Below are 72,089 nucleotides of genomic sequence, written 5' to 3'. Positions count from 1 at the left end.
TGGATATAAAAGAGATTTTAGAATTCAAACAAAGCAAATCATTATGCAGATGAAAAGATTGATTTTATTCTCTTTTTTAGGGTTTTTAGTGATCACCAATTTCATGCAAAAAGCAAAAAGTGAAAATAATTTGGAAAAATAAACATTTAACATGTAATTATTGGATGAATATCATTGTATTTATGTGCCAACAATGTCATCACTTCTCCTTTTGGCATGGGAGAAGGTGTTTTTTAAACAAAAATGAACATTACGTGGAATTATGGACAACTGTTGGAACATCAACAGCGACCCAATTATTGCAGACTCCTCTAGGGATGACAAAGTTGCCAGAATCTTCCTCTGCATCATCTTCCACTATAGCAGCAGCTTCTTGGTCTTCGACCGTGTGAATGAAACCACCACTCTAAAACAAACCGTGCTTGTTGAAAGTGCCTGAAGAGTACCCTATGCCAACCCGGGATTTATTGTCTTCCAGCTTAATCATTTGTCCTAAACCAGTAGTTGCGCCATGATCAATGGCCAACTTCGCATCATTGTAGGACGCAAATGAAGAAGTTCCTTTCTTAGAAGGTTCAGCAATAGACAAGGCTTGGAACGGAGTCCCAACCTCATCCTCAGCATCAATGTAAGAAAAGGAATACAAATGGCTAACCAAGAGAGCCTTCTCTCCCCCTACCACCACCAACTTCTTGTTCTTAACGAACTTTAACTTTTGGTGTAGGGTGGATGTCACAGCGCCTGCCTCGTGAATCCATGGTCTGCCTAACAAACAACTATATGATGGGTGGATATCCATGACTTGAAAAGTGATATGAAAATCACTAGGTCCTATCTTGATTGGGAGCTCAACCTTGCCAATCACAGTCTTCCTAGATCCATCAAAAGCTTTGACAACCACTCCACTCTGCCTCATGGGAGGCCCCTGGTATGAAAGTTTGGCCAGAGTGGACTTTGGCAACACATTCAGCGATGATCCTGTGTCTACCAACACATTAGACAAGGCATCATCCTTACAGTTCATTGAAATGTGTAGTGCCAAATTATGGTCCTTTCCCTCCTCGGGAAGATCAGCATCGCAGAAGCTCAAGTTGTTACAAGCAGTAATGTTTGCAACAATGCTGTCAAACTGTTCTATTGTGACATCGTGATCCACGTATGCCACGTCCAACACCCTCTGCAAAGCTTCGCGGTGTGGCTCGGAGTTCATCAACAAAGTCAACACTGATATCTTTGAAGGCGTTTGTAGCAGATGATCTACAACATTATACTCGCTCCTCTTGATGAGCCTCAGCATCTCATCACAGTCCTCTCTTAACATGCCATTCTGGCCAGCAGGGACAGGAGCTCTAGCAGTCACGGCAGGTCTATCAACAACAAGTGCCGGATTCGGAGAAGAAGAAGACTTCCCCACAGGATGGGTAGCACTATCAGCAGCAGCATCAACTCTTCTGGTGTCAACCTGGGGTTTCGGCAGCGCCGAGAAAACACGACCACTGCGGGTCAAACCACTGACATCAAAAATACTGGTCACATAAGTGGAGGGTAACGGCACCTCCTTCCCATCTTCTAATGCAACCGCATTATATCGATATGGAACAGCCTTGTCGGAAGAGTATGGAACAGGGCCAGCTGGCTTAATAATGAGAGTAGGAGAAGCCTTCTGCTTGCTGCCATCATATCTGACAACAACAGGCTCAGGCAATCTGAAGACAGGGGATATAACATTAACTTCGTCCTCATCACGATTCTGAAGTATCTCAATCACACCCTGATCTAGCATTTCTTGGATGTCTTTCCTGACTTGACGACATCCCCTCTCATTGACTGTGCACACACGGAAATTGTCATGGTCATGCTCATAATGACTGTATCCACATAACAGTCTGTGCATCTCGACCAGAGATTGTCTGATATGGCTGACATATCTGACCTTGTATTTGCCAGGGCAACCCTGAACCATTTTAACAGCAGATTTCTCATGCTCGGGCAATGGGTTCTTCTTCACATTAGGACCTACGTCCTCAAAAAACAAGATACCGCTTCTAACAAGGTCCTGAACCTTGGTCTTGAGAGGGTAACAGTTCTCCACATCATGTCCGGGAGCACCGGAATGATAAACACAGTGAAGCTCGGGCTTGTACCACCACTGAGGGTTGGTAGGTACAGCAGGTGGGTCATGTGGAGTAATCATCTTCCTTTCAATCAGTGAAGGATATAGCTCTGCATAAGTCATTGGAATAGGATCAAAAGTGACCCTCTTCCTATCATAGCTAATGTTGGTTTGATTGCTGTTTCGAGGCTGGTAGGCCTGCTGTTGTGGACGATGTTGTTGCTGCTGATACTGTTGATGTTGTTGTTGCTGGTTCTGATGCTGATAATGTTGGTTCTCTTTGAAAGCAGGTGCTATATGAGCCACCTGGTGTTGGTTACTGGCGGGACGCACAGTCTTCCTCTTCACATAGGGTCTTCTTGATTTAACATGGGAGTACACAGCATGTGCCTCTCCATCTTTCTTCTTGGCAAACGCCCCATAATGTTTGGCAGAAGAGCCTTCTTCTCTGGTCAGGCGCCCTTCCCTGACTCCTTCCTCTAGTCGCATCCCCATGTTCACCATCTCAGTGAAGTCAGAGGGGGCGCTAGCTATCATCCTCTTGTAGTAAAATTAACTCAAAGTCTTCAGAAAGATCTTGGTCATTTCCTTCTCTTCAAGTGGAGGCACAATCTGTGCGGCCAATTCACGCCACCTCTGGGCGTACTCCTTGAATGTTTCCTTCTCCTTCTGAGACATAGCCCTCAGTTGGTCCCTATCGGGAGCCATATCAACGTTGTATTTATACTGCTTGACGAAGGCTTCTCCAAGGTCGTTGAAGGAGCGGATGTTCGCACTATCCAGACCCATGTACCATCTCAATACGGCACCGGACAGGCTGTCCTGGAAGTAGTGGATCAGGAGTTGATCGTTATCGGTCTGAGTCGATATCTTGCATGCGTACATCACAAGATGGCTGAGCGGGCAAGTGTTTCCTTTGTACTTTTCAAAGTCAGGCACTTTGAATTTGATAAGAATCTTGACATTAGGCACGAGGCATAGCTCAACAGCAGATTTGCCGAAGAGGTCTTTCCCTCTGAGAGTTTTAAGTTCCTTGCGCAGCTCAAGGAATTGATCATTCATAGCGTCCATTTTCTCGTACACATCTGGGCCCTCAGATGGCTCAGAGTGGTAAATGGTTTCATCAACTCTCGGTAAAGTATGTACGACTGGAGGTGGCACAGCAAGGACCGGGCTAGATGCCGACAGAGAAGCAAATGTAGGGGCCGGACCCTCTGGAACAAAATTAGCGGGCATCCCCCAGGGAAACCCGGCTGGCATAGCAGACGGAGCGAAGTGAGCACTGGCAGCAGGCACGGTAGAGGAAGAAACCTCCGAAATAACTGTCCTCTGGGGAGGAGTTGAAGGCGTTGGAGAAGACTGGCTTTGGGCGGCCAAGAATGACTCCATCAGGGCAGTCAATCTTGGCACTTCCTCCTCGAGTTCTCTGTTTTCTTGCTCGAGGTGATCCATTAGCTTTGATGAGTTGGCTCTGGTATAGTACCGGTGCGTCAGCTTGTCTTTGAAATAAATGAAGAACACAGAGTTAGACCACTGAACAAGAAGCCCTGATCAAAACCTGCTTTATGCATATGATGCATGCAATGCTTGTGCGTATGATTTTATTATTTTTTCATCAGAGGAACTTTTTAGAGATCTATTTGCAAATATTAATCATTTAGACATATATGGAATAATAATATCAATAATATTTGGAAAAAAAATTACACCAAAGAAGTACAGTCTTGGTAACCAAATACAATACAAGAGAGAAGGAAAATAAACATCCTATGGAACCCTAGAAACAGTCGTCCAAAGCTCTTGAGACCGAAAGATAAGTTGCACGAAGCCTCTTCACCTCTCTCTCATAGGCTGCCTCTATATTTGCCTTCTCCTTGGTGAGTCGGTCATATTTCCTCTTCCAAAACCTGGAAGACTGGAGGAGAAGAGAAGTCACCACATCATCAGCCTCGTCGATAACCTGATGCTCCAGAAACTCTATCAAAGTATCCTTATCTCTAAGCTACTGAAGTAGCTCCTCTCGCTCACGGACCCAAGCACGCGAACACTCTTCATCTCTCAACTCCTCTACTCCTTGGTTAGGGAGGGTTGAAGGCCCAACCATAACCATCGGTGTAGGTCTCGGGTAATCATAGGGCATGCGATACTCAGAAGCTCTCCTCCTCACCCACGAGGTATAGGGTTCCAAAGCAATACAATTCTTTGGACCAAGCTCTTTCCTTCCCTTCTTATGAATCTTGCGCCAAGCGCGGACCATTCTGCCCTTCAAGTTTTGGGGATCTTTACCCTCTTGAAAGAATACATCTTCTAACAGAATGTTATTAGGTTTATCCTTTAAGGGGAACCCAAGCTGACGACGTGCCAAAATAGGGTTGTAGTTAATCCCATCACATGTACCAAGAAGAGGCACATTGGAGAATTCACCATAAGAGTCAATAATCTGCACACCATCATACACACGGTTGTACCAAAAGATATCGTCATTAGTGAGAGACATAAGTCTCGTGGACCACCGTAGACATCCTTTGTTCTCCTAAAAGGCGAGCGTCTGTGGCAAGTGCGAAATAAACCACTTGTACAACAGAGGCAGACAGCACACAATGGTACCACCACCCTTTGCATTCATCATATGCAAAGAGAAATAAGTGTCACCCAACAGAGCCGGAACAGGATTAAGAGTAGAGAAAATCCTAATAGCATTCACATCCACAAACTTGTCGATGTTGGGGAATAACACTAGCCCATAGATGAGAAGTGCAAATATGGCCTCAAAGGCGTCCTCACTCATGGCCTTCCCAAACATAGTAGCTTGAGCAATGAGGAAATCAGATGGAAGACCTTGAATTCCACCTTTGGTAGTCATATGAGTACCAATAATAGATTCATCTATACGAAACAGATCAACAATCTCTTGGGAAGAAGGAACTCTCTCCAAGCCACTGAACGGCAACTGATCTAAGATAGGTATACCCACAAGATAGGCATACTCCTCAAGCGTAGGCAAAAGCTGAAAATCCGGGAAAGTGAAGCAATGGTACAAGAGATCATAGAACTGCACCAACACACTCATCAGACCTTCATCCACCTGAGTAGCAAGAATAGACAGAAGCTTCCATGGTGAGCTTTGAACTCCAAGGGATCTAATACATAGGATGTCAAACTCCTTAACTCTTTCAAGTCGGGTTGTCTGTAACTATACTTCTTCGTATTCCTTCTTTGCTTATCCATGTCTGAAAATTTGCAAATAGACCTCTTAAGTTCCTTGAAAATTTTCTTGTTGTTGATGATATGGATGTGTATGAATGCATGAATGTATGGATGCAACAATCACACTCAAGGATCAAGCAAATCACACCACACAAAGGTCACGGGATGGATCAAGTCATCCTTAATATCAATCATCCATTTTGGTGGATTATGGTTTACACCTTATCAACACCCAAGTTCCATTGATATTAAGGATATAAGAGAACGGATCAACCGCGAATCAAGGGTTTGTTGCAAGTCACGAGCATGGAGTCTCGGTTAAAAACCACCCAAAAGGAGTGTACTATGGTTAAACCTGACGATCATGTTCTACAAGAGGTTCCCATAGTCATCATCCCATCTTTCGGATATTATCGGATAAACGACTACTCGTATTCCAAAAATATTCTCAAGAGAGACTCTTATGAGTGTAGTATTGCGTAACAATTGTATCAAATCTTACACTTGAACAATCTTCGCACTACGTCCTAAAAATAGGCCAAGATGGGCTAGGTAATCTAAGGTCCTTGGCTTCTAAGGTTTATATTGGAAAGAGTAATGCCTAACCACGACTACTCGTGTGGCATTATTGATCCCAACATAACCTCCACCAAGCGAATGGGCTTGCAAGTCAACTTGCTAAGGAATAACTCCACACAAGTCAACAAGACTATCCCTTTCTCCTATCATAAGTGCACTCGAGTTCAGGTGTAGAACTCATCTCACAAGAGACCACCAAGCACACAAGCAATTGAATTATCAAGCAATTCAATCATTACAAACAATACAGTAATCCCAAATTTGCACAAAAATATGTCACAAATAAATATAAACATACAATACAACAAATGTAAAAAGTAGGCAAAACCCACTAGGCAAATGAGTCCCTAGCAGAGTCGCCACTTTTCTGAGGCGGGGTATTCGTTACCTTTAGATTTATTGACTAAATCAAAAGTAAATCATACAATTCGAGTCACCACCGCACTTCTATTTATCCAAAGGAAAGGTTAGAAAGCGAACAAAAACCGAGAAGTTTTATCAAATCAAAAACTAATAAAAATGTCAGAGATCTAGGTAAGGGGGTTGGTTATGCAATGGGAAGGTTTTAAGCACCCAAAACATCCTTAGTACTCTAAGGGAGCCCTTTTTACAAATGTTGTAAGGTAGGTTGGTATTTGTGAAAAATATTTGTGCAAACATGATTGGGGGGATGAGAAAAGAATATACAAGTTATTTACAATTTTGTGTTTGAATGGATAAACCCATTGCCTACGTACCATCTTAAAAAGGTAGGATCAAAACCTCGTAGTTTGGGGTAAAAATCTCAAAAAAGGTTGGTGGATTGATTGATCAAAAGCCTTAAGGTCTTTTGTTATCAAAGGGAGAAAACTCAACCTAGAACCACAAATCCACCATGTGAGGAGAGCTTCAACATGCTAGTGAGGGGTTAACCCTATAATAAGCATGGAAGACTTATAATCCATCACTAAGGATACAGGTGAGTATTATATCAACCTCTAGGATAACTCAAACCTAATAGCTAATGTTTATGAAAAGCTTTAACACAAATGGTCATTGGAACTATAAAAACAGTTTGAGTGAGTTGTACTTACAAATGAAAAGTATTCACAAAATAAGGTCAAAGTTGACTTAAGATTCAATTAAAAATAAGTGTTATGAAAAGAGTTTGAAAAAATCAAAGGCATAGTGCCTAGGTTTCTAATTTTTGAAAGCAATGTTAATGTTTACACAAAAAGTTTGGCTTGGGTTAGAGTGGAGAGAAGAAGAGAAGGGTTATGTCCTAAACATGCAAAGATGAGGGAAGAGAAATAAAACAAATTGGAGTTCCCTTCTTGAGATCATAAAGATGATCCAAGTTTCCCCTTTCCTTTGGACTTAGCAAGCAATAAGCAATTAACTCAAGCAATCAAGCAAATATTCAATCAAGCTCCTAGGAATCTTCTAATTGGACTTGTCTCTCTCATTTTGGATGCTCATGACAATGGTCCTTCTAAGTAGCTCAAGTTTGGTATCCCTATCACAAGAACACACAAATCAAAAAGTTCCACAATAAAATAGAAAGAATGGACAAGAGTGAGTTTAGAATTAGGAGTCCTTTCAATGTCATCTTCAAGATTAAGCAATCTAAAGGCATGAGGCCTAGTTGCTCTTTGACAATTTTAGCATTCTAAAGGCATGAGGCCTAGTTGCTCTTTAAACTCCATTTAGCATAGGTAAGGTCCTAAATCTAAGTCCTTTCTCCATTTGCATTGGGTTCACACAAACAAAACAAAGCAAGGCACAAGACAATAGTATATACACAATAATGTGCTCAAGTGAGCAAAAGGCAAATTCCATAAACATAAACATGAGCTCAAGTGAGCAAAGGGCAAAAGCAAATGAATTAATGAGCAAGAAATTAAATTGCATTAAAGTAAATTTCAAGAATTAAATGCTTGAATTAAAAGTTAGTAATTAGTAGTTAGTGTTAGTATGCCATAAGGCAATTTAGCGCTATGTTAAGCAATCGTAAGTGGACTAATGTAGTAGTCACACCTATCTGAGGCCGGTCAATAAACTATAGGCAATTAAACACAAGTTAGAGATCATGACTAGTAAGCCAAGCTCCTATAACTTGCCATGCCAAAAGAAAAGAAGAATGACCTTGTATGGATTTAGGTTTTTTGCTTGACCAATAAGCAACCTATCTCTAATGCAAAGCAATTCACTTGATCATTTGATCAAGATGAATTTGATTTGAATCAAAGAAGGTTAAGCCTCTCATATGTCAAGGCTAACCATCAATCATTAACTCATTGGTCAAAAAGAAAAAAGAAGAAGAAGAAGATGGAAATGGAATGTACATAATTGAAATTCAAATGACATAAGCAAAACACATTGACCAAACATGAATGGAATCAACATCACTCAATGGTAAACAGAAGTGAGATGAAGTTTAGGAGTCAAGAAACAATAAAAATATTTTTGGTATTTTTTAGAATTAAAATAATACTTGAATTAAAATAAACAAATAAAGGTCAAACTTCAAATCCAATTCAAATCAACTTGGAAAAGTCGAATTGAATCATCATGAGTCTAACATGGTCAAACAAGGTTTGACAAAAAATTTCATCATTTTTTGAAAACAGAAGTTAATTTTAAACAATTAAAAATGAAGAAAAATAACATAATTGAACTAAAATCTCAAATAAATCTCAAATCAATTAAGAAATTGATGAGAATATTTTTCATAGATTCATCATCATCCAAAGATGTTTAGATTTTTTTTTGGAATTTTTGAATATTGAAAAGTATTTTAAATGAATTAAAAATGACCAGAAAAGAAATAATTCACAAAAAATATTAAATGGAATCACAAAAATAATTAAAAATCATTTTTAGAAACTAGAATTTAAGAGAAAATTTTTGCAATTGCTCTTTTTGTGATTCCAAATAAAGAAGTTATGAATTTTTAAAATAAAATGGAATAAAAGAAAATAAAATGGAATTTCAGAAATTGGAAAACCCCACAGCGCCTGGATCTTGGTTCATTAATTGACGTGGCGCATCTGGTGGCTGAGAAGCGCGCGCTCACGGAACACTTGAGTCAACAGCGAAACACAAAGCATTTAATAAAGTCAAATAGATCAAAGGACCAGATTAGATCAGAAGCAATGGATCCAAGGGCCAGGAACTCATCCACGTGGGGACGGTGGTGGAAACCATCGTCTTCTCTGGTGAACCTCACTGTTCTGGCCAGAATTGCAGGTTTCAAAACCTTCACCAAAATGCACGATCCATACATCATTCGAAAGTTGGGGTGATGTGCATCACCCTGTAACCTTAGTTTCTACTCAAGACTCTCATAGAAGGAGAAATCTGAGATAGAAAAATGAGGTGTTCAATCTGAGTTTGCTCAACTCACAAAATTAAAAGCACAAATCAATTGCCTCTCACATGAGGACTTCAGAGGTACCAACCAATACAAGAAATGCTCAATATCCAAAGAGATTCGAATCAAAACAGTTTGAATATAAACCTTTGAAGCGCAGCTTTCAATGGCACGATCTGATCCAATTCTTCAGTGCAGCTTGTTCTTGAAGTGTTAAGGAAGCAAGGCTAAGGAATTGAAGTTCAAAGATCAACCAATGAAGTTGAAATTTGAACTTGAAAAATTGAGAGAAAAATCAAAATTCCTTTAATGGAGGGTTAGGATTTCACTTGTGCAGAATTTCAGGCACCTTTAGGTTCGTTTTTTGAAGTGAATGAAGCATCCTATTTATAGCAAGAGATGATGCAATGCATGAAATATCCGTGTGTGCATGAGCTTGGGTCCTCCATGCATGGGCCTGTACAGGCGCATGTGAGGCCCAAAAGCAATTGCAATTGACTGCTAATCATCAACCAAATGGAAATGGACATGCACATTGCATGATATCAGCTTGTGCGTGGAATTTTAACATGGTATGCATAATTGTACCTAAAACTTCTCCTCTTTGAAAATGCCATTTGCAAAATTGAAACATAGGCATGTGGGTAATGGTTGGAAAGGTCTTGACATAAGGAACAAATGTTATGTTGAACAAAAATCCATTTTGAGTTGGGAAAATATTGAAAACTGGCCATGAAGTTCAATGTGCAAAACATGTATATGGAAATTTTGCCAAAAATGAACCAACTTCAAGCCCTTCTGTTTCAATGATGAAATCCTCAAATGACAAAACCTTCAACATTAAAGTTGTAGGTCATTTCAATACAATAAATATGGACTTAAATTTTGAATCATTTGGATTTTTAATGAGAAAGTTATGGGCACTTGAAGTTGGACTTTTTCACATTTCAATGACGTTGGCCCAAAGTGACCTATAATGTTTTGTATTATCACATGTGTTTATTTTAGGATTATGAAATTTTGTCCAACATAACAATTGAAGTAGACATCTTACCATTTCCAATTCACTTGGTCCCACCTCAAAATCATAAAAAATGAGGGAGTTAAGTCCTTGGGAAGTTGACCCAAAATTAGGGTTTCAGTCAAAATGACCTATAATGTTTTAAAATGAATGATGACCTTCCAAGTTTCAAATGAAATTTTGATGAACATGAAAGTTGTTCATATGGTTCTTAAGAAAATTTGTGCTCTTGGGTTCATCATCATTTGACAAACAAATCAAAAGTTAGGTCTCAGTGGATTTTAAAATAGTCAGATGAATTGACTGATCAACTTCTCAAGTCCAAACTTCAAATCTTGATGAATTAATGATTGAGGACACTCACATAATCTCATATATGCATAAAATGATTAACGAAAGAACTTCCTTTGATTGTATTTGATCATAGGTTGAGGTTGCTTCATGAGCAAGGCACAGTCAATGCACAGTTGAATTAGGGTTTCCTTGGGAAACAATCCTCAAGCCCTTTGGTTTATCTTGATCATATTGACAAGTTGAGATACTTGGGAGGCATATATGATGATTGAGAACTTTGGGAACCATTGTCATGCTTGCTTTTACTTTCATCTGGCCACTTCAATGGGCATAGGAGCCTCCTAGGAGCCTTGGATCACATGACTGCTCAAACTTCAAAACAAACAAAGCTAGTGACATATTTTTGTGCTTTTGGTTAGTAAACAAAATAAGAAAAGCAATAATATACAATTCAAGCATGCTTTGTGGTCTCAAACCAACTCACACAAGTCCCAACCCAAGGGTAAGGAGCCAAGATGCTATGATCCTTGAGGCAAATGCAATGTGCAAATGATATGATGCCATGAGGGATCTTAGGGTCAAAATTAGGGTCTTACAGAGATCAATTCATTTTTGTCATTTATGGCCACTGTCATACCCCCTCGTTTTGGAACCACCTAGACGAGACTCAGCCAGGCAATGTCTGAAATTGGATAAATCATTATGGCCTCCAACAATTTCACCACTTCTTTCCTCACAACCTCTTTAGTGTTAGGATTCAAGAGACATTGAGGTTGAGCTACCGGTTTAAAAATCTCCTCCATATTGATCTTGTGCATACAATTGATAAGTAGTTTTCGTACCGTTATTTCTAGTTGCCTTTACTTAGCATTTTACCGCTTTTGTCCATTTTGTTTTCGTTTATCGTATTTTGTGATTTGGTTGTGTGTGTTTACTATTTTCGGGATCTAATGAGTGTTTAAGGTAAAAAAAGATTCTCTTAAAAACATACGGGCCTTCATAATTAGGAGTCCATTTTCCCCTAGCATCAGGTTTGAAGGATAAAATCTTCTTGAGCACGAGATCACCTTCTCAGAACACACGAGGCTTGACCTTTTTATCAAAAGTTTTCTTCATTCTTTCTTGATATAACTGACCATGACACATGGCAATCATTCTCTTCTCTTCAATCAAATTGAGTTGATCATACCTGGTCTAACACCATTCAACTTTAGTCAACTTGGCTTCCATCGACATATGTAATGATGGGATCTCAACTTCTACGGGGAGCACAACTTCCATGCCATAAACAAGAGAGAAAGGGGTTGCTCCTGTTGAAGTGCGGACGGATGTACGGTACCCATGCAAAGAAAATGGGAGCATCTCATGCCAATCTTTATACATCATAACCATCTTCTGGTTAATCTTCTTGATATTCTTGTTCGCAACTTCAACATGCCCATTCATCTTAGGTCTGTAGGGAGAAGAATTATGATGTACAATCTTGAAGTCTTTGCAAAGAGCTTCCACCATATTATTATTCAAGTTCGATCCATTATCAGTAATGATCTTACTTGGCACACCATAACGGCATATAATATGATTCTTGATAAACCTTATAGTAAATTGTTTGGTCACATTTGCATAAGATGTCGCTTCAACCCATTTTGTGAAGTAATCAATAGCCACCAAAATGAAACGATGTTCGTTCGAAGCTTTGGGCTCAATCATGCCAATCATATCAATTCCCCACATGGACAAGGGTCATGGAGAGGAAATGACATTCAATAGTGTCGATGAAACATGAATCTTATATTTATAAATTTGACACTTATGGCATTTCTTCACAAAGTTGCAACAGCCAGATTCCATTGTCAGCCAATAATAACCTGGTCTCAACATTTTCTTAGCCATAACATGTTCATTGGAATGAGTACCAAAGGAACCTTCATGGACTTCAGTCATCAACAGGTCTACTTCGTGTCTATCCACGCATCTGAGCAAAACCATATTGAAATTTCTCTTATAAATCACATCACCATTCAGGTAGAAGTTTCCAGCTAATCTTCTCAAAGTCTTCTTATCTTTCAAAGATGCCCCAGACGGGTAAATATGACTTTGGAGGAAACACTTGATATCATAATACCATGGCTTTTCATCTTTGACTTCTTCAACATCAAACACATGGCTGGCCTATCAAGACGCATCACAGTTAAATTAGGAACTTCATTCCAATACTTCACCATAATCATGAAAGCCAGTGTTGCAAGAGCATCTGCCCTCCAGTGTTCATCTCGGGGGATATGATGAAACTCAACCTTTGTAAAGAAAATTGATATCCTCCTCGCATAATCTCTATATGGTATAAAACTGGGTTGATTCGTCTCCCATTCACCTTTGATCTGATTCACAACCAAAGTTGAATCTCCATAGACATCAAGATATTTAATTCTGAGATCAATGGCTTCTTCAAGCCCTATAATACAAGCTTCATACTCAGCCATATAATTTGTACATTTGAAGGTTAATATAGCTATAAACGGAAAATGCGTGCCTTGATGAGTAATAATCACTGCCCCAATGCCATTACCATATGAATTAACAGCTCCATCAAATACCATGCCCCAACGGGAACCAGGTTCTGGCCCTTCTTCAAGCAATAGTTCATCACAATATCTCATCTTCAAGTACAAAATCTATTCGTTAGGAAAAGCATACTACACTGACTGATAATCTTCAATAGGTTGGTGAGCCAAATGGTCAACCAAGACACTACCTTTAATAGCTTTTTGAGACCGGTATTCAATATCATACTCAAATAACAACATCTACCAACGGGAAATCCTCCCAGTTAAAGAAGGCTTCTCAAAAATGTACTTGATTGGATCCATTTTGGATATCAACCAAGTAGTATGATTCAACATATACTGGCGCAGACACTTAGCAGCCCAAGCCAAAGCACAACATGTTTTCTCAAGCTTAGAATACCGAGTCTCACAGTCGGTGAACTTCTTACTGAGGTAGTAAATTACATATTCTTTCTTCCCAGATTCATCATGCTGACCAAGAACACAACCCATACTCTCTTCAAGCACAGTTAAATACATGATCAAAGGTCTTCCTTCAACAGGCGGAGACAGAATCGAAGGTTCAAGCAGATATTCTTTGATACTATCAAAAGTTTTTGGCAATCCTCGGTCCAATCACAAGACTGATATTTCCGAAGAAGCTTGAATATAGGTGCATATGTGGCAGTCATATGCAATATAAATCTCAAGATATAGTTCAAGCGGCAGAGAAAACCTCTGGCTTACTTCTCAGTTCGGGGTGCATGCATCTCTTGTATTGCTTTAACCTTGGCAGGATCAACCTCAATACCCTTCTCGCTGATAATAAAGCCCAACAAATTACAAGAGCGAACACCAAAAGTACACTTATTGGGATTCAAGCGGAGTTTATACTTCCTCAACCCATGGAATAACTTCAACAAATGTTTAACATGCTATTCTTAAGTCCTTGATTTGGAAATCATATCATCAACATAGACTTCAATCTCTTTATGCATCATATCATGAAAAAGAGTGGTCATAGCTCTCTGGTACGTTGCATCAACATTCTTTAAACCGAAAGGCATCACTCGATAACAGAATATTCCCCAAGGTGTAATGAATATGATCTTCTCCATATCTTCGGGTGCCATCTTAATCTAATTATAATTAGAAAATTCGTCCATAAACAAAAATACTTTGAATTTAGGTGTATTGTCTACCAATGTGTCAATGTGTGGCAGATGAAAATCATCTTTCAGACTGGCTTTGTTCAAATATTTGTAATCAACATACATACGGACTTTTCCATCCTTCTTAGGAACGAGCATAATATTGGCAACCCATTGTGGATACTCAGAGGTAACAAGGAAACCAACATCAATCTGCCTCTACACTTCCTCCTTAATCTTCACTACCATATCAGGATGAGTTCTTTTTAACTTCTACTGGACCAACGAGCATTCTGGCTTCAAAGGAAATCTATGCTCCACAATCTCAGAATCTAACCCAGACATATCTTGATAGGACCAAGCAAACACATCAGAATATTCTCGAAGAAGATCAACCTACCCCTTCTTAACCTCTGGACAAAGTTGAGACCCAATCTTGACTTCCTTCACATCATCATCGGAACCCAAGTTGACTAATTCAATCCGCTCTTCAAACGGATGAATAGTTTTTTCCTCGTGCTCAAGCAAATTGTATAATTCATCAGACACTTCTTCATCATCATTCTCTTCCTTAGCTTCAAACATAGGGAAATCAAAGTTTGGAGAGGGAGTAAGATCATTACGTTCAATGGGTTTGAGAATCATCCTGCATAATAATTTGATATTTTGATTTTAGAGAAGTGGAGTGCAAACAAATATTATGCAGATGAAAAGATTATTATTTATGTTTTTTGTGATTACCATTTTTTCCAAAAAAATCAAAAAGTAAAAACAAAACATCATAAATGTGGATGAATAAAATTGTATTTTTATTAATGATAATAGTGAAAATGCCCAACAATGTTTCACTTCTCCCTTAGGCATAGGAGAAGGATTTTTCTTAAATAGTAAAACAAATTACTTTAAACGGTGCATAACAACAGGAACGTTTATAACAATTCAATTGTTGCAAGTCTGGCCATATGTCACAAAGTTGGCACAAGCTTCATCTTCATCACTGTCTTCAATAATTGCAGTTGAGTGTTGATCATCCTTGTAAATGGACCCTCCACTGCGGAAATGGCCCTTGCGGAAATCCCAAACCGGCTCTATTCTTGTTCTCAATAACTTCTACAATGCGACCCCATTTGTCAGTGCTACCAGACTGAATAACCTCTTTGGTATCCTTCAGAGAAGATATGGGTTCCCTAGTCTTCTTCAACCCATCAGCAACAGACAAAGCTTGGAACGAAGTTCCAATTTATTCTTCGGCTTCCGCATAGGTGAAGGATGACAAATGGCTTACCAAAAATGCTTTCTCTCCACCAACAATGATGAGCTTACCGTTCTTAACAAATTTCAATTTCTGATGTAGAGTAGATGTCACATTGCCAGCTTCATGGATCCATGGCCTTCCTAACAAACAACTGTAGGTCGGGTGAATATCCGTCACTTGAAAAGTAATTTGAAAATCACTCAGACCTATCTTAACCGGAAGGTCCACTTATCTAATGACAGTTTTTTGGGAACCATCAAACGCTTTAACGACCACGTCACTGTACCTCATCGGGGCGCTTTGATAAGAAAGTCTTGCTAGAGTTGACTTGGGCAACACATTCAATAATGAACCAGTATCAACCAATACATTGGATATAGCATCCTCTTTGCAGTTCATTAAAATATGGAGTGCCAAATTGTGATTCCTACCTTCCTTAGGAAGTCCTTCACCACAAAAGCTCAAATTATTACAAGAAGTGATGTTGGAAACAATGTGGTCAAACTGATCCACAGTAACACCGTGCTCCATGTAGGCTTGTTCCAACACTTTTTGCAAAGCCTCTTTATGCAGTTCAGAATTCATTAATAATGACAACACGGAAATCTTTGACGGCGTTTGAAGCAACTGCTCCACAGCGTTGAACTCACTTCTCTTGATCAAACGAAGTACCTCATTATCATCATTAGCCTTCAACCCGCTGGATTCACCTGACTGAAAAGTTGGAGTAGTAACCAGATCAACTGTAGGAACTTCTGCTTTCTTACCCATTGAAACATCTTCCACAACTTTAGGAGATACAAGGCCAAACACACGACCGCTATAGGTCACCTTCATAACATTTATAATGCTCACCACTGAATTTGCAACGGGAAGAGGAACCTCTTTTCCATTCTCAATCATGGTGGAATTATACTTATAAGGCACAACTTTAACAGATGAGTAGGGGATGGGGCTTGCTAACTGTATGACCAACAGCGATACCGATCTGTTTACATTTCTGCTTCTATCAAATTGAATAACTACCCGCTCGGGGATCTTGAACACTGGCACGATAACGTTTACATCATTCACCATATACCTGGATTGCTGAATTTGAATAACATCTTCATCCATCAATTTCTGAATATCTCTCGACGATTACAAATCCTCAAGGGTTGGCGCTACAAATAACACAATCATCACGGTCATGTTCACAATCACTTACCAAGCAAAAATCTCTATGAATCTCCACCAACGATCTCCGAGTATGACACACTTCAAAGACCCTAAAATTCCCAGGACATCCATCTACCATGTTCACGGAAGCCTTGCCATGAGCTGGCAACAAATTGGCTTTAACATTAGGTGCTTGGTCCTTAAAGGGCACCATGCCGCTCTTAATTAGCTTCTGAACCTCATACTTCAAAGGATAACAATTTTCAATGTCATGGCCGGGAGCTCCCTAATGAAAAGCATAGTGCAAATCTAGCTTAAACCAATATGGCAAAGGTTCAGGAATTTGTGGAGGATTTCTTGGTTGAATCAGATTCTTGACAATCAAAGAAGGATATAACTCTGCGTACGTCATAGGAATAGAGTCAAAAGAGACCTTCTTCCTCTTAAAATTCTGATGATGATTGTTGTTATTGTGGTTGGTACATTGTTGTGGTTGTTGTTGTTGTCCTTGTTGAACATGAACTGATTGATTTGCTGAATTATTGGTAAAAACAGGATTAACTAATGATACTTGATATTGTTACTGACGTGGTCTAATATTCTTCCTACACGAGGCCTCCTCTGCCTCCCTATAGACACTGCATTAGTTTCTCCTTCCTTCTTTTTGGAAGCCACCACCGTATTTCTTGCTTGAAGACACTTCATCTCTGGACAACCGACCTTCTCTAACACCTTCTTCTAGTCTCATCCCCATGTTCACCATTTCGGTGAAATCATTAGGAGAAATAGCAATCATGCGTTCATAATAAATGAACTCAGGGTCTTTAAGAAGATCTTGGTTATATCTTTATCCTCTAGGGGTGGACTAATTTGAGCAGCCAACTCTCTCCATCTTTGGGCATACTCCTTGAATGTCTCTTTGTCCTTCTGAGACATTGATCTCAACTGATCCCGATCTGGAGCCATATAAACATTATACTTATATTGCTTAACGAAAGCCTCACCCAACTCATTAAAAGTACAAACATTAGCATTGTTCAAGCCCATATACCATCGGAGTGTAGCACCAGTCAAATTTTCTTGGAAGTACTGGATGAGTAGTTGATCATTGTTGGTCTCAGTAGACATCTTTCAAGGATTTAGTCTTTTATCTCGTCCATCTTTTCATAGACATCAGTACCTTCAGATAACTCGGAGTGATAAATGACATCCTCGACACGGGGTAAAGTATGCACAATGGGAGGAGGTACATACATGATCGGGCTAAATGCCGGTATAGGAGCAAATGTTAGAGCGTACCCTTCAGGCACAAAGTTTGGTGGAATTCCCCACGGGAATCCGGCAGGCATGGTAGGCACCGATTGGCTATTAGCAGCAACATGCACAAATGCTGAAGTGATCTCTGAAATAACAGTTCTCTGAGGATGAGGAGTTGTAGGAGGCAGAGATGGTTGATTCTGAGCAGCAATCACAGACTCCATCAAAACAGTGAGTCTGGTAATCTCATCCTTAAGCTCTCTGTTCTCTTATTCAAGATGCTTCATTCTTCTCTGGTGGTTAGCTCGAGTGTTATAATGATGAGTCAACTTGTCTGATACACAGAAGAAGAACTATAAGACATCTGACTGAAGAACCATGTTATGCAAATGATGCATGAAATGCAATGTTTTTTATTGTTTTTGATTTCAAGGAACATATGAAGTCTTATTTGCAAATATTTTTCATTAACGATAGTAATCAATAATAATAACAATTCAATTGACCACAAAACCTCTTTTTATTCATAAATTTTGGAAGGATTACACTGAATACAAATTTCAGAAACCAAAATATAAATACAAGAGAAAAGGAAAATATCATCCTAAGGATCCCTAGTAACTGCATCAGATGAACTGGCCAAGGGAGTGTACTTCCTTCGGATGCATCGAATCTCTGACTCAAAAGTTGTCTGCATCTAAGACTTCTCGAGGATGAGTCGATCAACAATCTTCTTCCAAGCACCAGAAGGTTGAGGCATACTAGAGGAAAATAAATCCTCTGGCTCTCTCTGTCTCTTCAATGCACGCTCCTTAAGAACCTCAATAAGTGCATCTTTATCTTTCGATTCATGCTGCAACTCTACATGCTTTCGATTCAAAGCATGGAATCACTCTTCCCACATGTCTCTCTCTTGCTTCATCTTAGCAAGTGTGTCTTCCAACTCCTTTACATCTTGGTTAGGGAGAGTTAATGGCTCAGCCACAACCACATACATAGGTCTATCACAAGCGTATGACATCTTAAGCTCCAAAGCTCTCTTCTTCACCCAAATAGTGTAAGCTCCCAAAGCTACACAATTGCATGGACCAAGCTCGGATCTTCCTTTCCTATGCACATTGTGTCAAGCACGCACCATTCTACTCTTCAGAAGTTGGGGATCTTTACCCTCTTGATAGAATAGACCTTCTAACTGAATGTTATTAGGCTTATCTCTCAAGAGGAACCCAAGCTGACGACGGGCCAATGTTGGGTTGTAGTTGATTCCTCCTTGCGTACCAATAAGAGGCACATTAGAGAAATCACCATAACTGTCAATAACATCCAAGCTACCCAATGCAGAATTGTACCAAACAATATCATCATTAGTGAGAGACATAAGTCTCTAAGACCACCGTAGACATTGTTGGTCTCCAAGAAAGCAGGCGTCTGAGGCAAGTGCGAAATAAACCACTTGTACAGAAGAGGAACACAACACATAATGGTTCCACCCCCTTAGAATTCTTCAAAAGTAAAGAGAAATACATGTCATCCAACAAAGTTGGAACATGATTACCAATCAAGAATATTCTAATGGCGTTAACATTAACAAAACTGTCAATGTTAGGGAACAAAGCTAAACCATAGATGAGCAACACAAAGATGGCTTCAAAAGCGTCCACGCTACCAGCTTGAGAAAAAGCAGTAGCTCTACCAATGAGAAACTCAGAAGTTAACCCTATAATCCCTCATTTCTTCTTCAAATTAGCATCAATCTAAGATTTCTTCAAATGAAGAGCTTTGACTATGACTTGAGATCTCGGGATCTCCTCCAATCCACTGAAAGGTACCTTGTTAGACACGGGTATACCCAAGATATGGGCATACTCATCTAACATGGGCACAAGCTGATAATCAGGAAAAGTGAAGCACTGGTAAAGAGGATCATAGAATTGGACCAAGACACTCAAGAGTCCTTCAACCACATCAGTAGACAACACGGATAAAAGCTTCCCATGATGTTGCTTGAAGTCCAAAGGATCTAATACAAACGATGACAACTTCCTTAACTCTTTCAAGTCGATACATCTAAAATTGTACTTCTTAGTGTTCCTTCGTCCATAATCCATGGTCTGAAAACATTTGCAAATAAGACCTTAGTTCCTTGAAAATTTTATTGTTGTGATGAATGTTATGATGCGCATGTATGCATGAATGCAACAATCACACACAAGGAAAACACAAACAAAGGTCAAGGGATGAATCAAGTCATCATCAAGATCAATCACCCATTTTGGTGGATTATGGTTTTCACCTTATCAACACCCAAGTTCCATTGATATTGACGAGACTGATCGGATCAACCAAGAATCAAAGGGTTTGTTGCGAGTCACGAGCATGAAGTCGGGTTAAGAACCATCCCAAAGGAGTGTACTAAGGATAAAACATGTAGATCATGTTCTAAAAAGTTCCCAGGGTCTTGATCCCATCTATCAGATACTATAGGTTAGGATGACTGACTCATCAACCCATAGTATTCTCAAGAGACACTCATCTGAGTGTAGTATCGTGTAACAACTGTTATCAAGTCTACACTTGGACAATCTCTGCACTACGTCCTAAAATAGGCCAAGTTGGGTTAAATGTTCTACGGTCCTCAACTTCTCGGACCCCAAAATTAGAGAAAGTAATGCCTATCCACGACTTACTCGTGTGACATCAGTAACTCCAAAGAGGTCTCCACTGAGTGGGGGATCTCATGTCAACTCTTTCAGGACTAGTCCTTAAAATCCAACATGACTATACCATCCTCTTATCTTAAATTGCACTCAAGTTCGTGTTAGAACTTATCTCACCACACAGGTATCACCAAGCACAACAGACATAAAGTATCACACAACAATATATACAAACAAACATTAAATATACAAATATACACACAAAAAGTAGGCTAAACCCACTGAGGACTACTCCCCATCAGAGTCGCCACTTGATTTCTTTAGCGGTAACTTCATGACCATCAAGCTATGGATAAACTTGACGTTAATAAAATCAGAGTCGCCACCGCGCTTTTATTGTTTCCGAAGGAAAAGGGCAAAAGTATGAACAAAACCCAAAGATAAGAAGTTTTCAAATCAAAACTAATAAAATGTCAGAGATTACATGTAAGGGGGTTGGTTACACAAAGGGAAGGTATTAGCACCCAAAGTATCCTAGGTACTCCTAGGGAGCTCTCTTTTGTGTGTGAGTGTTTTGGTCAAAATGATGTTTGATAAAAAAAGAATGAGGGGGTGAGAAAAGAATTCATTAATTATATTTTTGTGTTTGACAAGACCTTCGGTCTTATTCCTACGTGCCAACATAAAAATGAGGGATCAAAACCTCATAGTTCGTGGTAAAAATTTCAAAGAAGTTGGTGAATTGATTTTATCAAAGGTTTTAACAGGAAAAGGCACAAAAAGGCCAAAGACTTGAATGGGGTTGTTAGTTCTTGTTGTATTTTGAAATTAAAGTCAATATGGTTAAGTTTATTTACAAGTTTGATTTAAGAAAAGGTTTGAAAATTCATTAGCATAAGGCCAAAGTTTCTACTCATTAAAACATGTCTAAGTTTGAAAACACAAACAAAGAAGGTTTTGAAAAGAGAGAGAGATTTTGAAATTAAAGAAGTGGGAGAAGATGAAGAGACTACCCTAGACAAAAATTAAAAGTTAAGAGTTTAAAAGATCTGACTAGTGGGATGCAATCCACAAGACAAGAATGTCAGATAGAAACCCATTTCCTTTGGAATTTTGAGCAAGCAATAAGCAAACATCCAAGCAAATCATATGAAAACCAAGGCATAGAATAAAGATAGCCATAGCATCCAAGCAAGCACTCCAATAACTAGCAGTCTTCAATATCTTCCAATGTATCAGATGAAATACTCTTTGGAAAAAATCTCAGAAACAATCATCAGATATCAATCACAAAGTTAAAATAACTGCTTAAACACAGAGACCACCTAACATATAAACCAAGGGCACTCAAGGTTTGCATCAGATGAAAGGCACAGTCAATGATAGCTCAGTCTCAGATAGTGGCATTGGTCAAGTCCTCAAAGCATAGGGAGGTTGCCTATCCTAAGTCCAAAAGTTCATATCAAGTCCAACACTCCATCAAGATATTTTTAAGGTTTTTTGTTGTTATTAAGTATTTTAAGGTCCTAAGACCATAAACAGAACAAAATCACAAGCACACAATATATGTACAATCATAAGATATATGTGAAAACCTAGGGATATAATTGAAAGAAAATACACTAGTGGAAACTGTCAATTCATAGGTGAAAACCTAATATCCTGGGCTAGTAAGAGACAAGCAATTATTGTTCTACCTACAGCAGAAGCACAATACATCTCAGCTACAAAATGTTATACACAACTACTCTGGATGAAATATCAAATAGATGATTATCAAATTTATGGAAACAATATCCCTATATTTTGTGATAATATTGATGCCATTTGTTCAAAAAAGAATCCAGTTCAGCATTCTATAACCAAGCATGTTGAAATAAAAAATCACTTTATAAGAGACTATGTTCAGAAGGGTGTAATAGATATTCAATTGATTGATACTGATCATCAATGGGCTAACATATTTACAAAATCCTTAGCTATTGAAAGATTTGATTTTATAAAAAAAGAATCTGAATATGGTCTTTATTGAAGAATAATGCTTGATTATGAATAAGAGTATCAAAGTCTGATGTTGATAAGAAGTAGCTTCAGTCAGAGTTTTGGAAACGATCTCTAATGAAAAGTGACTTCTGAAAGATCTCATACTCTAAGACTCTGGGGTGGATTATTTGTTTCAGATAACATTTACATGTCTGTTAATTTTCGTGCATGCATAGTGGTTGTATGGGTAAAGACTAATGGATAATGAGGTGAAACCTCTTTGATTTATGTGAATATTCTCCTTTGTCATCTCTTCAAGTTATTCTATTTGTTTATTATTCAATTTTGTTTTACTGTTTTGTTTTCTCTATTTTCTTATTAGTTTGTTGCTTCTTATTAATTGTTTTCTAGTTTTCCTTACTGATTGATTGATAAGCTTTTTACAAACTTCATGGATATATGTCAAAGGGGAGTTTCATGGCTAAAATTGTTACAGAATTTCAATATTGTTTAAAAAGACATTACATGATCTAGACCTTAAGGCTATTACATTCATTTTACTTCAAAGACATTTGGAATTATTAGACTTGATAATTTGTACTTCATGTGCCTCCAAATAAGCCTTCCAATCCTCATCCCACTCCTTCTTCTTGAGATTTGTCAGATCTGTTTATGTGGTCTTACCCTTTTTAGAGACTCTAGTAGACGAGTCTTCATCTTCTGCAACTGCGGATCTCTGAGCCTTTGCTAGTTTCTTAGATTTCTGTTTTTCTTTCCTTGCCTACTTCTTCATCAAATTGCGTATCTCCTTTGCAAAATCTCTCTTTTCAACCTTGAATGAATTTTTTTCGCTCATTCTTTTGATGCACAAAAAAAACTCTAGAGAAATGTGATCTGATTAATATTTTAACATGTGCCTTTTTGAGATATTTCTAAGCTAAATTGTTATAGTCTTGAAGACTATGTTTCTCGGGTCTTGTTCTTATTCCATGCTATCAGAAACTAGTTTTGACCAACTTGGAAATTGTGGTATAAATGCTTACAAACCTCATACTCTAGTGTTGTCAAGTTAGTTAAAATGACCCACCACTGCTCTTAAATACAATCATTTGTCATCATAAAAAAATGGAGATTGTTGGAACAAAATTGTTCATATCCATTGGGTTTTGATGACAAAAAAGTACTTAAAGAACAATTGGGTATACTAACATATGTTCAAGTGTGAAAGATCATTAGCTTAAAATTCAACTCATAATTGACCCTGATAAAAGCATATGTATAGAAGCTTAATGTCTCAGATTCTGACGGATCTGATGACTCTAAATGTGTAGTTCAGCTTTTGAAGGACCAATATCCGATCATGGTATCCATGCCTATGGTGATAGCTCAGACTCTAGAGACCTCAGCTTAAGGTTCTCAGCTTCTAGTACGTACTCTGTCTCCATATCAGACATATCTTGTTAACACCAGACTTAAGGAAAAAGGCAACTAGAGTCTCTTATTGCAAGGCTAAAGGAAAGTTGATGTGACTTATCTAGTCCTCCCCAACGTATGATATATATCTAGTATGAAAATGAAGCAATGGAATGTGTTATTACACATTGGTTGAAGATCTTAACATGATTCCTCTTCCATCATCTCTCTTTGGAACTGCCGCTTTTCAAATATCACTTGTGCAAGCTACTTTCCAACGACTCTTTTTCTGTCTCTATAAAAGGGAGTTGAAGGTTTGAAGGAAGGTTAACAACTCACAAACAATCTATTAATTAGAACAGTGATCTAAAGTATTTATTTGTTTATTGCACAAGCTCTTAAGATTTCTTATCTTTGTATATCTTAGAAATCTTAAGTGTTCAGAATCTTTGTGGTTGTTGTATTACTTCTGTACCTTTTATTTACATCAAGTATAATCATTATCTTTTCTAATAAACTATTTGTTTAAATTAGAGGAAGTATCTTGCAAGTTTGCTTGAGCAGTGGAAGTCTCTTGCTAGTTTCCTTGAGCAAAGGGAACTTCTTGCCCGTGTGCTTGAGCAGAAGTCTCTTGCTGGATTGTTTAAGCAGAAGTCTCTTTATAGTGTGATTGAGCATTGGGAGTATCTTGCTAGTTAGCTTGAGCAAAGTGTAATCAATTTGATTATAGTGAAAATCTCTTGTTGGACAAGGGGATTGGATTACTCTCAGTTAAGGAGAGGAACCAGGATAAACTCTGTGTGTTTCTTTACTACTTGCTTCTGATTGTTATTCATTCTGCTGCAAACTAACTTTGTGTTTTGATTCTGAACTTGTTCAGATCCTGAAGCTGGTTTTCAGAAGTAGAAAAAGAATTAATATACACAATTCAACCCCCTTTCTTGTGTATTTTTCCACCTTCAAATGCATCATCCATTTTGTTGGCCTTTCCAGAATGGTATTTCAACTCGAAGTCATAATCTTTCATAAATTCCATCCTCCTTCTTTGACGCATATTAAACTCCTTTTGATCAAATAGATATTTTAATGTCTTGTGATCGATAAACATATCAAAGTGTACTCCATATAGGTAATGTCCCCACACTTTAAGTGCAAAGATGATCGCAACTAACTCTAAGTCATACGTCAGGTAATTATCTTCATGGGTCTTCAACTAACAGGATACATATCCTACTACATGGTCATTCTATATTAAAACACATCTTATTCCATTCTTTGAAGCGTCACATAATACTTCATATTTTTGGGTAGGACCAGGAATGATTGAACGGGTGCAATAGTCAACTTCTCCTCTAACTTTTGAAAACTTCGTTCATATTCTAAATCCTGACAGAAGCGAATTTCCTTGTGAATGAGTCTAGCCAAAGGTAAGGATAATTGAGAAAATCCCATGACGAACCTTCGATAATATCCATCTAAACCAAAAATCTTCTCACTTCTGATGCATTCTTGGGCCTCTCCAAATTTAGCATTGCTTCCACCTTAGATGGGTCTCCTACCACACCTCCTTGAGAAATCACATGCCCGAGAAATTTCACCTCTGACATCCAAAACTCACACTTGCTGAATTTTGCGAAGAGTTTCTGTTCTCGCAAGACTGAAACTAAAATCCTCAGGTGCTCTTCGTGCTCCTATGGAGTATGAGAATAAATCAGGATGTCATCGATGAAAACCACTACAAACTTGTCGATGTACGGTTGGAACACTCGGTTCATGTAATCCATAAAAACAACAACATTGGTTACTCCAAAAGGCATTAACAGTAACTCGTAGTGTCCATACCGGATTCTGAAGGCGGTCTTTGGTGTGTCAGTCACTCGGATTTGGTGGTACCCATAGATCAATCTTCGAGAACACGATGACTCATTTAAATTGTTCTAGGAGGTAGACAATCAGAGGCAATGAGTACTTGTTCTTGATAATGACTTTATTAAGTTGGAGATAATCAATGCATATGCGCATATCACCATCCTTTTTCTTCACTAACAATACTGGAGCACCTCATGGAGAAACCTTTTTTTTTTTTAAAGTTTGACTCCAAAAAAGAAATGATTAATGAACCAATTTATTAATTTAATCAATTAACCTAACTTATAATCACTTAAAAGCCTTTTAAAATATGGCAAACCTATTGCACACAATTATTCATCTCTTTCATCTCTCTTTCAAATTGAAACAAGCAAAGGTGAAGCCTGAAGTTCTTGCCAGTTGCCTCAATTGTCTTGAGTTATTGCTGACTCTAACAATTGGTCACCACTCCAACATGCATTTAGTGACAATCAGCATTTATTTAAATACTAATAAATAAATATGTATATTTGTACTAATTATTTAGTCACTTCATAAGTTTAATGGTTCAAATTATTTGAATTAAAATATAGTTATGATAATATTTATTTTTATATTTAAAATTGATTTTAATTTTTAAATAATTAATAATAAAAAAATTAAAATTACATTTCGAGAACACATCATATAGTTACACAGGTTTTTCAATATATTATAGACGACATTTAATTTTTATTAGTATTAGAAATAATTTATATAAATCTTTTTAATTCAGATTAGTTTGATATATATATATATATATATATATATATATATATATATATATATATATATATATATATATATATATATATATATATATATATATATGTGTGTGTGTGTGTGCTTGTTTAAATCAGCATTAATTCATGTATTAACTTTTAATAAGTAAAATTTATGATCATTACACTGTTAAAAAGAAAAAACTGAATAGAATTTATTACATGATTTTTGCATTATATTTATAGTGTAAGAAAATTGTTGGGCTTTGACATACTGAATTGCATGAATTGGAGTATATTAATTATCATTCATAGGTACAGTATATATAATTTCATAAATATTGAATTCATTTAAAAATAATTTGGAGCTTCAGATGGAGAAATTATATCTAATAATAATCTAGCCACACAATCATTCCAAATATTTTTACTCCTTTCCCAAATCCTAATTCTATCTGCCTTGGTGAGTCCTAGAGTTGGCAAAAGAGATCTCATGATATCTTCATGACATTTCTGTCCCATATCCCTCTCAAGGCTAACACAACATGTATCACTAACTGTGTGATTAGCAAATAATGCATTACCAAATATCTCATCTATACAATGTATAGATAATTTTCTAATACAAATTGTTAAATGTTTTTGATATGATGATGATGGCCTCTGTGTAGGGGATCCAATAGGTGGACTGGTAATATCATCTGAAAGTCCTGTTTGCATCAACAAAATAAAATTAATTATGAATATCAACAATAGACAAATAGTGTTGGATGAACCCATATTTTAGTTTTGTTACGTTCTAAGTGAAAAAAGGTAGGTTATATTTATAGTTTCAAATAACAAGTAACCTACACTTGATTTGATTCGTTTCTGAAAACTCTATTGAAACTCAAATTATTGTCTTAATGTTTGTGAGTTTCAAAATTCAATTTACATTTAAAGTCTTGGTTCATTAATATCATATCATCTGTTTTATATAAATAAATCATTGAATTTTTAATAAAATTAATAAATTTAAACTACATATTTAAATATATTGGGCTTTGTATGTTTTTTGTTTTAATTAATCAGTTTACAATTTTGTTTCTGATTTGTTGAATATGAATACTTTAGAACATAATATATATATATATATATATATATATATATATATATTATATAATATATATATATATATATATATATATATATATATATATATATATATATATATATATATATATATATATATATATATATATATTTGGAAATCCACTAAAATCTATGGAGAATTTCAATCAATCTTGATAAACAATATTGTTATCATCCACACAATAACAATGAAAAGAGAAGAACAATGGAGAAAGAAAGTAAAGAACGGTGAAGGAGAAGAAGAATTAAATTTTGCTGACTTTCTCTCTGTCCACAAACTGTGAAAAACTTCTTATTCACTTTACAACCGCAAAATACTGTGAATTACTATGTTATGACTACTCTATTCACTTCATTACAAGAATAAGGGTTACTCCCTCTATTATCGATTTAGGTTAACTTGAACCCCAAGCCAAAGCCTAAAATAGTTAACACTACTAAAATAGACTAAGTCGAAATCCTGTGTAAAGCAACATGCTTACACACTTCGATACACTAACACAACTCAACACCCTAGATGGTTCAACATTTCCTTGTTCCTCTCGAGAACCTGCTTCGACACAAGGAATTATAATTCAACACACCGTCTAATTCATTGTGTCTAAGCTATCTACATTCATCATAACTTTTAGTCTTCTGAACACTTTGACATGCACCCCCTTCGTCATGATGTCTGCAATCTGATTCCTAGTTCTGCAGTGTTCCACATTCATCTCCCCATCTGTTACCCTCTCTCGAAAATAATGGAACATCATCTCGATGTGCTTGCTTCGACCATGTGATATCAGATTCTTCGCCAAATTGATAGCCGACATGTTGTCGATCTTCATGGTAATTGCTCCCTAACTCTTTGTTGTTATCTCTTCGACCAGATTCATCATCCACGTTGCTTGACATGCACAAAGAGAAACATCTATGTATTCTGCTTTGCACGACGATAATGCCACTACTGGCTCTTATCTCGAACTTCAAGCAACTGGTGCACCACCTAGCATAAACACATAGCCAGCTGTGGATTTTCGATCCTCGACATCACTACACCAACTTGAGTCGGTGTATCCCACTAATTTGTATTCTTTTCCTTCATCAGTTGCAGGAAACAAAATACCATAGTCGAGAGTTTCTTTCAGATACCTTAGTATCCCCTTCGCCGCTGCTAGATGTGATACCTTTGGCTTCTGTATGAATCTACTCACCATACCTACATTGTATGCTAAGTCAGGCCTTGTGTGGAAAAGATATCTAAAGGACCCAATAAATCTTCTATATTGGGTTGGGTCGACATCATCTTCATGTGAATCTTTTGACAGTTGTAATATGGGTTCAGCTAAAGTCGAAGTTGGGTTGCAATCTTGCATCTCAAATCTCTTGAGTATTTCACATGCATACCTTCTTTAATGCATCATCAAACCTCTACCACTCTTGTAGAATTCAATGCCAAGGAAATATGAAATGTCACCCAGATCTGACATTTCGAATTCCTTGTTGAGATCACATTTCAAATAACAAGTAACCAACACTTGATTTGATTCGTTTCTGAAAAGTCTATTGAAACTCATCATCGTCTTAATGTTTGTAAGTTTCAAAATTCAGTTTACATTTAAAGTCTTGGTTCATTAATATCATCTGTTTTATATAAATAAATCATTGAATTTTTAATAAAATTAATAAATTTAAACTACATATTTAAATATATTGGGCTTTGTATGTTTTTTGTTTTAATTAATCAGTTTAAAATTTTATTTCAGATTTAATGAATATGAATACCTTAGAACATAATATTTCAGATTTTGTTTTGTATGTTATGGATTCTCATAATGATGAGGTGGATACTTTGAGAAGCGTACACGTGCATCAATAGTTTAGTAAATTTTCAGATTTTGCTAAACAATCAAAAGAAGCATATGAGTTTATTGTGTATCACAAACAAAGGGTAGAAATAGAAAAGATTTTGACAGAGCACGTATACAAGAAAGATATAGAATAGAAGTGGTCTAGAATTTTTTATGGATAAGACATTAGTTAAAAGAAGGACATGTAAATATTGTGGAGAATATGTTCACTATCAATCAACTTGCAAAAATAAAATAACTTATCATGTTTATTTTGTAAGAATTTGTATATATATTTTGTTTGAATAAATATTATAGAACTATAATAGTAGTAGCATGATATTATAATTATAATGCTTCATACTATTTTACAGGTCTTTATGGAAGGACTAAATCAAATAACTCGTGGATACTTATCAAGAATGATGGAGAAAAGAAGACTAGCAATGGAAATCGAAGATATTTATTTTATTTTAATTTCTTGTTTCAAGGAATTTTAGAATGATTTTTTGAAATTTTTACAAAAATAATCCATTTTTTCAAGAAAATTTCCAAAATACCATTGGTTTCAAAAAAAATCTCAAACTACCTCACTTTTAGGAGGAGTCGTCAATTGAATTGGAGACTCCTCTTAAAAATTGAATGGAGGCGCCAACTGGATTGGCTAGGGCAGGTGCCCTAGCCAATCCAATTGGCGCCCTAGCCAATCCAATTTGCGCCCCTGTGTAGGGTTTAGGAGGAGGCGCCAATTCAATTGGAGACTCCTCCTAAAATGCAATTTTTGTGTTATAAATAGATGCGTTGTGTGAGTAAATGTTCCACATCTCATACAATCATTTGGCAATCATGTTTAGTGTTCGTCGCCGATACGGTAAGGTGATTTATGCGAGAGACGAACCTCAGATGCTGATGCTGTTCTGGAAAATCACTACGTCCGATCAACTGAAGCGGGAGCTGGTTCGTTGGTTAGATGGGAAAATATTAGAAGGGGAAAAAATTAGAAGTATTGAGAGACTTGACAGTATCTTTGGTTGGGTGCGAATGAAGACTGATAAGGATGTTAGGGAAATGATGTTCGGTCGAGACGACATCAATTTGATTGTTGTAATCAATTAAAAATATTTACGTTTTCAGATAGCTTTTTTGTGCTGATGTTTGTTGTGAACCTCGTTGTAACAAAAACTTAATGATATATAATGATTGAAGGTTACAGAAATACAATGTTACAAAAAGCTTAAGACCTAGATGATGCTCCTCGATTGGGACAGTTGTTCTTGTTGTGTCCTGGTTGACGACAGATACTACATAATCTTATCATTTTATTTGTGGGATCCATTTCTTTTCTGATACGTATGCTGTTTAGCCTTCCTTTTTTCTTTCTACGCATCTCGTCATTGTGCCAAACAATATCACCTTCATATGGAGGCCAGTAATCCTCCATTGGTAGTACCGAGAAGCTTTGATTATATACATTCATGACGGTGTCAGCCTTGTACACATCAGATAAATGGTTGTAAGCATCTTGATGAGTATAAGCGCATGCTGCAATGACATGGGAGCAAGGTATGCGAAAGGCCTGGAATTTTTCACAATCGCACCAACTTCTGTTTAGTCTAACAGTGTAGGCTAAATTTGGTCTCCCCTCGTTGTGGTCCATTGTTTCCTGGACGCTGAAATTTTTCCTATGACGGTCAAAGACTGTTACAACGTGTGTGCTATCTTTGATGCTCTCCTCTTTCATGACCTTCATGCAACACTCACTGAATACTTGTCCGGACATTAACATCGCACTCCATCTTTCACCTCTGGTTACGAACGTAGAAGCTAACCTATAATAGGTTGATCTTACCAAGGCGGTTATCGGCAGATTTTGAATTCCTTTGAATACCCCGTTCATGCATTCTACAAGGTTTGTTGTCATGTGGCCCCATCGACAACCTCTGTCAAATGCCCTTGTCCTCTGCTCTACCGGTATGTTATTTAGCCATCTCCATGCGTCTTCATTAGAGAGTCTAATTTCATCACGATAATATTGAAATGACGGCTGAGTTAGAGCATACCCATCATTCACCACCTTCTTGCGAAGATTCTTATCTTTTATAGCACGCATGAAGTTTTGTGCAATGTGTCTGATGCAATAGACATGGGTAGAAGGAGGATCATGCCATCCGTTGTCATGGTTTTTGTAGGCACTCTCAATGGCAGCATGTCTATCAGAAATCAAACAGAGATTGACTTGTGGAGCCACATGCGTTCTGAGATGTCGAAGAAAGAAACCCCATCCACTAGCCGTTTCACCTTCAACAAGAGCAAAGGCAATGGGAAAGACATTGTTGTTGCCGTCTTGTGCAACCGCCATGAGCAAAGTACCCTTGTATTTTCCGTATAACCAAGTGCCATCAATTTGAGTAATAGGTTTGCAGAATGCGAAACCTTTGATGCATGGGTCAAATGCCCAAAAGAGACGGTGAAAGATTCTATTACCTGTAGCACAGGTTCCGTTTGGCATCATGGCTGGCAATGTCTCCATAATTGCCACAGTTCTTGGGACATAAATTTTTAGTGCCCATAAAAACCGTGGCAATTCCTTGTATGAATCCTCCCAGTTGCCGAAAACTTGTTCAACAACCTTTGTCCTCGCAATCCAGGCTTTCTTGTAAGGTGGAGTATAATTATATGTTGTTCTGATATGGGATATAATTATACTCACCTTCACTAATGGGTCTTTATTAACCAATGGCAGAATGCCTTGACATATCAACGTTGCGCTTAGTTTACGGTGATCTTGTTCAATGTTAGTTGCAATGCAACTGTGAGGTGGGTCTATTGAAGCGATCTCCCAAGAGTCATTTTTCTTCTTGTAAGACGCAGCCAAATGAAACTTACAAAGCATGTTACGACATTCGATAACATACCTTCTAGAATCAGTGTGTTTCACTGTAAAATCAGTAGAGTTGTTCATGTGGAATTTTTTGATAGCCAGAAGACATTCTTCTTTGGTACGAAACATGTCTCCCACCTTTCATTCACCTTCTGATCTCGGATACGGATTATAGAAAACAATGTTGGATGTTTCATCGTCGTGCAGATCCATATTTGTCATATGTTGAGGCGGGTTGTAGACATGACTAGGAGGTATTGGTGGTGGTTGATCATCATCTTCATCATCGTTATTCAACATGTGATCAACCTGTATCTCGGTCTCCTCTTTTTCTTCATCAATGACGTCCACTTCTGCTTCTGCTTCTGGGTTGACGTCATCTGACCATTGTGGATCAAATTCACCAGATTCATCCAAACTGGTTAGTTGAGACTATTTAGATGGTATACATGGTTGAAGAGTAATGTACAACTCAATACAGTTGCAGCCTGAATGTTCATGACTAACAAACATGTATTCAACATCTTCATCGTCTCGTACCTTAAGGGGGAAATACTTGCATTGACTATTCTCAAAAAATATTGGATTTTGATATGTGATCTTTGACACAATACCCAATCCTATACAGGATTGTATTCTTTTTTTCAAATGCAAGAAGGTTGCATTTCTCTTGATCGTGAGTCTAATGGTATCAGTGTTTTGAAAACAAAAACCATATAGCTCAGACTCGTATGCTTCACCGTTGCAGTGAACGTTGACACTGTATAATGATGAAGATGACATTGTGCCGATGAAAACTATTTTCTTACTGCAGATGAATGTGAGTAAAATGTCTTGGATGTTGATAGTAAGACACTTAAATAGAGGAGTGAAGTGTCTCACATGCTAGCTAGTTTGAAGTGACGTGTCACACATGTAAGCTACTTCGAAGTGACGTGTCGCACATGCAAGCTACTAAGAAGTGACATGTTCAACATGCAAGAGAGAGGACAACCACGCGTCAAACATGCAAACACACATTCCAAATGAATTGGCGCCCCCACTCATTCCTTGCACATGGGTGCCAATTCAAGTGGAGACACCTTGTCAAAGCATGCATTCAGACCTCGAAACCAAGCAATCAGACCTATGTCTTGCATGCATGTCCCTATGGAGGCGCCAATTTGAACGGCGACCCCTCTTAAAGGTTGTACATGGTCGCCAATTCAAGTGGAGACACATATGTAAGTTTTTTCTTTTGTTAACTTTTTATGTTTCATCTTCACCAACCCCTTTTTATTTTAACATAGCAACTTAGTCAAGTTTTTTGTTCTTTCTTTTATAGGATGTATCAAGGTTCCGAACTCGGGTCCATGAATATGTCCATATGGACCCGATGATTCAACCTTATGTTGAACTCGCCGGTTTTGGTCATATAAGCAAGATTTTGTCTTGGTCCGTAGATAACAAATTCATTCTAGCTTTATGCGAAAGATGGAGACCAGTGACACACACATTTTGGTTCCTAACCGGTGAGTGTACCGTGATGTTAGAAGACGTCTACATGCTTTTGGGACTACCCATTGAAGGTAAGGTTGTTAATGGTAAAACCAACTATGCAAATTCAATTTGCATGGATCTCTTGGAGACTGATTTGTTAGATGATAACGCAAGAGGTCAAGGTATACTACTTTCACGCCTTAAGTCTTACTATAATAGTTTATACTTAGATGAGCATTCTACCGAAGATGCTCGAATAATAAAAACTAGGTGTTACATTATGTTGTTAATTGGCTTATTTTTATTTCCCGAAGGTAGTGGTTCTAGCATGCATATCATGTATTTACCTCTACTTAGACATGTAGATAGAATAGGAAGTTATAGTTGGCGATCTGCTTGTCTAGCCTATCTCTATAGCTCCTTGTGCAAAAACTCACACAAAGACACATCTACATTTTCTGGATGTGCTGTTTTGCTACAAGCATGGGGTTGGTCAAAACTACCATCTCTAGCACCTGTCAATAACAACCCTTTCACATTTCCGTATGCACAAAAGTAAATTGTTTAAATTGCTATATCTTGACTTACTTCTTTAAAGATTATTACCTCTAACTAATATTTTTTGACTTTTTGGTGTAGATGGTCTGCACGTGGTATGAGTTACAACAGATGTCCAAGACACTGTATTACTCAGTATCGTAACCTGTTGGATCACCTTCGACCGACAGACCTAAGGAAAATAACTTAATTATTTCGTTATATTTTGTTAACTTCTTCTACCTTGACTATAATCCAATCTTCTTTTACATTTCAGTTCACTTGGCGTCCATACCTTAATTTGGATCATGACCATCAAGTCAACGCTGAAGACGCGGCCGTATGGACTGCATGCACACCGATAATACGGTTCACAACTGTGGAGATGCACAACAGTGATCGTGTGAAGCTGTAGTTCGGTATGCCCCAAAATATCCCAGACCCCCTAGCTAGCCTAGGAGAATGGCATCTACGCAAAGTTAACGACCAATGGAACTTCAATCCATGGCAAAGCTTTGTAAGATCGGAGTGTCGCAAATGGAAGCACCGTCATGACCATGTGTTAACTGACGCAGTCATGCCAACTGAAGAAAAACTAAGTCGTACTTATATGGCTTGGTACAGACCGGTTGGTTTTCAATTCATCGCCGAGGATATATACTTGTACGACCCACGCCAGATGACTTACACACATGACACCTCAACATCAAACCCCTAACAATAGTGTCAGACCGGATACACACAACCCCTTGTCCGTCAAACGTTCCGTTCAACCAACACACAAACATACAACCAAAACATTCCATACACCCAACCCCAATACCAAGAGCATACCCCATACCACCACCAACAAATTGACCATCAACCTGAGACTCAACATCGCTTCGCACCCACCCCATCACCCTACCAAAGTCGCCTAAGCCAGAACACCCAACGATCATTCAACACCAACCGCCCCTCCTCCTACCGTAGCCAAGAAGCCCAAACCTCACAAAACTAAAACATCCAACAACCTTATCTCTACAAAACACCCCAATAACCTTTCCAACCTTTCCTCGATGCATCGTTCACACCTATGTCTCCCTTCAACCGTCCCGGTCGCCCATCAATGAGTCCTATAGAAATATAATTCTTTTTGTCGGGGCTTTCGTAGACGTTAACGAGTTGTTTCTTACGATTAAGTTTAGATTTTGAGATTGGTTTGTTTTGTCTATTATTAATGGAATCAGTATTATTTAGGTAGATTGGGATAGTTTCCAGAGTCTTTGTGTCGCATCCGCGAAAAACAACCGGCGGGAAAAGACACAGAGCCGCCACCGTGCGTTATTTATCCCAAAGGAGGGAAAGGAAACGCTCGAAGTAAACCTGAAAAAGGGAAAGGAATGGTCTTACGACCAGAGATTGCTAGGTACGGGAGTCGGTTACGCAAGGGGAAGGTATTAGCACCCCTCACGTCCATCGTACTCGACGGGATCCACGCTCAAAAGAATAGAATAAGGTTGCTGATAAACTGCTCAAAAACGGCACGCACTAGAACAAAACAGAGCGAAAGAGGATGGATGAAGGAGACTCGGCAGGATGTCGCATCCTAGGCCTACGTAGTTTGCCATAAACAAACATCAGAGTCGACGTAGTTCGGGGAGATGGGGAACGTGCTCGCTAGGATATCGCATCCTATGCATACGTATCTTCTCTAACCAGAGAAAGAATCAGAGCACTCATAGCTCGTCTCACGCACGCCGAAACAAGACACTGAAGAAAGACGCTGAGACGTCAGAATAAACACACAACGGGAAACAGAATGCCAACGAATGGACTTACATCCGGCTCCGAACAACAAATACAAACAGGAAACAGACTGCCAATAAATGGACTTATGCCCAACCTCCTAACAAACAAACGCGAACAGGAAACAGAATGCCAATAAATGGACTTACATCCGACTCCAAACGAAGAAAGGGTGTACAAACACACACACACAAAAGAAAAAGAAGGTCTCGATCGCAACGAGGGCGAGAGAAAAGAATCGCAACGAGGGCGAAAACCAGCAAGGATCAAATGTTAGTCGTCAGTCAAACTCGACAAGACATTGCATCTCGTGCCTACGTATCTCATATGAACATGAGAATTAGAGTTGCCATAGTTCGGCTAAACTATTTCTGTTTGTTTTGTGTTTTTTTAGGTGAACAACGTTACTACGCAATCTACCGGATGCTCGACCTTTGGAGACTTACTCACCTGTAATAGAAGGAGTCAACGTGTCCTTAAGAGAAGATAAAGTTTGTTTGTGTTTTAGGAATGCTCACGCAAGAAAGGAAGTCCTAGACGAAGGAACCGTGCTACCTTAATTGACATGCAAACGAGAGACTATACGAAGTCTAGCAATCCTATGGGGATACAATCACACCATACAAAAACATATACATGAAGTAAACACACCAACAAGGGGGCTCAAACATCCAGGGTGAGGCTTTAGTCAAGGGGTCATATCAACCTCGACAAACAAGCCAAAACTGTAGGGGTGTACTGAAGCTCTTAACCACTAACATTGAGAGTTAGGGTGAAGCTGATGAAAGGTAATGAGGATAAGACCTCATGCTCTTAACCCTGGCCTGGGTGAGCTCAAATCAAAGAATGCGTGGAGATCCAGAATGAGGGACCCTATTCCACCTGACTGACTCTATACACAAAGATCTAGGGTTAGGTTCAAGAGCATCAGCACGCAGTGCGAGCATAATGAACGACTCAACGAATAACAGGGGATTGATTGCAAATCCCTTCTATCTGTCAATTGCCTCTTCACTTAGGAGGACTTAACAAGTAACATGTCTCAACAAGGAGGTCTTTAGCACAAAAGTAAACATACACAATCATGGCCTCTTAGGGAGGACTTCAGCCAAATGCCTGCCAAAAAGGCGACAGAACTTCCAGACTACATGGAGTTAGAGGATGATTACCTAGGTGGTATATCAACCACGAGCAAAGCAATTCTCAAGCAAGAGCTAAAAGCGACTAATGTACCTGTACAAAAGTCAAACAGTCAATATCATATTCAGAAAACCAAACAGACAATCAACAGTGGTGCTTATTCATCCTCTACACAAGGCAAGTCAAAGTGTAAGCAACTCAAGTGAGTTCACCACCAATGGACCTACAACAAAACAAAGGTTAGTGGACAAAGTAATTTGCATCTCAGAAGTGAGATCAACACCAACCATTAGTGCTAGATACTTGAACCTGAAATACAAAGCTCAAAAGGTGAGTACAAACCACTAGTACCAAGACTAGGGTCAAAGGCAAAACAAATAGTCAAAACAGAAGTTGACATTCCACATGAAGCACATTTAATCAAGCAAGAACATGTCCTAAAAAGGACCAAAGCTAAATCATAAGGCAAAGCCAACAATTAATCAAGCTAAGGCAAAGGCAAGCCAAGTGATCAACAATTGGTCATACGAATGAGAAAATGCACATTAAAACAGAAATGAATCCAATGATCATGAAATTTTTTATGTGAAACCAACATGTCAAACACAAGCATCATGCAGAAAATTAGGTCCAGAGGATATAAAATGGCATATGTATGAAAATGAACAAATGCATCATCCAAATGTGTGACACAAATTGTCACACCTAAAGTTCATGTGCCTAAAACAGTGATGGAATATGCTAAAAATGCCAAACAAAAGCTCAAAAATTATGTAACATGTTATGAATGAGCATGTCAAATTTTAAAGCAATTGGATCAAATATGAGCATTTCACAAATCAATAAGCACTACATGTCACATTTGCACCATGTTCAAATACTCAAGCTCAATCAAAAATCCAGAAATGCTAAAATCAGGAAATTCACATGACAAAATAATAGACATTCAAATGAACATGTGAGAAAAAATTGCATTCAATTTGGATAAGTTTGCTATTTTTTATGATTTTTTGAATTTGATGAAAATAATGAAATGGTATTGAAAATCATATGGAAATAAAGTTGAAAAATGGAAAATCATCAATATGCCTCCAGCAAGGATCGAACCAAGGCATGTTAGGTCATAAGAAGCGCTAAAAAAATAATTGGAATATGTGTTATGCAAAGGATCGAACCCTGGTGTTCTAGGTCACAGGCGCTTCACAAAATAATATAAACAATTCAAAACATCACAGGCAAGGATCGAACAGGCATTCAAGAGGTTGCAAGTGCGCTACACTAAACGCAGTGTTTGCCATAAGGCAGGGAACAAGTGAAAAATAAAATGGCGCAGCAAGGAATCGAACAGAAGATTGGAACAATGCAAGCGCTCAAACATTGCAACCCTAGCGCTGAACCAGAAGCCATTGGCACTGTTCATGGACGGTGGAACACGGTGGTTTCCACCGTCTTCTTCGTTGAGTCCGGTAGAGCAACATCAATGATTTTTCCAGAATCATGCATACTATATATGAATCGAAAGATCTCGTTATGTAGAACACGAATCTCATATCAAAAACAGCTAAAGCTTCATAGATTATGCAAATCGAACAGAAACATATTGATCCATAAAACTTCAACTCAACATATCTCATGCAATACTTAGCCAATTTCAAAGATATTTATATCAGAATTCTCAGCATCAAAAGTTCTACAAGATCATGGCAATGAAACAACAAATTATGATGATCGAATTTTAACCTTCTTGAAGAACAGTGCAATGATTTCGTGGATTTAAGTGCTCAAATCTTCCAGATTCACTCCTATGTTGATGACTTGAAGCTTTATGTATGAATTAATGCTTAAATACCCTTGAATGTAGCTCAAACTTCAAGTTCCATTTCCATGTTCAAGCTTGGTGTATGCATAATTCTTGTCCAATTTCTTCAAACCAGGCCTTGATTCATACTCAATGATGCCTTGTGAACATGATTATGCAAGAAAATTGATATGGTATGTGAAGAATTTTCAAATTTGGAGTGAGAGAATTTTTGGAGGGAATCTTGATTTTGAGATCTAGAATGTGTAATCTGTTCCAATTCTGTTATGATTAGCCTTATATACTCCTCCTTAATCATGTGAAAATTAAGTTTAAGCATGGCTAATGAAAAATTAATGAAATATGGGGTGTATGACCAAAAATGCAAAATGTGTGGTGCATGGAGATTTTACACGTGAACAATGCACATGCATGGTTCAAAGTCACTTAAAATCATCCAAAGATCACAATGGCAATGGTATTTTTCATGTATGATCAATAGAATTTGAATTAGGCATTTTCCCTCCAAAATGTTCATGCATGGACAAATGATCATGTGAGTTAATTTCATGCAATGCAATGGTTGATTTGGAAACTATGGGTCATGACAAGCAATTTGCAAAAAGAGTGGCTCAATTTGGAGTTTTGGATCAAAAGTTATGGCATTTTGAAGTTCCAAGTACACTTGGTGATCATTTGTTCATAACTCCTCAACCATTCATCAGATGCTCATGATCTTGGACTTTTTGAAAATGGGAGAGAAAGATCTTCAACTTTCATGTTGACCAAAAATTCATTTGAAGCTTCTTTGATGTTGGAAAGTCAAGTTGAATGTGGTCCAAAAACTTGCCATTTTTGGAAACTTTAAATTACAGGTCACTTTCCATTTTTGGAAACTTTTGATTTGACTTCAAAATCTTCAAGGTAGATATTTGACATGATGAATAGGCCTCTTTTGGACATGAATGAAGTGTCTCAAACCATTTCTCCACCTCATAGCCCCCAGTTGACTGCACAATTGACTTGTATGGGCCTAAGATGACCCTAGAAGTGCACTAATGAGTTTGGGCCTCTACCACTTGGTAAAGTTGCTTCAAAATGAACCTTGGCTCATATAAGCTCTCTAGAATGATCATGTGGCCTTCATCTCAAGGAAAAACTTGCTCTCTTGCACTGATGAATTCTCTTGATGCCAATTCTTGTGGATGTGATGCAATGCAATATGTAATGTTAATGACCTAAAAAATGAACTGAATGCATGAATAGGGTAGGGCAAATTTGAGGTGCTACACTCTGTTTATGACTCGTGGTTGGTTTTGTTTTTGTTCCCTTATAATTGAGTTGGATAACCCTAATACCTCACTTAATTCTTTTTTTTTTAAAGTTCAAATATATCCAATCATCTAACTTCTGTATGTATTTAGTATAAATATTGTTTATATAAACTATTTATATTGATAATGTATATGAACTTTTTAAATATTATTAATTATTAATAATATTTAAAATATAAATAAATTAATATATTAATAAATAAATATATTTTTTTATTGTTATGAGAGATAACTAGTATTGAGTAAGTAAGTGATAAGAAGTAAATATAAAAATAAATAAAAAAACATTAATCAATTTATTTTTATTTTTTTAATAAGAAATTATTTCTTTTAAAAAACGAAAAAACGGGTACAAAGGGTACTCGAAACCTTTACAAGCAACCAAATCAACCAGTTGATAATAAACAAGACAATGGAGAGGAGCACCAATAAAAAAACTAAATGAAAAAAAGGAGTTGTTCGTAACACTAAGCCAATCCCAAGATAAGACATTTACTCTCGACCAACACTCCTCAAACTTCGGAACACGTCCTTTGAACAAAACCCTGTTACGCACCATCCAAATATTCCAAATAGCCGCTAGCCAGATAACACTGGCCAATCCACGTTCCTCATCCACCTTCAACAAATGAAACTTGAAAGGAAACAATGATAAATCCTCCGTTGACATCACAAAATCTGATCATAACCAATTCACAATAGTTATCCAAATTCTCCTGCTCAAATCACAATTACCAAAAACATGTTATTTCGATTCATCAACCTTAAAGCAAATAACACAACACTTATCTCTGTTATCAAACAAAATTTTCCTCTTCACGATTTGATCTCTTGTAGGTAGTCTATTTAGGATCCAACGCCAACCAACAAACATCAAGACGTTCGACAGGGCCGGAATTTTCCACATTGCATTAACTGCATTTCACACCTCAACTGATAAAGGAATAACATAAAATCTAGACATAAGATCAACATAAGCATAATGAACATAAAAAAGTGATCCTTCTTCGGACTCCAATTGAAAAAATCAGCAGCATCCTAAACCAAATGTTATCCGCTGGCCAATCCTGCAAAATATCCCCTAACCAATTAACTCCTTCATTGTTAAACAGCCCCAAGCCTTGCGTGTGCCAAGATCAATGACCATGCTCCCACTTTCCATCATCTACTACACTACAAGATTGATTTGCAACCGCTACAAACACCTCAGGGAACGCCTCCTTCAGCATCTAGTTGCATGCCCACCCGCTAAACCAGAAAGTTGTATTCTTACTGTCCTTGACCCTGCACAGAGTGTTTCCGGAAAAATAATTAACATTACCAAACTCAAGGGAATCCACCATAATAAGATCTCTCCACCATATGGAATCACCATGGTTAATCACACTTTTGTCACTAATAAACATCTCCACTTATGGCTTTTTGTATCTATGATTGGTCAAGCCTCTCTAGATAACATACCTATCATTAACAATCCTCTATTTCCACTTCATGAGCAAAGCTTTATTGAAGACTTCAAGGTTGATAATCCAAAACCCTCATTCTTCTTTCGATTTACAAACTTGCTCCCAACTCACCCAATACATAGCTCTCTTATCCTCTAAACCTCGCCACAGGAATTTACCAAAAATGCTACGAATCTCTCTCAACACTTTACCCGGGGCCTTATAGAAGGATAACATGTAAATGAGAATAGAATTCAGAATCGAGTTTATCAAGACAACTCTTCCTCCTAAAGAAAGGAACTTGTCTTTCCATGTTGAAAGTTTAATCCTTATGTTATTAATCATCTCCTTCCACAAAGATATTCTTCTAGGGATACTTCCCACCATGACTCCTAGGAATTTAAAAGGAATAAAATCAAAAAAATAAAATTATTTTAAATCATACATTATAACCACATGATATCCAAAATTGTCCTTTTCACATTTCTATAGTTACACAGGTTTCTCAATATATTATAGACGGCATTTAAATTTTTATCAGTATTAGAAATAACTTAGATAAATCTTTTTAATTCAGATTAGTTGATAATTACAGATATGCCTGTTTAAATCAGCAATAATTCATGTATTAATTTTTAATAAGTAAAATTATGATCATTACACTATGAAAAAAAAACTGTATATAATTCATTAAATGATATTTGCATTATATTTATAGTGTATCAAATTGTTGGGCTTTGACATACTGAATTGCATGAATTGGAGTATATTAATTATCATTCATAGGTACAGTATATATAATTTCATAAATATTGAATTCATTTAAAAATAATTTGGAGCTTCAGATGGAGAAATTATATCTAATAATAATCTAGCCACACAATCATTCCAAATATTTTTACTCCTTTCCCAAATCCTAATTCTATCTGCCTTGGTGAGTCCTAGAGTTGGCAAAAGAGATCTCATGATATCTTCATGACATTTCTGTCCCATATCCCTCTCAAGGCTAACACAACATGTATCACTAACTGTGTGATTAGCAAATAATGCATTACCAAATATCTCATCTATACAATGTATAGATAATTTTCTAATACAAATTGTTAAATGTTTTTGATATGATGATGATGGCCTCTGTGTAGGGGATCCAATAGGTGGACTGGTAATATCATCTGAAAGTCCTGTTTGCATCAACAAAATAAAATTAATTATGAATATCAACAATAGACAAATAGTGTTGGATGAACCCATATTTTAGTTTTGTTACGTTCTAAGTGAAAAAAGGTAGGTTATATTTATAGTTTCAAATAACAAGTAACCTACACTTGATTTGATTCGTTTCTGAAAACTCTATTGAAACTCAAATTATTGTCTTAATGTTTGTGAGTTTCAAAATTCAATTTACATTTAAAGTCTTGGTTCATCAATATATCATCTGTTTCATATAAATAAATCATTGAACTTTTAATAAAATTAATAAATTTAAACTACATATTTAAATATGTTGGGTTTTGTATGGTTTTTGTTTTATTTAATCAGTTTACAATTTTATTTCAGATTTGTTGTTAGATGAAACCTTAGTCCAACCACCATTCTCGTTGAATATTCTCGTTGAATCTTTTCAGGCAGGTCCCTAGTCCTTAAACTAGGAGTTTAAACAATTTATTATTACACTAATGCTTTGCTTTTGTGTTATTTTCTTTTTTTACAAACACATACAACTTCACTCCATAAAAAAATGTCACATTCTCATAAAACAATCAATTTTTTTTTATTATTCTTTAAGAAACAATTTGTTGAATTGATTTTAATAATAAAATAAATTTTATTTACTCACATTTATTTATTTCTGATGGTTAATTGAATAATTAAGCTAGTAATTTATGTGGGTTGAGGAATTTTATACTCAAATACTCCATATTTTCAAAAAAATAATCTAAAATAACCCCGTTTTCAAATAATTTTCTAAAGTATCTCAGTTTCAAAAAAAATGTTAAGACGTAGGTGTCAGATCAATTGGCGGCTACCCTTAATTTTTAAGAGGGGTGCCAATTAAATTGGCTACAGCACATGGTGCTGCCAATCCAATTGGCACCCATGTGTACTAAATGAGAGGAGGCGCCAATTGGTCTGGCGTCTCAGTGTAGTGTGTAATTTTTTTTGTATAAATAGAGATGTTGTGTGATTCATTTTTCCACATCTCTCTTCATTATATTACAAACATATTTTGTCTTCGTCGCCACTATGAAAAAGTGATTTATTCGAGAGACAAGCCTCTGATGGAGATGATGTTTTGGAACATCTGTCGTTTTGATCAACTAAAGAGGGAGATGTTTCGTTGGTTAGATGGAAACATACCAGAAGGAAAAAAAATTAGAAGTACTGAGAGACTCGATGACGTACGTGGTTAGGTGCGAGTAAAAAATGATAAGGATGCTAGGGAAGTGATGTTTGGACCAGATGACATCTGTTTGATTGTTGTAATCAGTTAGAAATGTTGTTTTTAAATGTTGTGGTTAAGTATTTTTATCTGTTTTGATATTTGTTGTTTGTGTTGTTTATTTAGACTTGTTCGGTTTTAAGTGTGCTTAAGTTGGAGTGATGTTTGTTGTTAACCTTATTGTAACAAAAAGTTATTAATATATCAAAATCAAAGGTTACAAAAATTGAAAGGAGGTACTAAATTATGATGCAGAGGTTGCTCCTAGATTGAGATATTTTTTCTTATTGTGTCCAGGTTGACGACATATACTACATAATCTTATCATTTTATCAGCCGTATCCATTTCTGTTCTAATACGCGTGCTGTTTGGTCGTCCTTTTTTCTTTCTTCGCATCTCATCGTTGTGCCAAACTATTTCCCCTTCATATGGAGGTTAGTATTCCTCCATTGCTAGAACTGAGAAGCTTTCGTTATACATATTCATGACGGTAATGGTCTTGTAAACATCGGATAAATGGCTGTAAGCGTCCGGACGAGTATGTGCGCATGCCGCAATGACATGAGAGCAAGTAACTTATTTTGTTGTTTATTTTTTAGGATGTTTCTAGGTTTCGAACTCGTGTCCACGAATTTGTTCACAGGGACGCAATGAGTCAACCTTATGTCGAACTCGCCGATTTTGGACATGTAAGCAAAATAATGTCTTGATCGGTTGATACTAAATTTATTCTTACATTATGTGAAAGATGGCATCCCGAGACACACACATTCTGGTTTCCAACCAGTGAATGTACCTTGACGTTAGAAGATGTCTACATGTTATTGGGATTGTCTATCGAGGGTAAGGTGGTAAATGGTAAAACCAACTATGCGAATTCAATTTGCATGGACCTCTTGGATGTTGACTTAGTTGATAACTCGAGAGGTCAAGGTATACTCCTTTCATGCCTTAAGGCATATTACAATAGCTTACAGTTAGATGAAAATTCTACCAAAGACGCTCGAATAATAAAAATTAGGTGTTATATTATGCTTTTAATTGGTTTATTTTTTATTTCCCGAAGGTAGTGGTTCTAGTATGCATGTTATGTATTTACATTTACTAAGACATGTAGATAGAATAAGAAGTTACAGTTGGGGGTCCGCTTATTTGGCTTATCTTTATAGCTCTTTGTGTAAAAATGCACACAAAGACACATCTACATTTTCTGGATGTGTTGTTTTGCTCCAAGTATGAGGTTGGTCCAGACTACCGTCCCTAGCGCCCGTCAACCATAACCCGTTCACATTCCCGTACGGACAAAACTAAGTTCTTAATAATGAACTATATTTACTTACTTTACCGATTATTATCTCTAAATAATATATTTATTTTTATGGTGCAGATGGTCAGTACGTGGTGTGAGTTACAACAGATGTCCTAGACGCTGTATTGCTCGGTATCGTAATCTCTTGGATCACCTTCGACCAACATATGTATTGCCATTAACCTAATTAATTCGTAATAATTTGTTAATTTCTTCTAACAAATTTATAATCTAATATATGTTCACATTTCAGTTCATTTGGCGTCCATATCTAAACTTGGATCATGACCATGAAATCAACGAACAAGAGCAACCGTTTGGACTGCATGCACACCGATCATAAGATTCACCACTGTGTAGTTGCACCATAGTGGTCGTGTTAAATTGCAGTTCGGTATGCTTCAACACATCCTAGATTCTCCGACAAACCTCGGAGAATGACATATACGAAAAGTTAACGACTAATGGAACTTTAACCCTTGAAAAAGCTTTGTTAGATCTGAGTATCGAAAATGGAAGCACCGACAAGACCATGTCTTAACTGACATTGTGATGCCAACCGAAGAAAAACCAACTCGTAATTATATGGCTTGGTACAAATCAGTTGGATTTGAGTTCCTCGTCGAGGATATGTACCTATACGACCCACGCCAGGTAACTTACACACAAGAAGGTTCAACATCTAACCCCCAACAATATTTTCAGACCGACAACCCCATATCCGTCAAAATTTCTGATCCACAAACACACAAGCCTACGGCTCTAACATGCCAAACACCCTACCATAATACCAAGAGCATACCCCGTACCACCACCAAAAAGTAGATCATCATCAAGACACCCAACATCGTTATGCACTTAACACATCACCCTACCATAGCCGCCTTAGCCAAAACACTCAACGATCATTTAACACCAACCGTCCATCCTCCTACTATAGCCAAGAAGCCCAAACATCACAAAACCAAAACATGCAACAATCATATGGCTATCAAACACCACAACAATCATTTCAACCTTTCCTCGATGCATCATTGACACCAATGTCGCCCTTCAATCGTCCAGGTCGCCCTCCAATAACTCAAACACAGCCCAACTACTCTGGTATGGATCACGAATTCAGCTATGGCGGTAGCGCTTCATTGCATACACAAGACTACGCCGATTTGTCTGAATATCTTAGGCAATCTCCTGCGGGTGGTGGTGATGTTCCCGGGTCCTTAGATACTCAAACGCCTGGGGTGAATCATCATGAGTTAGTGTCACGCGTTCGGATAGCTAGGGGATGTGGGACTGGAGGTCGGTTAGGTCATCCCGGTCAACGACATTAGTCTTTTTGGTTAACGTATGTAAACGCATATTAATATTAATATCAATTGGTCCGATTTTAACTTTTATCTAAAACGTACATCGTTTTTCAAAAAAAATTACGAAACACACATAGGTGTCAAACCAATTGACGTCTCCTTTATAACTTAACACACAAACGCCAATTGGATTGACAACACTAGGTGCACTAGTCAATCCAATTGGCGTCACCTCTCTAAGTTAAAGAGCATACGCCAATTCATTTGCCGACACCTCTTCAAAGTGGGGTACTTTGAAAAATAATCTGAAAAGTTGATTATTTGTGGATTTTTTTTGAAAAATTGGGTTATATGGGTCAAAATTTCCGGGTTGAGATCCAATAAATAAAATATTATCATTTAATAAAAAAATCATCTATTTATTATGTCATTCAAATAGTTTTAAAATATCCTAGGCTATGTTTGGATTGATGGAACATAACGGAGCGGAGCGGAATGGAACATGACGGAGCGAAAAGGAGAGGAGCAGAACGGAATATAGATCTCACTCCATTGTTTGGTTACTTTATTAAAAATGTCTCATTCCATCACATACACCCCAAATTGGATGGAACAAAAAATAGAGATTTGGATGGAATGGATTCCATCATGTTCCATTCCATTCCATTCATTATTTGCAGAACCAAACAATAGAATCTCATTAGTAACCACTCCACTCCATTTCATTATATCTCATACCATCAATTCAAACATACCCTGATGGAATAGAATGAAATGGGATGGAATAAAATAAACTTAAATTCCGTTGTTTGGATTAATTAAAAATGGATGGAATGAAGCGGAATCGGATGGAATGCATTCCATCACTTTCCATCACTTTTTGTATCCTCCAATTTGGGCAGAATGATAAAATTGCTCTCTTCCGTCGTGAAATACCCAAACAATGGAATGGTATCTTTATTTCATTCCGCTCCGCTCCATTCTATTCCGCTTTGCTCTTTTTCAATCTGTTCATTTTACCGTATCCAAGCATAACCTTAGTAATTTGATGGAATACAAGTGAGTCATTAGATATTAATATAAAATTATTTTATCCTTAGCGTGTATCTCATCTTTTCTAATATATTTATGATAAAAAATAATTAATAGTTGTATATAATATAAACTATAAATATTTTAAAATAAATATAAAATTACAAAAATATTGAAGAGGGCATTTATTTTATTTGAAATGGCTGTTTGTGTTTACCATCTGATAAGTGATCACAAGCTGATACATATATAAACACCATTACATCAAACACCAAACAAGCAATCTGGAAATGAAACATAACTATGACATCAATACTATAGTTAAACAAACCAATATCAATCGACTAAAAGATGCATCCCATGATACAAACAATACTTTATTTAAATATCTCAAAGGAAGTCTGCTTCAATTCATCTATCACTTCTGAGGCTGCAAGTAAAAATGCACAAGTTTCAACCAAGTAGGAAAGAGAGAACTCAGAATCCAATTACAAATTTTCAAAATCAATAGTGAGAGAGATTCATAACGAATTCAATACCATAAAACGTTTCTTGACAAGATCCACAATTTCCTGAGGATCCTCTCTTGTCTGTGTATAAGCATCAATCTTGTTCAACTCCTACAACAGAAACATAGTATGAAAGCAAAGTAGTACAGTACAATTCTCATAGTGAAGTTAAGAAATTCTACACAAGTGGTTCTTTATTCTAGTCTACCTCAATCCATTTTGCAACTTTAGGTTTTCCTTCTGTGGCGTCGTGCTCGAACAAGTCAACAAGGACAACATGGAATCTTTCAACAAAAGGAATGTAGGCAATATCCACCTGATCAACAGACACATTCATAAATTATAGGAAGGAAAAGTTAAAATTTCCGAGATCATTGATTTGATTTAAACTCACCAAACTGAATTGACCAAGCAAGAATGGTCCATCATCAAATTTACCAAGAGCATTCTCCAAGAATTCAAAAGAAGGATCTGATTCATAATAACCAATTTAAAAGTCTAGTTTATATATGAAAAACACAATATTTTCCTCCATTTATAAACATCTTACGGGATCGCTGCACAGTATCCCCTCTTAATGCATTGTAAAAATCTCTTGTGAACTCATCAACCTGAGATAACAACTCTTCCCCGAACTCTTTCTTGGCAGGATCCTACAAAAATTTACACTAAAATTAGTTTCAATGTTTCTACTGCCGGAACGCGATCACAATCTCATCAGCCTTAATTGACCTCACAATAACAATGATCACAATAGAAATTGGATTTAACCATAAGTAATTTCATAACTATCGGTAAAATCGAGTCAAACTACTATAAATCAAAAACTTCACAAAAAGTCTCACAGTGCTAGTAACCTCAGATAACATAATCTGAACATATGCTCAAAAGAAATGAGAAACCATGATGACTCACATTGGGAAAGAGAGGTGTTCCTTCAAAGTTAGCATCAATATATTTGATCAAATCAAGACTTTCTCCCAATACCTTGCCATTATGCTCCAGAGATGGCACCTATTAATATCAAATCAAGTGTGACCGCTGTTACAATAGGACCTCTAAAAACTTGACACGACTCAGGCAATATAATAACGAAGTTATAATAACAGAAAAAACAAACCTTATTTTCAGGATAAACTTTTTCCTTATACCAGGCAGGTCTATTTTGAAGATCAAAAGGAACTAATTGGATCTTATCTTGTAGCCCCTATAGTTCAATTTCAACAAAACACAATAAACAAATCAAAAGAAACAGTAGAGCTCAAATAAACAAATATATAAAATTGAAATGGATTAGGGCATGGGAATATTGAAAGAACCTTATAGTTCCTAGCGATCCATACACGTTGTGCAAATGGACAAGTATAACTGGTGTACAATCTAAAAAAATAATAAATTAAATCGTGTGCATGCGAATAAAAGCAGGGAAAATAAGGTGAAATTAGGAGAAGGAGAAGGAGAAGGAACCTGGCGGTTCCATCAAAAAGTGGTGGTTGTTCGGAGGTTGAAGATAACGGAGGAGGACGAATTGGTTGCGCGCCTCTGATTGATTCATTGCCAGTAACAAAGATAGAAGAAGAAGAAGAAAAAAAAAAACATTAGAGATAAGGAAATGTATTATTCAGAGTTGAATAAAAAAGTAAGAGAAAATAATAAAGAAATGAAGAGTTTTTCATACATAGTGGCCATTGATTTGAAGATGTTGTTCACCGAGTTTGTAGGGTGATGGTTAGAAAAGTGATATGAATGGGAATGCAGTCTAGGTTCGTACAAAAGAGATAGAGCTTCGTATTTATAAGCGTTGTCATTATAACACCGTCCGTTGTGGTGTCAGCATGACGTCTTTTTTTGGGGGGATAAATTATGAATAGTTATGTAAGTGTAGGGTTGTTCAAAACCAAATCAACCCAATAGAAAACCGTAAAACAAACCAAACCAAACCGAAACCGCAAAAAACCGCATTTGGTTCGGATTCGTTTGGGTCATTTTTTAATAAAACCGCACGGTTTGGTTTGGTTTGCGGTTTGTATTTTGCAAACCGAACTAAACCAAACCAACCCGCATTATGTTACAACTCAAAGTTCACTTATCCCACCTCCAACCCAAACCTCAAACCTAGTATGCCTTAACCTTACAATTACAAACGATTTTCTCTTAATCATACTTAGGGTTTCAATTTCAACCTTCTTAAATCTCTCATAGTAGTATCACACATTCTTCTCATCTTCTTTTCCATGTAGGTCTCGCCTATTCTACTCTAATAAGTCATCTATTATGTTCTTTCTTTTTTATCTTTTATGTTACTATTTTCTCTTCCAATTACATTTTTATTTCACTTTTCTTCTCAATCTCGCATTTCTTATGTTATTTTTTTCATCTTCTCTAATCTCTCATCTCATATGTTTTCTTTATGTTTTATTATAATGTCTTTGATATTATTTTATGCTACTATTTATATTCGTCTTTTATTCCACTTTTGTCTAATCTGATTTTTTGTATATTGAATGAAACGTTTTTGTCTAAATATGATGAATTTTGATGTTATTTAGTAATGTATGAATGACTAAACACAAAGTTATGTTGTTATTTATATGAGTATATATGGCTCAATAAAAATATTATAAAAAACCGAACCAACCGACCCAATCCAAACCGCATTGATTTGGTTTGGTTTGGTTTGGTTTTATTTCTAAAAGTCAACCGAACCAAACCGAACCGCATGCTTTTTCCTCTTGCGGTTCGGGTGATTTTTATCATAAAAACCGCCCAAACCGCACCGCGAACACCCCTATGTAAGTGTTTCCTCTAGGAGGATAGAAAACGGACTTTTTTTTTTTTAAATAATCAAGTTTTTTAATTTAATTTCTAAAATATTCATTATTTCAAGTTATTTATAAATATAATTATGTTTCATGCACTCCTCTGAAGTATGCTCAGTTGGACTGACACATCCAATTTATATTTTAACATAAGCGTTAATGGTGTTGGCGCATGCATGCTAGTAAAGTCAATGCAATTGGCGCATACTTAATTATATCAAGTGTGTGCGCTATTGCATGTGTCGCATGCTTTATATTTTATTTTTTGAATTTTTTTTATATGTTATACTTATAAATAAATAAAATAAATAGATAAATGAAAATAATTATTAATATTGTGATATAAAGTTAAAATACACAACAATTGACAAGAAAATCAATGGTTCGTCCGATTGAAACGCCCATCTGTTCCACATCCTGGTGCGTTAGCTTGTCTTCGAGATCTCCCACGATTTTTCTGAGGTGTTTGTGGTCTTTGAGTGCTGACATGATGCAATGGTGACTAGTGTGAAAGTCCGGTGGAAGGTCCAACGGTATTTGATAAATTTGTCATCGTTTCTCCCCAATAACTGTGTATTATTTGGTGGTGGTTAGGGTTTGGTTCTTGGTTTTGAGTTTGGGTGTGTGGCATGAATTGGTTGTGAGGTTGGGTGTATATGGTAGGGTGGTTGGGTGTATATGGTAGGGTGATGGTGTGAGGCTGATCGTTGGGTTTGGGCGGATTGACATTGTTCTTGGGCGGGAGTTTGTTGTTGCGCGTATGATGACGAAGCTCGTTGGCATGGACCAATCAAATACCTTGGCTCAGACACAAACTATGGCGTTGTAACCGACCTAAACCATGCCATATAATGTTGAGTTGTTCTAGCACCATGTATGATTGGTTCGTTTAAGATGCGTTGTCGTCGATTCCTCCAATGACGACACATCTCTTTTGTGAAGTCTCTCCTATCGGAATAATCCCATTGGCCATCGACTCTTTGTTGATGTCAATCTCCCAAACACGTCGGAGGTTCTGGAATTTGTTGTTGCATACCGAACTGAAATTTCACACGGTCACTCTGGTGCATCTCCACAATAGTGAACCGGATGATTGATGTTTTTCCTGTCCAAACTGCATCATCATCATGGTTAATCTGATGGTCAAGACCCAGATACGGCCTCTAGATAAACTGTATAAGAATTTGACCTGATTAGAGGATATGTAATTGGATAATTTTTTTAAATCAAAAGTAGAGTTGTTTAGTAGTAATACATTGTCTAGTCCAATGTGGTCTAAAAGATTGTGATTGACTACTACAGTGTGTTTGCAATAGACAATTAAATTTTTCACATTTAAAATAAAGAATAGAAAAGAAATTGCAGTGTAGTCAGGTGGGACAAATCATCTACAAAAATCCGGTATTTTTTGCAGACAACCAACTTAAGTTTTATGAGTTTAAGATTCGAGATGATGATAATGTTCACCATATGTTTCTCAGTCATGAACAATCTAAGTTCAATGATATTGAGTTATATTTTTTAACACAACAAAATCAATTGTCTCAGCTCGTTGATTCGTCACAAGTGTTTTATGAAACTGATGACGACGAACAAGTTGAAGTCGATGTTATTGACGAGGAAGAAGAAGAAGACGAGTTATTGGTTGATGAAATGGTGAACGATGAAACTATCGACCACCAACAAGATCCATTACCAGCTAGCCATGTATATTGTCCACCTCAACACATGATAAGCTTGAATTTGGATGCAGACGAACCTTCGTCAAATATATTTTACAATCCTTATATGCAAATTCAAGGATCATTGAAAGAAGGAGACAATTTTTGCACAAAAGAAGACCGTGTCAGAGCCATTAAAAAGTATCACATGAAATTATCAGCTGATTATAGGGCTGATCGAACTAATGCTACGAGGTATAAGATTTATTATTAAAATGAGCTATGTCTGTTTCAGTTGTCAGTATCTTACCAGAAGTGGAGTGATTCTTGGAAGATAGGTTACATGGATCCAGTTCACACATGCTTAATCACGAACCCAATGTAGGACCATACCAAACTCAGCTCTTAGTTAATATGCGATGAAATTTTGTATGTCATTAGCGATAACCCGTCGTTAAAGGTGAGTACAATAATCTCGTATATTGTTACACAATACAACTATACCCCATCATACAGGAAGACATGGATAACTAGGACTAAGGAAGTTGGAAAAGTGTTTGGCAATTGGCATATTCCACCCGACTCTTCTAGGCGTATCAACCATGCATCAAAGGTTTTTCTTTCTGTAAACCTATTATACAAATTGATAGTACATGCTTGTACGAGAAATATAAAGGAACGTTACTAATGGTAGTGGCACAAGATGACAACAACAACATTTTTCCAATCGCTTTTGCACTATTTGAAGGGGAGACTACTGGGGGATGGAGTTTTTTCCTAAAAAATCTCTGATTGCATGTTGCTCCTTAGTCTAACTTATGTTTGATCTTAGACAGATATCCATCAATTGTGAGTGCCTATAAAAACATTGACAATGGCTGGCAGGATTCTCCTTCAACGCATGTCTACTGCATTAGACATAACGTTCAAAATTTCATGTGGGAGATCAAAGACAAAACATTGTGGAAGAAGGTTGTCAACACAGGGTATGCATTAACAGAACCTTCTTTCAAACACTACAACGAAGACATCAGATTGTAAAATGCAGATGTAGTAAGGTGGATCGATAATATTCCATTTGAGAAGTGGACTAGGGCATACGACAACAGTCAACGATGGGTCCACATGAAAATAAATCTTGTGGAATCAATGAACTATGTCTTCAAAGGCATTTGAAACCTACTGATAACCGCTTTAGTGCAAGCAACATATTTTAGGCTAGGGGCGGTGTTTGAGATCAGACATTCCAAATGGAGCTCAGTGTTACAATCTGGGAAGTTGTTCAGTGTTGCTTCAATGAAATTCATTAAAGAGGAAGTTGGAAAAGCTAACACACATGTGGTCACGGTGTTTGACTGTACTAAAGGTTGGTACAGTGTTGTTGAGCCAATGGATCACAATGAAGGCATGTCGAGGGGACACTATCGGGTGGAACTAGATAGAGGTTGGTGCGACTGCGGAACTTCCAAGCCTTTTGTATGCCCTGCTCCCATGTCATAGCGACATGTTCAAAGGTTCAACAAGATCCTTCCAACTTACTATCCGCCGTTTACAAATTCATAAACCTTTGTAATGTTTACAAAATTAGCTTTTCGATGGTAGCAAATGAGGATTTCTGACCTGCATATCAAATGGACATTCTCTGGTACAATGAAATAATGCAAATAAAAAAAGGGTCGCCCAAACAACACCCGTATTTGAACCAAAATGGATACGGTGAACAAAATGGTTAGATTATGTAGTTTATGTCGCCAGCCTGGTCATAATCGTACAAACTGTCCCAGTGTTGGACCAAGCACAACAACATAATTTTAATTATAACTCTTTTGCTTTATATTAAAACAACATCAATTTCATATGATAAGTAGAACAAATATAATAATTAAACAACAACACAAGCAACTACAATAAATAAAATAACATCATAAACAAATACAATACATAAACAACATAACTATGTGATTACAACCATCAAAACAATTTTATGAGAAGTATACATCATCATGTGAACGTCTCTGTCAGTTTTAACATTGACCCAGAAATGAACTTCTCCATTTTGGTTAAACTTCGTATCAAGCCATTGAATTCTTCTGATCCTTTCACCATCTGCAATTTCTCCATCTAACCAACGGATCAAGGTCATGTTAAGATGTTTGAACGTATCTACATTCCAAAGTTGGATCTTCATCGGAGGTTGCACTGCTGAAAAAATTAAATAGACATTTCTCTTGTGAATATAAGGAAACAAGTATGAATATGAAGACATTTTAAAGAAAAATGGAAGGAGAGTGGAATAGGATAGTAAGAATACGTGTGAAAAATTATGGGACGGTGATGTTGTGTATTTATAGATGGAGTGGTGGAACAATACCTACATGCATTGGCGCACACATAGAGTGGACTATGCATGCGCCATTGCATGTGGCGCATACACATGCATGTGCCACTCCTAGTGGCACCATAGCCATGTATGCGCCAGTGCATGTGGCGCCAATGAATAACATTTTCATTGGATGCGCCAATGCACCTAACGCCTATGTTAGATGTTTTTGGAAAAGTGATTATTTTGGTAAGTATTTTCAAATAATGGTTATTTTAGAATTTTAATTGAAAAACTAGGTTATTTTAAAAAAAATCCAGGAAACTCTAGAGACATTTTCAACTTTTTCATTTTTACACTTTAAAATATTACTAACAGTTCCTTTACAAAAAATATATTTTTTAAATTTAATTTTTTTTTGTTAATTTACTTTTTAAATTTATTGGATAGATAACGAATACAATTTATATTTAGTATAGATACATTGATTATTCAATAAATTTAAACAATATTTTTTTTTACTATAATAAAAATTATAGGAAGTGTATTTTTAAATTTTTGTGGATAGCCTTAACCCCTTCAACCAAATAGACATTGTGCTTAGAAAAATGTGGGTTGTCATGAGTAATGTGGCTCAAGTCCACATAGTATCAAACAACCTCAACTAGTTCGTTTTTGCACATGAGATGCACAAGAGGAACTTAAATAAAGCCCATTGAGGTTGAACACTTGTATTGAACATGGACATAATCACCACTTGTGCATACAACTTGGAGATGAGTCATCCATCATACTTCCTAATGGAGCGACGAGGTCGTATGAGTCAAGGAAGGGGAAATGGTCCCAAGACTCAACATGCTCCTATAGGTTACAGATGACTATATATACATATCTCAGGTGTCAGGTTAATCCATCACATTCCTTACAAGTCACACATATACTATTTTTTCTTTGGCTTATTTCAATCAAGGTCTATATTATTGTACTCACAACATGAAATTTTGTTATCACGAGGACATATGTTGGATTGGGTGTCTTGGACAACGTGTACAACTAGTTTGTGATAGATAACACATTATGGGGATAGATGTCAGACACGATGTATGTGACATTGTTTACCAGAAAGTAAAAATCAGTTACACAACCAAGTTATGACAGATTAACTTATACAAGACGATGAAGCAGAAAAACAATAAAGAACACAATAATTGTTAACTCAATTCATTGTAAACCACACCTACATCTAGGAGACACTTTACTCAAGAAAGGAAATTCACTCTTCTATAGAATTAATACAAAGTATCTTATATGAACAAGACCCTTGCCCAATGCCCATCTTCTTAATTCTCCTTATGAATTTGAGACTTTGTCAATGTGTCGGATATGATGCGTGCATGGCACATCTTTACCAATATCTTGATCTCCCAGATTGGTTTCTTGGTCCTCCTCACCAAAACAATTTTGAATGAGATGATGATTTCTCATAGGTTCATACATGAGTGGGACATCAATCAAATTTTCACCAGCAGCTAGATCAGACTTATCAACATGTGGAATGTTGTGCAAAGCAATATCTACAACGTACATCTTATGACTAAGGTTCAACTGACTTAGAGGAACATCAATATCAACTTCACCAAAAATAATATCATGTTTTTGATTGATCAAAACTTAATAGATATGAGAAGGAACTCCAATATGAAGAATTATGTCATAGTCACTATTCGTCTTTAGCTTCTTCTTTTGAACCATTGTTGGTTATTCAATATTGGGAGGACCTCCATCCTGACCATCAACATTCGCTTTATTGACAACTCCTTATTTGAGTTTCATAAAGTCCATTAGTGGTAATTCAGAAGCATAAGTAAGATGTTGGAATATCATGTATGACATCATGGTTTTCTTCTCAAATTGGCAAACTTCATAAATATTTTCTTCTTCAATTTTTAGACCAATACACATATGACAACTTTCTATGCAACAACCCCCAAGCTTTATGTACCATGGCTTAGTTTCAGTTTCTAGCATGTCTTCTATTGTGTTTGAACCGTGATCGTCAATATTCTGCATTATAGTGTCAACAACCATCTTCATCTTAACAAACTTCTTTCTCTTATGGCTATCGCAAAAAGTAACATGGTTTATTTCTCCCATCAATTGTCTATTGCATCTACTTTCAAAATAAAAATCTTCATAAGAGAATACCTTGTGAGAGGAATAAGCAATATGCATAAGAATATTAGGCTTGTCATGCCAAACTTGTTGGTGATGCCTTTACGACTTCTCATTCCACTGAGGAAACATATGTTGATGGTGTTGTTGTCTACCATACAACTTATAATAGTACAAGGGAATAGAGTAGAAAAAATTATTTCATTGGTAATCATGTGTAACAGGATGTTGAGACATGTTACCTAACATTATGCAATCTAATTTTTGGTAAACATCTCTGGTAAGATGATGAGAGATGTTACCTGACATTCTGCAATTTGCTTTCCGAAGAGGAGTAATACATTTTAAATTTGACGGCTCACCAATATGTATAACCTATTTCATATCTTTGAAGATCACAACATTGTTTTCTTGATCAAATTCACCTTCTTCATCATTAGTGACATTGGAGATTCTTCTTTGTTTCCTTGGAAATGTTGAGCATTCATCTTGAATATGTCCAAAATAATTGCATTTAAGACACTTGATCCATTTACACTTGTAAGAATAGATGAGATTTTGTAGTTCACCATCTTTTTATTTATGTTGAATGTTCTTGACATTGGTAGGCACATTATTCTCAAACAACTTGTCAATTTTTCTCATGACTTTACTAAAGATCTTAGCATGCCTGAGATTTTCTTCAGATTTACATTCTACTTCGTCTTCACAATCTTCATAACTCTCATTTGGCTTTATTATTTGGAGGATAAATAATCTTTGATCTATGAATTGTTCCTCCTTCATTCAAATTATCCATCTTGAATAGAATAAGAACCCTGGAACACACCCAAATAGAACAGGGTGCATGCTCTCATGCTAATTGAAATTCTATTCGCAATAGGACAAATGTTGGAACATATGTCTGGGATAATGTGCACAATTGGTTTATGACAAATAACAAATTTCAGGGACATATGTCAGACACAATATCTGGGACATTGTATACGAGAAAGTAAAAAACAGTTACACAACCAAGTTATTACATATTAACTTATACAAGATGATGAAACAGAAAACAAACAAAGAGTACAATAGTGTAAATCACCCCTACATTTGAGGGGCACTCTACCCAAGAAAGGAAATCCACTCTTCTATAGAATTAGTACAAAGTGTCTTAGATAAACAAGCTCATTGCTCAATGCCCCTTTTCTTACTTCTACCCTAGTGTCTTTCTATTTAGGACTCCCCCTAAATATTAGAACCCCTTATCACTTTTTCTCAAACACTAATCTTAGGTGATTGACATTAATAAACACAATGATGAATGTTGAATACAACTCAATTAAACAAACCAGCTACTATGTCCTTTGAATGAAGCAATAACGTGGTCTACAATTAACACAAATACTTTGTTCTCAAGCTTATAAAATTAGTATCTTGGAACAAAGTTTTAAGATATATGAACTCATGCGCTATAGTGGTGCACACCAATAATTAAACAAACACTCAATAATAGAAACCCTAACATAAAGAGTCTTCAAAATATGCACTCCTCAAACATGAGGTTTGAGTCTCCTTAAATAGAAATGCAATTCCGGGCTTTTCTCCCTTGGATATTTGATTTGATTTCATCTAGGATAATAGTAGGTATTGATGGATTTGATTTTCTCCACAAAAGTCTCCAACTAAAAGATATGACTTTTTTTTAATTCAAATTCAAATTTAAATCTTCATTTAAATTTATTAATCCAAGTCGTGAAACAAATCACGTCACACATTTCTAAAACATAGTAACAAATATTGTTGCACAATACTATAGAAATTACGCGCCACAACAGTAGCAACTTTGTCCTACATACAAGGGCCACATGTTGGGACATCTGTTCCCACATGTGTCTTTCTTCACAAAAGCAGTTGGGGCCAAATGTGGCACACCATCTAGAACATCATGGTAAATGTGTGTTCATACCATGTTGTTTTGCATAATGTAATCAATCCAAAAAGGAGCAACACAAAAAGTACATTTGACGCCCATTACAGAGCTCCGATAAAACATTCATGGGCAACACCTTTTCAAAGGTTTTGTTGACACATGTTTCACAATGGTGGTTGCACATGTTTCATCAAATTATGGCGATCAAAAAGCCCTAGTGGAATATAGATCTCTATGATTGAACTACACCGCTATAACCAAAACCTATAAGAAACTATATCCAAATCTTCCAACAATAATGATAACTTGAAGATGTGTTCCAAGAGGGTATATATGTTAGTGACCTTCAACCTCTCTATGCCAGAATATGGGAAGCACCTACCCTAAATAATTTTAAGTCTCCTCATCTGGTGACATTTGATGGAAAGAGCGACCCTCTGGAGCATGTTGTCGCCTTCAACACACAAATGTCGATCATAGGTGCATTTGCTTCACTAAAACATAAGATCCTATTCAAAATATTAAAGTAAACGGCCTTAAGTTGGTATATGAATCTTCTTAGATTCTAATTAACCAGCTACCAGGATATATCATGAAAATTAATCCATCAGTTTTTAGGCCAGCAAACACGAAAAGGTGTCCACTTCAAGCCTTTTCAATGTACGTCAAGGATACTTAGAGTATATGCGAGAGTCCTTGCCAATTTATGAAGGAGAATTGCCATCCAAGGTGCAGCGGAATTTAAAAATTTCTCCATTTAGTGATCCTTACGAATGGGCATGATCAGTGATAGAATCGTTACCTCTTGTGGCGATTCAAACCTTTGGTGCAGATCTCTGATAATGATCAAAACCTTTGATATAGATCCACGGGGCGATCACGAACGTTGAACGATGACAACGTCTCTACTCAGTCCACACGAACGGATTCCTTCAATCGCAGTGCTAGCTGTTATGAATGAAGGTTTTGAGTGAGAGAGAGATACGAAATTCCAACTCTTCAGTTGTGTTGTATTCCCATACAAAGCTTCTGCACAAGAGCTCTATTTATAGAACCACTTGTGTGGGCTTCAAGCCAAAAAGCCCACTTAAGTGCATTTTGGCCTATATCTCATAATATGCCAAAATCACTTAAGTACTTGGTACCTTACCATATTTCGTATTCTACTTAAGTACACCGTACCTTACGATGTTCCTTAATAATTCTATCTCTCATCAATCCGTCCTTTGTGTGTGACCCTATAGGTTTTCGCGGCATTGGCAATTATATTAAATCACGCATTTAACATAATAAACAGTGAGTAGTATCTAGCAACACATCACTGCTACCCAAGTCACGAAAATGTCATGTGATCTGACAAAACCTCCTGTGATAATAATTATGTGTATAATTACCCCTTTGCCCTTATGTCTATATTGAACACAAGGTATAGACCGTGTCACCCTTGTCCAGTTCAATATTGGGCCCATAGACATTTATCCTGTTATGCAGGATTGGCAAATTCCATCTAGGACACTCATGTCCCTCAGCATGCTTCGTGGAGTACCCATTAACTGTCTTTATGGTTATCCAGTTACGGACAACGTTGGATCAGCAATAAAGCACTCGACTCTACATCTAGGATCCATAGTGGTTTCAGGTCGAAGAGTGGTATACACTATTATCACCATGAGAATAACTTATGACACTTTGCATAACTTTCTATATAGTATTCTCATAGCGGGTCAATCCGGTATAAATATTACTCCTAATATTCATACCTATGTTTAAGACTTGATAACTCTTTATCCATGATCCATGAGATGTGATCATCAGTCTACAAGCATAATAGTCTTAATGCTTTAATGTTATCCCACTTCACATTAAATCTCGACTACGGATACTTTAAGAACAGTGCCCTTATGTTTAATGTGTTCTCATGATTAAGTCACACTTAATACATTAAACGGACTATCTATTCCAGGGACTTTATTAATCAACCATAATAAAGAAAATGCCTTTAAATAATTCGATACAAGTACCAAAAGTATTGGCCTCTAGGGCTTACACCAACAATTTATTCACCCTTAAAGCCTAATTCATTTTCTACTTCTGATGTCACTTTCTTGCACAAAGGCATCGCTAGAATCCAACCTACGAGGATTACCCCATGATTATTAATGTGTGAATATTTAATCAAGATGTTAAGAGATTCCTCATATACCACAATTGTTCTTTCAATGTACTTTACTAGGAAACATTTAAATGATTGCATCTAGATCTTAAGCATTTTCAAAATTTTAAAAGTTCCCTAATAGGTTTCTCAAGCAAACATGTAAAAGTATGAGGTTACATCTCCATCATAAGTCATAACCACTTTTGGAATGGGCGAGAATTATAAGACTATCAAAATGAGATATCACGTGCTAAATTCTCCTTCCCCGTACAACATAACCATCATACGCCCTAAATTCAATGTCTTGGAGGCGGTCTTATTCATGTTCTACCTAACCATGCAATATTCCTTAGACTACAGGCAGGTAGGAGTCATGAAGGGAGACCAAGAGGTAGCAAGAAAATTCTATCAAGATGTCCTTGGAATAAAGAGGGCGTAAATGACTGACAACCCCTCGAGGATTACCTCATGGTATTTAGTGTGCATATGTTCATCTAAGACGTAAAATGTGTCCTCATAGACCTCGAAAGTTCCGCAGACGTCCTATACTAGGACACTTTTGAACAACTGTAGTTAGATCTCGAGCATTTGCATCCTTATAAAGGTTCCTTAGTAGGTTTCTCAATAAAACATGTACAAGTTCGAGATTAAACCTCTATCAAAACCACTTTTGAAGTGGGTGATAATGTTAAAACTATCAAATTCAAATATCATGCGGTAAGTTCTTATTTATCGCATAAAGTAATAATGAAACGCACAACTTTCCATGTCATGAAGGCGGTCCTATCCATGCTTCACGTAGCAATGAAATATCCCTTTAAAAAAATGGGGTATGAGTTATGAAGGGAGACCAAAAGGTAGCATAAAAAATCTATCAAGATAGCCTTGTAATAAAGAGGGTAATGATGACTAACAACCCGCCACCTAGGCCAAATTCCCACAACATTAATTTTGTGGATCTAGACCCAAGGGAAGAATACTTGGAAGATAGTCTAGTCCCCTTTGAAGATATTAAAGAGGTTCAAATAGGACCTTAAAGTTTCCAGACCACGAAAATGGGCACATCCTTAATGAAGGACAAAAACGAAGAGTTAATTCGCTTGTTTTAGAAAAAAATTGAAGGTATAAATATTATTTAACTAACGACTCCCAACACAAGAGAGGGTGAATTATGATATTCAAATTTTAAAATTATTTTTACAAAAAATATTAATTTAAAAAAAAACTTATATTAGAAGTCAAAATTAACAAAGAATAAGCAACGGAAAAGATAAATGATAGGAATATAAAGAAAAAGGGTAAGAAATATCAAACCATAGATTATTCTAGTTCGAACTTAGACCATTTGACATACTCCAGATCTCAAGAGTTTCCTCTTGATATTTCTACCAAAACCAACTTGAGATTTTATATAAGATTAACGCAACAACCTTGAATAAGTTGAGCTTTTTCACAGGATCAACCCAACAACCTAACCCAAACAACTTGAGATTTTACACAAGTTCATCTCAATAACCTTAACCTAAACTTTTTACAGGTTTAACTTACAATCTTCAAATGTATTACAATATCTCAAGAGAAATACGCTCTTGAATAAACAAATTGAGCATAACAGAAAGACACCACACCTTTCAAATGAAGTTGTTCACTCTCTCAACACTAAGGCAATGATTAGTGAATATAACTTGTAAAAGAATGAGAACAAGAGAGAAAGAAGAGGTGATAATTCAAAAAATTGGTGTATTGAGAAATGAGGAAAGACCTTTGTAGCGGTGTATTCGTCGCTATATGATTTATTGATTAAACCATAAGCAAAGTATACAATGAATCGAGTCGCCACCGCACTTTTATTTATCCTAAGGACTGGTTAAAAAGCGAACAAAAACCTAAGAAGTTTTACACGTAGAAAACTAATGAAAAAGATCAGAGAATCTGGGTAAGGGGTAAATTACGCAATGGGAAGGTGTTAGGCACCCATCACGTCCTAGGTACTCCTAGGGAGCCGTTTTCACACTTGTTGTATAAAAAATGTTTATTTGTTTTGACATATTGTGCAAACATGAATGGGATGATGAGAAAAGAATGTACAAGTTAGTTATTTTTGTGTTCGAACGGATGAACCCGTTGCCTACGTACCTTCCATCAAAGGTAAGGATCAAAACGCCGTAGTTCGGCTAAAAGATTTCCAAAAATTAGTGAGTTCAATTTTAAAACACAAGCACTAAGGCTTTTCATTACCAATGGGAGAAAACTCAACCCGAATCAACAATCCACCATGCGAGGACGGCTTCAACATACTAGTGAGGGGTTAACCCTATAATAAGTATGGAAGACTTACAATCAACTCACTAAGGATAAGGTAAGATTTGCATCAACCACTATGGTAACTAAAACCTAAGGCTAATGCATGAAAACATATTAACAATGGACAAAGCCAAAACAATTGAATGGGTGAAGTTAATTGATTATGATTATTCATAAAATATGGTCAAAGTATGATTAAGATTAATTCAAAGAAGTGTTATGAAAAGTGAAGTTTGAAAAATCAAGGACTTAAGGTCCAGGTTTCTAATTTAAAAAGACATGAGGACGTTTGCACAACAAGTCAAAGTTTTTGAAAGCAAAGTGTGAAAAGGTTTAGGACAAAGAAGGTATGGATGATGGAGTGTAAAACTTCTTAAAAAGGTTCACCTCTTGAGATCATATAGAAGATGATTCAAGTGTGTCCTTAGGAATGAGGCAACAAAGCGAGTAAGCAAATAAAAGCAAGGTGATACCGGATGCCATCAATGGTCTCATACCAATCTCACAAACAAAAGCGGATATCGGATACCAATAAATGGATTTACACCAATCTCCTAAGACCAAACAATGATACCGGAAGCCAATAAATGGTCTTACTCCAATCTCACAAAGAAAACAAAACAAAAGAGTGGATATCAGATGCCAACAATTGGTCTTACTCTAATCTCCTAAAAGAAAACAAAATATGGATGTCAGATGCCAATCTATCTGGGCTTATACCAACCTCCAAAGGATGATCATAGGAGTACAAATGCCAACAACATGGTCTTACAATTGCATCCTCACATACAACAAACAAGAAGCACAAGGCTAAGAGGATATGAGTGACCAAATGAAATGGTCTTACACTCTATCCCTTCCAAATCATAGGAACAATGGCCAAAGAACATGGTCTTACAATTGTCCTCAATGGGCAAACACAAATGTGTCACAAAGATATGCAATGACGATCATGCAATAATGAACAATCAATGATGATAAATGCACACAAGTATGCAAGCAAACATATACATATGAAGTAAGCAATCAAACAAACATTTAGCACCCTCTATAACCAAACAATTAGGCTCAATCAAAGGGTTAGACTTAAAAGTCAACTGGAATAAGGTCAATGGTGCTCTTAACCTTGACATTGAGAGCCAAGGTGAAGCAGATGAAAGGATATGAGGGGTGTGCCTCATCACTCTTATCCCTGGTCAGGGAGAGCATTGAATATCAGAAGGTGTGGGAGTTCAGAAAGATGGAACTCTCTCCACAAGTTAATGACTCGATAGATCTTGGGCTTTTACTCACTATGCATCAACACAAGTAGTGTGAGCAAGGTGAGTGACTCACAGAATAGTAGGAGATAGGCTACATATCTCTTTTGTCTACCAATTGCCTTATTAAAAGGACTTCACCTGCTTGGGGACAAAAAATAAACAAGCACACACATTGCCTCTTAAGGAGGACTTCAGACAGGTGCCTGGCTAAATAACAAGCCAGGTCTTCCAGACTACATGGAGACAAGAGAGTCTACCTCAATGCTTAAGCAAAGCAAAGCAATAGCAAGTTCTCAAAGGAACTAAAGCGACTATGGTACCTGAAATCAATCAAATATAATCAGTATCCCAATCACAAAGTCAAAACAGACAAGTTATGGACCAACAGACAACACAATCAATCACATGTGCCAAGCACAAAATCAAAGCAAATGAGTTAGCATCCTACAAAACAAACCAAGTTAGTTCATCACAATCAATTAAACTAAACTCAATCAACTTGAATTAAACTCCTTAAAGCAATTGCTTCTTTAACCTGAAAAAACAACTCAAATGTGAGAAGTAAGACCACTAGGACAAGCCTAGGGTCAAAAGGAGGTGAAAAATTCAAAACAGCAAGTGAAAATTGATCAAAATCAATATTTATCAAACAATAATAGAATCCAATTGGTCTCACATCAAAACTATGCACCAAATCCATTTCATACACAAAACATGTCAAACTATGCACTTTGGAATCACATTGGAGCTAACAGAATGATCACACTCAAACCAATATCAAAATAGCTCAATAAATTCCAGGAAAATTCAAGCTTAAACAGAACACATTCAATGAGCCACATATCAAATTTCATGCTATTTGGACCAAAGGAAGTATGGGAATTAAATCATGAAGTCATGGTATGCAAAAATGAGCTCAAACTAGGCCACAAATGATGTATCAACTTTAGGCAAGTTTAAAACAGAAATGACATAAGATAAATGAGTCACTCCAAAGCCAAAATGAAGTTAAACATGCTAAGGATCAATCCACAAAATTTCAGCTTCATATGATAAGGCATGAGAATTTCACAAGCTATGTAAATTGATCACTCAAGAAGATCCCAAAAATGACTAAACAGAAAAATAAAATCCCAATCAAATAGGAAATGCTTTAAAAAATCCTACAAAAAATCATGCTAAAACCTAACATCTAGATGGAATCACATGCAAGAATCCAGAGCAAATGGCCTTCAATAAGCATGGAAACAAAATTCAAGAAGTTAAACAAAAATTAGCATGCCACATTTATAACACTCAACTTGATCACATCATATCTCTTAAACCAGAAACTCAAAAATAGCAAACTATATACCAAAATCACCAGGAGAGAGTCTAGATCATGCATATAAAATTTCAAGCATTTTGGAGCAAGCATCATTATTTCACAATCAAAATGGTGAAACATATACACAAAGCATACATGATCAAAACCATTAGACAAAATTAAAAATCAACCAGGTACAACTTTTGCTATCATGCCTACAAAAAACTAGAGAGAAATTGGAGATGAATGCAAAAATCCTCACTCAATTTGGATCAAGGATGAATCATTTGTGAATTTTTGAAGTTAATTGATGAAATGAAATAAATATTTAGAACTAAAATGAATTAAAATGAAGGCCGTGACATTTTCGTAATTACGGAGAGGCGTGGACAAAACGCTCCGTTTCATTAACGGAGGTGTCATCACGCGAATGGCCAACGGAGGCGGGAAACATAATTCAAAAACTGAAGCCAGGCAAGGGAGATCTATGCGCGTTCTGGGGAAGAAAATCAAAGTGTTCATCGTGTTCTTGGTTATTCATCATGCTCATGAACGAATCTTCATGGAAATGCACAAACTATATATGGATGGATTCGTCTTTCAACAAGGATCACTAATATCATCATGATTTTATCCAGAACTCAACATAGAAAAAGATTCGATCAAGAAAAGTTTTGACATCCAAACTTTAAATCCAGATTTCTCCATCATTATTCAATGAATTAGCACGATTCGAATTTTAGAATACTCTATGTTGCACGCTCTACCTAAACCACATGTCAATTTCAAGAATTTAAGGATTTGGATTCTTACCTCTATGAAGCAACAACTGCGAAATCGAGCTCCTCAAGGCTCCAATGGCGAAAACAGATGGACTAGGATGATGCAGGAGATGAATAGAAGTGATAGCTCAGCTCAGAAATGCTCGATGATGGAGAATTCTCAAATTGCCATGGATGCTCAAGGTTGCAACAGTTAAGATTCTTCACAATTCTTCCAATGCTAGCTTCAAACAGATCTTCAAATCCACCTGTTAATGCTAATCAACACAAGAGAAAGCAGAAAAAGTGATGAATTCTTGATGAACAAGTGCAAAAAAGTGTGAGAAAATTGTGAGAAAATTGAGAGGATTTTGAGAATTTGTGATTTTGATCTGAGATTGTGAATGTGGATCTGGATTTTCTGTTACAATTAGGTATATATATACCTCCTGTTAATCAGCTACTAAACATGATTAAGCCAAATTGGAAGTGATTAGCAAGAAACTCATGTTATGTCAATTGGCAAAATTGCCCTTTTTCACCAATGACCAATGGAACAGTGAAATATCTGTTGAAGCAAGTCATAAATCATGTTTAGAAGCTATTCAAATTAATTTGGCATGAAAATTCCATGTATTTTTGAAAATCACTATTTTTCCCACCAAAATTTAATTGGTTCACTTGAAAAATGACCTTTTTATGTGATGCTTTTTGATGAAATGTAATGATGCATTATGAAAGTACATGTCAAATGGGATTTGCTCAAAAAAGAATCACCCAAATTGGCCAAATGGTTTGAAAGTTATGCCACTTTGAAATTCCAAAATTCTTGAAAATGATTTGACCATAACTTGCCAACCACACATGAGAAATGAGTGTTCTTGGACTTTTTGGAAAGGAAAGAGCAAAATCTTCAACTTTCATGTTGGACAAATTTTGATTTGAAGCTTGCTTGGACATGTAATTTTGAGGAGAATGACTTTCCATTTTGGGTAGGTGAAAATTACAGGTCATTACTATTTTGGGAAACTTTTTGCCTGACCTCAAATCCTTCACTGTGGATGTTTGACATGTTATATGAGGCTTGTATGGACATGAATGAGACCTTTCCAACCATCTCACACCTTCAAATTCCTGATTAAATGCACAGTTGACCACAGTTGACTTTGCTATTGACTGAGCCATGCTTTGATGAATTTCAAGCCTCTTTCTTTTGAGATCTTGATTCCAAATGATGTCACAACTGATATGAACTTCTTATGAATGATCGTGGTGCCCAAATTCTTCAAGAATGGTCACCATCTATTGCTCAATGAATGATTTGACTGTTTTGACCTAGTTTGCTTCATCTGCAAGAAACCAGGTTAGATGACAATATTTTTGTACTTTTGGTTAGTAAACAAATGAAAAGCAATGATATATAAATGCTAAACATGCTTGGTGATCAAGAACCACACTCACAAGGTACCCACCCACTAGGAGGGCAAGCAAAGGTGCACAATGATCCTTGAGGCAATGAATGATATGATATGATGCCTGGAGGCCATGAGGGATCTTAGGGACAAAATTGGGGTCTTACAGATGCCCCTATTTAAGGTCATTCTAGCCGGAGAAGTGAAGTTTAGAAATCTTCATCTCGACGCGGTAGAATGGGCTTAAATAACAGTAATGAGACAAATTTTGGTCCCTAAGAGACCTCATGATGCAAATGTATGCATGTAAAAGACACGAACTCTGTGGGGATAATGATTCACACAGAAGAAAAGACGATCCATCGGAGTAATACACTCACCAGGAACAGAGACTCTAACAGGACTCTCATTGGGATTCTTATTGGGGATAATAAAGAAAAAGAATGCGTGAGCAGGACACGACTCCAAGTTGGGGAAACAAAACTGACATAACGTGCGCAAGACACGACTCTGATTTGGGGATAACAGGAATCAGACTGGAGACCTCACTGGGGCAGTAAAGGACTCAAACTGGGGAAAGAAGCAATTCCAAAGGACAACCTCCATTGGAAAGACAACAAGCTGACTCGCGAAATGCACGTACTGGGGATAACACCAATACAGCAACACAAATAGCAACACAAATCCGCTGGGGAAATCTAGAAAAGACTTTCCAGGGGAAACCAAAGGATGAGATGTTACCGGTATAAGGGCAACAAACTCAGGAAGAATGAATATCTAAGACCGGTATAAGGGTGAGAGATATCAATCAACCAACATCTGAGAAATACCTGAAACAAAGGTACATAAACTCAGGGAAATCTGACTCCACAGAGGACCAAGGTCATAATAGGGAGCAGAAAGGAAGGAACACCAGGGATACCGAAGTATATAATAGGTGACCGACCAAAGCGTGAATTGGTATATATGCCAAAACACTCATCATCCGAAAGGAGGGCTTGAAAAAGCACATCGACTTATAGGATGGACATTCGAATCCACAACAGGAAAACAAATCTTACTCGACTAGGGACACAAACCCAAAGAGTGCATGAGATATAATATCCATTACCGTCAGAACGTGGATAGAATACTCGCCTGAGATATATTATCTATTACCGGCAGACCGTAGATAATACACTCGCATGGTAAGAAGCACCAAGGATACCGAAGTATATAATAGGTGATCTACCGAAAACGTGGATTGGTATATATGCCAAAACACTCATCATCCAAAACACAAACTGGTTAAAGGATGGATATTCGATTCTTCGAAGAATACGAATCTTACTCTATTGGGGAAGATCAACAAAGGATTCCAACCAAAGAGTGAAAGAGATATATTATTCATTACCGGCAGACCGTGAATAACATACTCGAAAGGAAAAGACACCAGAGATACCGAAGTATATAATAGGTGACTAACCAAAAAGAGAGACAATCGATACCAAGCATCCGGGTAAACGAAAGACAACTCAACGGGGATAAATTGCAAGCATCCGGCAATTATCCGACAAAGAAATATTCGACTCCGCAAAGGGAATAACGAATCTTACTCGACTAGGGAAACACAAAAGGCTTCGACTGAAGAGTTCATGAGATATATTATCCATTACCGTCAGAACGTGGATAACACACTCGCATGGAAGATTATCCACAACCGGTTACTGGGTTAATAAAGGATAAATCGACCGAAAAGAAAGGCATCGGGATACCAACCAGGTATATAATGATGACCAATCAAAGGGGCAACAATCATTACCGAGCAAACGGGTAGATGAAAGGCGATCCGCTGGGAATGAATTGCAAGCATCCGACAATTATCCACAGGGACTGGCTGGGGATACATTGATAAACAATCAATGATCCGGGGAACAAATCACTAGCAAACGGTGAAAAGACCCACTGGCAACTTCAAAAGGGATAACATTGCGAGCATACGATAATGATCCAGAAGACAACTTGCTGGGGATAGATTGCTAGCATCCGGCAATTATCCACAAGCAAAGGGAGGAATATCGACATCGAACAACGACTGAAGATAACCACAAAGAGTAACCATCATCGATTAGGATGAACAACAAGGTTAATTCTACAAAGGGGAGATTAGGGTTTACAACTACCGAATACGGGGTAGAATACCAAAACTCTGGCTGAGGCAACAAGAGGTTAACACTACCGACTACTGGGTAGAAACCAACAACTCAGCTGGGGAATAATTGCTAGCAACCGGCAATTATCCAACTGTACCACAAAGCACAAACTCCGATGGGGAGAACAAAACAACATGGGATTTATAACTACCGAATACGGGGTAGAAGACCACAAACTCCACTGGGATAGGGTGAATGAAGGCCAAATACTGAGCACTTATTCAACTTATTCCACCAGGAAACGCAAATTCTGTGTGGGGATAAAAACCACAACCACAAAAAATCCACCATCAACCAGAACGAACCACCAAGGTTACCTCTGCTAGGGAAAAAAAGATAGGACTTACAACTACCGAATACGGGGTAGTAGCCATACTCTGGTGGGAATATCCACAATTTAGGGTTTACCTCTACCGAATACTTGGGTAGAAAACCAACAACTCCGCGTGGGGATGGAATGAATCACAAATCCGCACGGGAAACAAAATAGGGTTTATAACAAACCACAAACTGCTGGAGAGCAGGCAAATAGGATTTACGACTACCGACTACTGGGTAGAAGACCAACAACTCTTGCTTGAGGAATAAAAGGTATATAACCACAAATTCCGCCAAGGAGCAAGAATATAAGACTTACAACTACCGGTATAAGGGTAGAGGCCCAACAGAACTCCGCTGGGGATAAATGAATTGATGTCGGTTACTGGGCAAACCATTCATTTCCTCCACAGGGAAGCACAAGAAACAGCTGACACAACGCCGATTCGGGATTGATCCGAAAAGACAGACTGAATTAAAGCACGTCCTATGAGGATATAACTCAATAGGAAAATCCATCCCAATATATGTGTTGGGAGGAAATGGAAGAAACCGCCATCCACGAGGATATATCTCAGTGGGGAACTGCAGAAGGAAAAACAGACACTTTCTGCTTACGGGAGGACTCTATGTGGAGAGATTTAAACACCCGACATCTGCTTGGGAAGATCTATAAAGAGATCTACATCGCTCATAGCAGGAGAGCAACAAACAAAAGATATATGGCAAAAAATGCAACATGAATATCTGAATGTTTATGAATATGCATGAATATGCGCGATTTATGTTTGATGAATGCTGACAAAACAGACAATTCTAACACAACAGGCCCAGGAATCAAACGCCCAGTACTATACTTCCAGAGGAAAGACCAACTGGAAAGCCAATCTACTAGAGATCCACATGCCGTAAAGCAAAGATCTGCGGGTACTGC

At 37.0% G+C, this 72,089-nt stretch overlaps 1 protein-coding gene across 2 annotated transcripts; it reads right to left on the bottom strand.

The window, feature by feature from the left end:
* Positions 1-48,219: 48,219 nt before the first annotated feature.
* LOC127097906 (glutathione S-transferase L3) lies at positions 48,220-50,404 on the bottom strand. 2 transcript variants are annotated; one of them, XM_051036393.1, is made up of 10 exons: positions 50,237-50,404; positions 50,026-50,100; positions 49,878-49,938; positions 49,679-49,765; positions 49,474-49,572; positions 49,109-49,211; positions 48,953-49,029; positions 48,767-48,874; positions 48,589-48,669; positions 48,220-48,479 (listed from the first exon to the last, which is right to left on the bottom strand). In XM_051036393.1, the coding sequence occupies exons 1-10, from the start codon at positions 50,245-50,247 to the stop codon at positions 48,468-48,470; spliced, it is 714 nt and encodes a 237-aa protein (XP_050892350.1). In that variant the 5' UTR covers positions 50,248-50,404; the 3' UTR covers positions 48,220-48,467. The 2 variants fall into 2 exon arrangements, with proteins under 2 accessions (XP_050892350.1, XP_050892349.1); XM_051036392.1 differs by having other exon boundaries at positions 49,878-50,100.
* Positions 50,405-72,089: the final 21,685 nt, after the last annotated feature.

Source organism: Lathyrus oleraceus, chromosome 6 (genome assembly GCF_024323335.1).
Source record: "Lathyrus oleraceus cultivar Zhongwan6 chromosome 6, CAAS_Psat_ZW6_1.0, whole genome shotgun sequence".
Classification (NCBI taxonomy): Eukaryota; Viridiplantae; Streptophyta; class Magnoliopsida; order Fabales; family Fabaceae; genus Lathyrus; species Lathyrus oleraceus.
This window is presented reverse-complemented; position numbering and strand designations above follow the sequence as displayed.

Excerpts from the sequence above, each read along its gene's own strand:
- LOC127097906 (XM_051036392.1), bottom strand. Across the intron at positions 49,766-49,877 it reads GGATCGCTAGGAACTATAAG|GGGCTACAAGATAAGATCCA; the intron begins GTTCTTTCAATA and ends ATTGAACTATAG. Across the intron at positions 49,573-49,678 it reads AAGTTTATCCTGAAAATAAG|GTGCCATCTCTGGAGCATAA; the intron begins GTTTGTTTTTTC and ends TGATATTAATAG.